General features: G+C 35.1%; 8 protein-coding genes across 12 annotated transcripts; 5 read left to right on the top strand and 3 right to left on the bottom strand.

Moving 5' to 3' along the window:
• Positions 1-14,446: 14,446 nt before the first annotated feature.
• Positions 14,447-18,687, bottom strand: LOC106373824. Of its 2 annotated transcripts, none has more exons than XM_048744463.1 (7): positions 18,517-18,687; positions 18,230-18,430; positions 17,718-18,152; positions 17,433-17,636; positions 15,455-15,777; positions 15,081-15,369; positions 14,447-14,982 (listed from the first exon to the last, which is right to left on the bottom strand). In XM_048744463.1, exons 1-7 carry the CDS (start codon positions 18,530-18,532, stop codon positions 14,693-14,695), a joined length of 1,758 nt encoding a protein of 585 aa, XP_048600420.1. In that variant the 5' UTR covers positions 18,533-18,687; the 3' UTR covers positions 14,447-14,692. The 2 variants fall into 2 exon arrangements, with proteins under 2 accessions (XP_048600420.1, XP_048600421.1); XM_048744464.1 differs by having other exon boundaries at positions 15,455-15,573.
• Positions 18,688-22,997: 4,310 nt separating this feature from the next.
• On the top strand, positions 22,998-24,548 carry LOC125575335. Of its 2 annotated transcripts, none has more exons than XM_048744459.1 (2): positions 22,998-24,127; positions 24,188-24,548. In XM_048744459.1, exon 1 carries the CDS (start codon positions 23,084-23,086, stop codon positions 24,011-24,013), a length of 930 nt encoding a protein of 309 aa, XP_048600416.1. In that variant the 5' UTR covers positions 22,998-23,083; the 3' UTR covers positions 24,014-24,127; positions 24,188-24,548. The 2 variants fall into 2 exon arrangements, with proteins under 2 accessions (XP_048600416.1, XP_048600419.1); XM_048744462.1 differs by having other exon boundaries at positions 22,998-24,133; positions 24,194-24,548.
• A 9,349-nt stretch (positions 24,549-33,897) lies between these two features.
• Positions 33,898-35,435, top strand: LOC106391332. The gene is made up of 4 exons (XM_048744458.1): positions 33,898-34,376; positions 34,455-34,519; positions 34,613-34,859; positions 34,942-35,435. The coding sequence occupies exons 1-4, from the start codon at positions 34,073-34,075 to the stop codon at positions 35,208-35,210; spliced, it is 885 nt and encodes a 294-aa protein (XP_048600415.1). The 5' UTR covers positions 33,898-34,072; the 3' UTR covers positions 35,211-35,435.
• Positions 35,436-37,248: 1,813 nt separating this feature from the next.
• LOC125580232 (U1 small nuclear ribonucleoprotein A-like) lies at positions 37,249-40,147 on the top strand. Its single transcript, XM_048744457.1, has 10 exons — positions 37,249-37,514; positions 37,682-37,809; positions 38,059-38,238; positions 38,320-38,395; positions 38,529-38,661; positions 38,793-38,907; positions 39,129-39,220; positions 39,339-39,408; positions 39,492-39,574; positions 39,680-40,147. The coding sequence occupies exons 1-10, from the start codon at positions 37,364-37,366 to the stop codon at positions 39,804-39,806; spliced, it is 1,155 nt and encodes a 384-aa protein (XP_048600414.1). The 5' UTR covers positions 37,249-37,363; the 3' UTR covers positions 39,807-40,147.
• A 3,847-nt stretch (positions 40,148-43,994) lies between these two features.
• Positions 43,995-44,642, top strand: LOC125580001. The gene has a single exon (XM_048743931.1). It carries the CDS (start codon positions 43,995-43,997, stop codon positions 44,640-44,642), a length of 648 nt encoding a protein of 215 aa, XP_048599888.1.
• Positions 44,643-51,574: 6,932 nt separating this feature from the next.
• Positions 51,575-59,632, bottom strand: LOC111202661 (histidine-containing phosphotransfer protein 1). 3 transcript variants are annotated; one of them, XM_048744456.1, is made up of 8 exons: positions 59,372-59,632; positions 58,961-59,091; positions 58,791-58,859; positions 58,602-58,673; positions 58,458-58,530; positions 58,269-58,362; positions 58,173-58,184; positions 51,575-51,681 (listed from the first exon to the last, which is right to left on the bottom strand). In XM_048744456.1, the coding sequence occupies exons 1-6, from the start codon at positions 59,429-59,431 to the stop codon at positions 58,303-58,305; spliced, it is 465 nt and encodes a 154-aa protein (XP_048600413.1). In that variant the 5' UTR covers positions 59,432-59,632; the 3' UTR covers positions 51,575-51,681; positions 58,173-58,184; positions 58,269-58,302. The 3 variants fall into 3 exon arrangements, with proteins under 3 accessions (XP_048600413.1, XP_048600412.1, XP_048600411.1); XM_048744455.1 differs by lacking the exon at positions 51,575-51,681 and having other exon boundaries at positions 58,097-58,184; positions 59,372-59,631; XM_048744454.1 differs by lacking the exon at positions 51,575-51,681 and having other exon boundaries at positions 58,097-58,362; positions 59,372-59,629.
• Positions 59,633-65,299: 5,667 nt separating this feature from the next.
• On the top strand, positions 65,300-66,244 carry BNAA01G25010D (protein DMP1). Its single transcript, XM_013819214.3, has one exon. The coding sequence runs from the start codon at positions 65,472-65,474 to the stop codon at positions 66,078-66,080; it is 609 nt and encodes a 202-aa protein (XP_013674668.1). The 5' UTR covers positions 65,300-65,471; the 3' UTR covers positions 66,081-66,244.
• A 1,359-nt stretch (positions 66,245-67,603) lies between these two features.
• On the bottom strand, positions 67,604-68,418 carry LOC106379193 (protein DMP2-like). Its single transcript, XM_013819202.3, has one exon. The coding sequence runs from the start codon at positions 68,339-68,341 to the stop codon at positions 67,784-67,786; it is 558 nt and encodes a 185-aa protein (XP_013674656.2). The 5' UTR covers positions 68,342-68,418; the 3' UTR covers positions 67,604-67,783.
• Positions 68,419-71,598: the final 3,180 nt, after the last annotated feature.

Here is a 71,598-nt window from a genome sequence, read left to right as displayed (position 1 = left end):
GTAAAAGGGAAAGAAACCCAAGAAAACCCTACTCATAAAAATGAGAACGTCTGTTACAGATGTGGATCGAAGGGACACTGGTCTCAAGTATGTCGAACTCCTCGGCATCTATGCCAATTGTACCAATAATCTATTAAAGGCAAGGCAAAAGAAGTAAATCTCAATGAACACCTTGTGGGTACAACATCGACATACCTCGAATACCTCGAGGCCACTCATCAAAATAATTGAAGTGCTTGTACTAATCAAGCTTAATAATGCCTAGTGATGCCATAAAATATTATGTATTTCACTTTCAAAATAATGTTGTATTTCAAAATATCTAATGTATAATTATTGTGTACTTGTTATTGATGCATAATATGTTTACTTATGAAAGTTTATTTTCTTTATTAATATTAACTGTGTGTTACAGAAATGGATAAGAAAGCAAATGGAACAACAACTAAACAAATTGGTAGAGAAGTTTGCATACCTGATAGTGGCACAACGCACACTATACTGAAGGATAAGAGATATTTCTCTACTTTAAAGTCAGTAAAAATGACTATAAACACAATATTAGGACCTACAGACCTGATCGAAGGAATTGACAAGGCGAACTTTATGTTGCCTAATGGAACAAAGTTTTCCATAGATAATGCCTTATATTCTCCAAATTCTAAGAGAAATTTGTTGAGTTTCAAAGATATATACCGTCAAGGGTATAACACTCAGTCTGCAACTGAGAATGGAAAGAAGTATTTGTATATAACTTCTGAAAAATCAGGCAAAGGCCTTGTACTGGAAAAATTTCCAGAACTTCCTTCTGGATTGCATCACACTTATATTGATGCTATAGAATCACATCTTGTGATCAAAAGAAATCCAGAAGATGTTACATTATGGCATGATCGTCTTGGTCACCCAGGCACTACAATGATGCGAAAAATCATTGAAAGCTCACATGGTCATTCAATAAAAACCCAAGATATATACCAAAGTAATAAAATGACATGTGATGCGTGTGCTCTTGGGAAATTAATCATAAGGCCATCACCAACCAAAATTGACAAAGAATCACCAAAGTTTTTGGAAAGAATCCAAGGTGATATTTGTCGACCAATACATCCACCGTGTGGACCATTCTACTACTTTATGGTATTAATCGATGCATCGAGTAGATGGTCACATGTTTGTTTGTTATCATCTCGAAATATGGCATTTGCGAGATTTCTAACTCAGATAATCAAATTAAGAGCACAATTCTCAGATTATCCAATTAAAAGAGTTAGATTAGATAACGCTGGTGAATTCACATCCCAAGCTTTTAATGATTATTGTATGGTATCAGGGATTGAAGTAGAGCATTCTGTTGCTCATGTTCATACACAAAATGGTTTGGCAGAATCATTAATTAAACGGCTGCAACTAATTGCAAGGCCATTGATCATGAGATCAAAACTCCCAACATCTGTATGGGGACATGCTATTTTGCATGCAGAAGCACTAATTCGGATAAGACCAAGTGCATACCATAGATATTCCCCATTACAGTTAGCATTTGGAAAAGAACCAAATATCTCTCATCTAAAAATCTTTGGTTGTGCGGTTTATATTCCAATAGCACCACCACAACGTACAAAGATGGGACCGCAAAGACGGTTGGGAATATATATTGGCTATGATTTTCCATCAATAATAAGATACCTAGAACCACAAACTGGTGATGTGTTTACGGCACGATTTGCCGATTGTCATTTCAATGAGAAAGAATTCCCAACTCTAGGGGGAGACAATAAACAAGTAGGAAAAGAGATCAAATGGAGTGTACCATCGTTATTACACCTTGATCCTCCTACGAAACAGTCAGAACTAGAAGTTTGACGTATCATGCATTTACAAAATATAGCAAATCAGCTACCTGATGCATTTGCTGATACCAAAATGGTAACTAAATCACATATACCCGCTGAAAATACCACTACAAGAAAACATAATCTTAACGAGGGCGGTTTTCCTCGTTATTTCGTCGTAAAAGAGGCTTTACGACGAATTAGCGAGGAAACGCGTTTGCTCGTTACACGTCCGTCGTAACACATATTTCCTCGCTAATTCGTCGTAACTTAGCGAGGAATATATTTCGTCGTAAAGACGAAGTAGAACGATTCGTCGTAAAGACGTCGCTACAATTCCTCGTAAGGACGTCGCTACAATTCCTCGTAAATAACTCGAAAACACTTCCTCGTAATCTACACGTAAATACCTTGAAAGATTTTCCTCGCAAAATACACGTAACAACCACTAAATGATTTCCTCGTAAAATGGTCGTAAACATTTCCTCGTTATTTCCTCGTAAATAATTCCTCGTAAAATACTCGTAAACTGTTTCTCGTCATTTCCTCGTAAGATTTTCACGTAAAGAGGTCGTACTTTAGCTACGAATTTACTTCGTTTTTATTATTTTACAGAATTTTAAAATATAATTAAAAAATAATTAAAATTATTTAATTTAATAATAAATAAAAATTCAAAATAAAAATAAATTCATATGAAAATATTTTATAAATAAATAAGTTTTGAATTTATATAATACAACAACAAAAAAAAAACTAAGGGTCGTTCATCGCCCGGTAGAATTCATCACTCCTCCTCGTAACATCCGCCTCGTTATGTACGTCGTCGGATGACTCGCCATGAATGGGATGTTGTTGTCGCATGTTCCTCAACATGGACTCCCATTCCGGATTTGTGGCCGCAATAACGTCCAAGAAGCCCTCGACTCCACCCATACGAGATTTTGTCGCGGTCAACTCGTTACGCAGCTGAGCGGACTCTCTACGCAGCTCCGTGACTTCATCATCCCGTCGCTGACCATAAGACGATGTCGCTCTCGGAACATCGTTGACGGAACCAATACCCAACGTCCGTCCCTTTTTTTTAGGGACAACCTTAAAAACAAAAAATAAATATTGTAAGTAAATATTTAAAGTTAAATTAAATGAATAATTAAAAATTAATTTTTTTGAAAATTTACCTCCTCGTAAATCTTATCCACTTCAAGTGTGGATAAGGTGACGGGTAATCCGTCGATAGACTGCTGGGTCAGCTGAGTCTGGCGGTCTTCAACCCGAGCAACTACGTCGTTGTAGATTTGCTCGGACTTGCCATCTACAAATACGCCCGCCTTGTTCTTGTGGGTCCTCTCGTAAAGTTCCATAAGAGACGGGAGATGTCCCGTCTCTTTGGCCTAAAAAACAGTTAAGAAAGTTAGAATAAATTAATATATTTATTAAAAAAATTATTTAATAAAATATTTAATTACCATTTCCAAACGGACACCGGCGTGGGGTTTTTGGCCCGTAGTGTGAAGCATCGGCCCGTTCCCGTGCTCATCGACCGTGTTACGGGAGTTAGAGCAAGCCTGGGCGATTCTAATCGAATCAGGAAGGCGCCAATAACGGATGAGGCCATCCCACACGTCCGTGGTGAGCTCAGCGGGTTTGCCACGCTCATACCCCTTCACGATCCAGTCACCCTTCCAGTTGGAGACCGTGTCCAACAAGCGAACTTTCGCTTTCGCGTTAAACTTCTTCCTCACCCTCTCAGTGATCCCCAAAGCCCAATTATATTTTTGCTGTTGGAAAAAATAAATTAACAATTAGTTTTTTAGAAAGTATATATATAAATCATGAAAAAATTAAAATATATATAATTAATTAATAGAAACTTACAGCGTAAATTTTGAACCACGTCTTTCTGACGTAGTGAGGCGTCTTACTCCAGTTTGGATGTGCCATGGAGAAGTAACCCTTGATCGTGTCGGTTACGTCCGATGCAAGACATCCGTCAACCCCCCACCTGGAAATTACAAATTTAAAATATAAATTATTTTTTAATGTTATAAAAGATATTTAAACGAATTAAAAAAATTAATGCAACATACCACAACGTTCCGTCCGGTCGGTCTGGGTCGATGACTGGTAAACCTTCTCTGCCTGGCAGACTGAGAATGTCCTCTACCGTGTACTGCGAGTAAGGAGCACTCGGAGGCACCATCAGATCAGGATGAATATCAGCGACCATCGGAGGTGCCATCGGAGGAGGCACAGGAGGAGGCACATGAGGAGCCGATGGTGCACTAGAAGAAGTAGACCCAGAGACTCTCTGAGTGTACTGAGTCTCGGGGACAGTCTCCTGGCCCGAAGAACTGGGAGCGGAAGAAGAGGCCGGGTCTAAACGACTACCCGGCTCACCGAATATCTCTCTGTAATGGGCAGTAAGTCTTCCTTTTCGAACCTGGAAAAAAAATGAAATTTTTAAAATTAACATCAACAATATATTTTCCAACATTATCCACCTAATCAACACTAAATAACATAAAATCTGCAAACCTATCTAAATTCCCTATACTAACCACCTAATCTATCCTAAACTAACCAAATTAGAGAGGAATCAGGCTTACCATTGCTACGAAATGGAGAGGAAGTAGAGAGGAAGTAGAGAGGAAAGAAAGAGTGAGCGGTCGGGTGTATATATAAGATTACATATCGTCGCAAATTCGTCGTAAATTTACGACGAAATAGCGAGCAGTTACAAAGGCCCGTGTTTTTTTTTACGAGGAAATGGCGAGGAATCACAAAGGCCCGTGTTTTTCTTTACGTGGACTTTACGACGATTTTGCTTACGTGGAATTAACGTGATTTATGTTTAAATCTTTTTACGTGGTCTTTACGACGATTTCATCCTACGTGGAATTAACGAGTGTTATGTTTAAATCCCTAGAACCCCAAACCCGAAACCCGAAACCCCAAACCCCAAACCCCAAACCCCAAACCCCAAACCCCAAACCCCAAACCCCAAACCCCAAACCCCAAACCCCAAACCCCAAACCCCAAACCCGAAACCCCAAACCCGAAACCCGAAACCCCAAACCCGAAACCCCAAACCCCAGATTCCTTATTTTCTACTTCATATATTCCAAACCCCCATCTTTAATTTTCTACTTCATATATTCCAAACCCCAAACCCGAAACCCGAAACCCCAAACCCGAAACCCGAAACCTGAAACCCAAACCCCATATTCCTTATTTTCTACTTCATATATTCCAAACCCCCATCTTTAATTTTCTACTTCATATATTCCAAACCCCAAACCCGAAACCCCAACCCCGAAACCCGAAACCTCAAACCCGAAACCCAAAACCCGAAACCCCAAACCCGAAACCCCAAACCCGAAACCCGAAACCCGAAACCCAAACCCCCATCTTTAATTTTCTACTTCATATATTCCAAACCCCCATCTTTAATTTTCTACTTCATATATCCCTAGAACCCCAAACCCCGAAACCCGAAAGCCCAAACCCGAAACCCAAAACCCAAACCCAACCCGAAACCCGAAACCCGAAACCAAAAACCCGAAACCCCATATTCCTTATTTTCTACTTCATATATTTCAAACTCCATCTTTATTTCCATTCCAAACCACAATATCCCACATTTGCTTATTCATAAAACAAACTCCCAGCATTACCTTATTCATAAAACAAACCCCACATTATCTTATTCATAAAACAAACTCCCTCATCTTATTCATAAAACAAATACATCAATCGGATACATCGACATTCTCGTCATCACTAGAAACATCATCATTTTCATTAAACTCGTCTTCAACAGCTTCGTCTGTGGCATCATCGGTAAGATCTTCGTACTCGTGATTATGCGGATCAATGAGAAGGATGTCATCAATTTCTTGTTCAGGTTCCTCGACTTCATTTATCTGTTCTTCTTGCAATGGTGGTTCTTCTCCACTGATGATTCGTCCTCGAGGTGTAACTTTGATCACTGCTAACCAATTTATACCTGAATCTCTCATCCGAGGGTATGGAAGGAAGCTAACTTGGTCTGCTTGTGAAGCTAAGATGAAAGGCTCGAATTTGTTGTACCTTCGTCCACCGTTGACATCAACTACACCGAATTTGTTAGACCGAACACCTCTGTTGACGACGGGGTCGAACCATTCACATTTGAAGAGGACGCATTTCAGCTTCAGTATCCCTGGAAATTCGACTTCAATAATCTCCGTCAAGATCCCGTAGAAATCTGTTTCCCCTTTCACACATATTCCATAGTTACTGGTCGCCCGCTGTCTACCATAGTCATATGTATGAAAAGTATAGCCTCGTGTGAAATACATCTGTGATGTGGTGACCTTTACAAGTGGAGATTGAATTACTTCGTGTAACCACTTAGGATAATCTGCATCGTCGTCGTCATAATCAACCTGCAAAAATAAAGAGAATGTTAATGAAATACAGATAATGTATGAAAAAAAGTTTTAGTTAATACCTGATTCCGCAACCACTTAATGAAGTGTTGATCTTTCCTTTTGTCTACGTCACTTGTGGATATACCAGGAAATGTTTCTTCGACTTGAGAAACAAATAGGCTGTAAAATCACATTTTATAGGAATGAATCTCTCGCAATTATACAATTAATTATAGTTATATGTGTTTCGAAGTGTCAATATATGTTACCTTTCAAAATAACGCATCAATGGATCTTCGCAATTGAGTAGAATATAGGTGTGTGCACTATGAGCGTCTTCTTCACTCGACCACCAAACCTCTTTACACTTCCCACCGAGTCGCCCAATCTGGCTAAAGATGTCTGGAACACCAGCAACTGCATATGTTGGCGCAACACCACCATCATCATATCTTCTTGGAGCTCTTCTCCGTGTACGTACTTTTGACGCAAAGTAGTACGATGTGAAGTGAGAAACTTCTTCCGTCAAACTTCCAGCAATTATAGAACCTTCAACTTTGGCGAGGTTCTTTGCTTTTCCCTTCAAATATTTCATGGCTCGCTCATACTGATACATCCATCCGTAATGTACAGGTCCACGAAGCAATGCCTCATATGGGAGGTGGACAGCTAGATGCTCCATGACGTCAAAAAATCCGGGAGGAAATATCTTCTCCAAGTTGCACAATAAGATGGGAATGTTCTCCTGAAGCTGTTCCACAACTTCTTCTTTAAGAGTGCGTGTGCTCAGATCCCTGAAAAATGCTCCAATGCCTTTTATATTCAAAAAAAAATTAAACACATTGTTAGTCATATATTATTTTGTAAATTATTGTGATATAATACACTACGTACCTGCAAGTGCTTCATGTACGTTTGTTGGAAGTAGCTCCGCAAATGCAAAGGGCAGTAGTCGTTGCATAAATACATGACAATCATGACTCTTCATCCCGGAGAACTTTTGACCCTTTTCAACACATCTAGAGAGATTCGAAACATACCCATCGGGGAACTTCACTTCTGATGCCACCCAGTTGAACAACACCGACTTTTTTTCTGAAGATAATCTGAATATCGGAACGGGAACTTGTCCATTGCTTTTAATATGTAACTCGCTTCTTGAGCAAATATCCGGCAAGTCCAACCTCGATTTTATGTTGTCTTTTGTCTTCCCTGGGACATTCAATATTGTATTCATGATGTTCTCAAAGAAATTCTTCTCTATATGCATCACATCGAGGTTGTGGCGCAGAAGAAGATCCTTCCAATATGGCAACTCCCAAAATATACTCTTCTTGTGCCAGTTGTGATGAACACCGTAAGAATCTGGCATATTACGAGGGACATGCCAATTACCACCCCAACGAACTGTTTCGTTAGCTCCGTAGTAGTCGATTTGCGCTTCAATTTGTTCTCCAGTTAGATATGGAGGAGGAGTGTCTCTCACAACCCTTTTGTGCCTAAACAAATTCTTGTTTCTTCGGTAAGGATGGCCAATGGGAAGAAATCGACGGTGACAATCAAACCAACTTGTCTTCCTACCATTCTTCAGTTGAAACGCATCTGTCGTTCCATTACAATATGGACAAGCTAATCTCCCATGTGTAGTCCATCCAGACAACATCCCATAGGCAGGGAAATCACTTATGGTCCACAAAAGCATCGCTCGCATCGTAAAATTCGTCTTCGTTGAACAGTCATACGTCCTCACCCCTGTTGACCACAAATCCTTCAACTCTTTTATCAGTGGTTGTAGGAAAACATCCAGGGACCTTTTTGGATGGTTCGGACCAGGTATTAATATGGTCAAGAATAGTAACTCCCGTTGCATGCACATCTCCGGTGGCAGGTTGTATGGAGTAAGAAAGACTGGCCACAATGAATATTGTCTCCCTGACATTCCGAACGGACTAAATCCATCTGTGCATAATCCGAGATACACATTCCGGATATTGCTAGCGAAATCTGGATGTACTTTGTTGAAATGTTTCCAGGCTCTTGCATCTGATGGATGAGTCATCTCACCATCCGTCTGAGTATGCTCGGCATGCCATCTCATCTTTCCAGCAGTCTGCTCTGATTGATACAATCTTTTCAATCTGTCTGTAATTGGTAGGTACCACATCCTTTGGTACGGTACCCTATTACGTCCCCGTCCTTGCGGCTTGAATCGTGGCTTCTTGCAGAATCGACATTCTTCTAGCTTCTCATCATCTCCCCAATAGATCATGCAGTTGTCGATGCAAACATCTATCATCTCCGAAGGCAACCCAAGACTATAAACCAGTTTCTGAATCTCATAATAAGAATCAGCAGACACATTGTCTTCCGGCAAATACTCTTTAAACAAGTCCGCCCATTCGTTCATGCAACTTTCAGGTAGATTGTGATCAGTTTTAATATTCATCATTCTAGCAGCTAACGACAATTTAGAGAGACCTTCTCTACAACCACTGTAAAGTGGTTGATTCGCCGCGCTTAACATTTCGTAAAACTTTTTTGCATCTATATTAGGTTCTTCATCTCCATCATGAGCTACGAATGCATCAGCTACCATATCATGAACCCTATCATAATCTACCATCTCCTCCTGCTGGTAACTATGTTCATTATGCAAATGATGATCAACCGGTTCTTTTTCCTGAAAATTGCTATTACTACTACTAGCTTCATTCTGATCATAATTAAAACCTTCTCCATGTTGAAACCAGATATAGTAATTTGCCGTGAAACCTCTATTTATTAAATGCTTCCAAACATTTTCACGGTTTGCCAGTTTCGAATTGTTGCATTTCCGACAAGGACAGAACATCTTACCACTTTCTTGGGCGAGCGGTGTTGAATCTGCTTGATGCATAAATGTCTCCAGACCCGCAAGGTATTCTTTCGTCACTCTCCCGTTAGCATCTCTATGCATATACATCCACTTCCGCAACTCGTAAATATTCCCGGAGCCAGCCATTTTTTTTTCTTTCACGTTTTTTGTTGTTGGTGTGTTTAAAATGATGTTTAAACATCCATATTTATAGGAAAATTCGAATCTGGTAGTTGTAATTTTGCTATGAATTTACGACGAAAATTAATTAGGTGGGCAAAAAAAACGTGTAACACCTATAAAGTTGGTGGATTCAAAAATTTTCTCGCTAAATACACGTAAACTATTCCCTCGTAAATACCACGCAAAGTTTACGTCGTATTTACGAGGAAATAGTTTTTCCTCGTAAAATACTCATAAAGTTACATCCACTTTACGACGAAACAGTTTTGTCGTTACGTTACGAGGAAATAACGATGACTTTAGTTTTTCACGTAAATTCGTCGTAAACTCGACGCAAATTTACGAGGATTGTTTTTCCTCGTTAATTTTCGTCGTTAAGCATGTGTTTTCTTGTAGTGTACTCCAGCTCGTATTGAAATACCACAAAATGGTGGAACGACAGTTGATACACGTGAATCAGGAACACGTTTAAAGCGCGGTAGACCTATTGGTTCAAAGGATAAACTTCCTAGAAAACGTAAGGAATGTGAAAAGCATGATACTCCCAAAATAACAGAAAATATTTTGGACGAAGAAAATTGTGAATCTAACGACAATATAAAGCATCTTGAATCTGAAGGAAATCATGAGATTTCTATCAATTACATCCATAATGGAAAGATATGGAAACGAAATGAGATGGATGATATTGATGACGTTTTCTCATACCTTTTAGCAAAGGAAATAAATGAAGAAAACGAAGATCCAGAACCAAAGTATGTATATGAATGTCAAAAGAGACATGACTGGATAAAATGGAAAGATGCAATTCAAGTCGAACTAGATTCACTTAACAAACGAAATGTATTCCGACCTATTGTGCTCACACCCAAAGATGTAAAACCTGTTGGGTACAAATGGGTGTTTGTCCGAAAAAGAAATGAGAAAAACGAGATTACAAGATACAAAGTTCGTCTTGTAGCCCAAGGTTTCTCTCAAATGCCAGGAATTGATTATGAGGAAACTTATTCTCCTGTTATGGACGCAATCCCATTTAGATTCCTGATGAGCCTAGCGGCCAATGAAAATTTAGAAATGCGTCTCATGGATGTCGTTACGGCATATTTATATGGATCATTAGATACTGATATCTATATGAGAATCCCAGATGGATTTAAAATGCCAGAAACGTTAAGTTCCAAACCTAAAGAGTTATGTGCAATAAAATTGCAAAGATCATTATATGGGTTAAAACAATCTGGACGAATGTGGTATAATCGTCTCAGTGAACACTTAACAAAAGAAGGATACACAAATGATCCTATATGTCCTTGTGTTTTCATAAAGAAAACAACATCCGGATTTGTGATAATTGCGGTGTACGTTGATGATCTTAATATTATTGGAACTCAAAACGAAATCCAAAAGGCATCAAACTATCTGAGAGGAGAATTTGAGATGAAAGATCTCGGGCAGACAAAATATTGTCTAGGATTACAAATTGAGCATTCTCAAAAGGGTATATTTGTACACCAGTCTACATATACCAAACGAGTATTGAAACGCTTTAACATGGATAAAGCAACTCCTCTTAGCACCCCGATGGTCGTTAGATCACTTAATGTTGAAAATGATCCGTTTCGACCATCTGAGGAAAATGAAGAAATACTTGGTCCTGAAACTCCATATTTAAGTGCAATTGGAGCTCTTATGTATCTTGCAAATTGTACTCGACCTGACATATCTTTTGCCGTTAATCTTTTAGCGAGATTCAGTTCGTCTCCTACGCGAAGACATTGGAATGGAATTAAGCATGTCTTTCGTTACCTTCAATGAACAACTGATTTAGGCTTGTTTTATCCTAAAAGTTCAAAATGTCAAATGATTGGTTTTGCAGATGCAGGTTATTTATCAGATCCACACAAAGCCCGATCCCAGACAGGATATGTTTTTACAACTGGAGGCACCGCCATATCTTGGCGTTCTCAGAAGCAGACACTTGTTGCTACTTCTTCAAATCACGCTGAGATCATTGCACTCCATGAAGCGAGTAGAGAATGTGTATGGCTAAGATCAATAAGCCGACACATCTGTTCAAGCAGTGGGATTGACGAAAATACGGAGCCAACTATTCTATATGAAGATAACGCGGCATGTGTTGCTCAAACGAAGGAAGGATATATCAAAAGCGTTAGAACCAAACATATACCTCCGAAGTTCTTCTCATACACTCAAGAGCTCGAGAAGAATAAAGAGATTGAAGTAAGATATGTTCGATCATGCGACAATGCAGCCGACCTCTTCACAAAATCACTCCCTACCTCGGTATTCAGAAAACACATCCATAACATTGGGATGCGTCATCAGAAGGATCTATGACTGTTCATTCGAGGGGGAGCTTACGTAGTTGTACTCTTTTTACCTTACTATGGTTTTTCCCATTGGGTTTTCCTGGAAAGGTTTTTAACGAGGCAACAAAGACGTTAAGCGAGAGCGGATAGTGACACCGGCCCCCAAGGGGGAGTGTTACGAAAGTCAATAAAAGGAGGAGCCGATTATGTTGAAAATATAAAAGATGTGGGGCCCGCTGCACTATTTGCACAGTAAATCCTACTTTTTAACTTCTATATAAACGATCGATTAGATCGTTTATAAAGCATCCCTCAATCTTCTCTTCTCTCTATAATAATCTCTTTCTATCAGTGTTAAAATTCTACAGGTATAAATTTTGCTCCTATTCAAATTCCCGCGATACAATAAAATTCTAATTCTTTTTATAACAATCCCCTATATATTAATCGAGGAACATTTGAAAAGATGTAACCTCAATTTTGTATTAATTAAAATAGGCTCCAATGCATAGGTGTGACTCAATTAGGTAGTCAATTACATTCAATTGAAAAATAAGTAGGTCCACATTCGATTTTTATATGTTGTTAGATACATAAGTTGGTCAAACTATATGATATAATGTTATGATATGTTATTTTCTTTCCTTAAATCAAACCTACGGAATTACCATAAATGACTAATATATATATGACAATTAATGATTTTAATAATAAAGATTTGATAACAATTTATATCTCCTCCATCATTTTTTGTTTAATTTTATATTATTAAAATTAAACAATCAAATTAGCTATAAAAGTAAAATTTAGATTTTTTCGTATATGTTATATTTTGATTTTTTTTAAACGACAATAAATGACTAAAACTATTAAAATTATTATGTTAAAAATTAATGATCAATGGTTTAACATTTTTATTATAAGAAGATACACATGATTTTAAAACCATATGAGTAAAAAATATCATTTAATAATAAAACATATATATATATATATAGATTAAACTATATACCATAAGATTACATAAATATTTTAATATTAAAACTTTCAATGAATTTTCAAAAACATTTATAAATTATAAACTTATTAAAGATTTCACATTGAAAATTTTGTTATCGATGATTTAAATATTCAGTTATAAAACGATATGAATGATCATAGAAGTGTATGATTATAAATTCTCATTTAATAAATGACTATATAAAATATACTATTCTTAAAAAATAGGTTGGTCCATCTTAACTTACATTATATTTTTTATTAAACTAACTATCGAATATTCGAATTGATAAATAATCTACCAAATATTGTTTTTGCACTTTCCTTAATTAGAAGCTACGAAATTACCTAATATGATTAACGTATATATGAAAATTAATTATTATGAATAATAAATATTTGATAACAATTTTGGTATCTTAGTTCTTTTTTTAATTTTATATTATTAAAAGATATTAAAAAATTACATTAAATATAATAAAAACATTTATATTTTTTCTTATATGTTATATTTTGAATTTTTCAAAACGTCTATATATTATTAGAAATTTAAAGATTCTCACTCTGAAAATTTTGTGATCAATAGATTATTTTTTTTGTTATAATAAGTTACAAATGATCATAAAATATAACGCATATGAATTTTTATTTAATAAATATTCAAACTAAATAATATATATATATATATATATACTAATGATTTAAAGCAACAAGATTGGATGATCAATTTAGTTGTCCAGTTGAAATCTTTCAAAAGTATGTGAAAGAATAAAGTCAAAGTAAATATGGATTTAGAATAGTAGTTATATTTTATTAACCAAAATACCGAAAAAACCCGAACCGAATCGAAACCAACCCGATATCTGGATTGAACACCCCTAATCCAGATGAAGCCAAACTATTGTTTCATTCTCCAAAATATAATAAAAATAATAACTTAATTCCGCGCAAGGCGCGGATCTTATCCTAGTATATATATTAATAGTTCTTACAAATATACACTGGGTAGCACAATATTAAATCATCATATAATTTCTAGTATATGGGTTAGTTAGAAAAGTGTGTTATTCCTAGCAATTTTATTATATTTACTTGAATTTAAAATAAAGTTTATTCTGAGGGGCTCTAATTTAGTTCATTAACTATCTTGGGCTTATTCTCCCTTGTTGGAGGCCTCCATTAGATTAACAATTATTTGTTCAAAAAAGAAAATAACAATTAACAAAATGTTATAGTAATGCGAACAATAATTGTAAGCGATTCCTAGACGTGTCATGTAGTCTATGTCAACTAGCGTTACTCTTAACCTCCACAAATTAATCCACCAAAATAATGAAAGGTTTCGAACAAACAAAGCCCAAGCAAAAACTTGCAAACCTTGTGCAAAAGGAAGACAAGTATTACCCATGTTCGAAAAACGCGCCCGGCCGAAAACTCGCCCGATTAAAGGGTCATCGGAAGGTTACCGTGGCGTAGAGGTGAAATCGGTGGGTTTAGGCGGTGAAACGAAAACTCATGCAAAAGATCGAAATTTTGGGTTCTAAATCATAGATTAGGTTATAGATCTATCATATTTCTAGAAAACCCACAATAATCGTTTGCAAAAGCTTTGAAATCGTGAAAAAAAAAATGAAAAACGCAATATTGAAGTTCTGTAAATCGTAGAAAAAGGTTAAAGATAAGGGTAAAATTGTCATTTCGTACTCATTAAACAAAAATATTAAAAATCGAATGTAAATGAACCTAACTGAGCTCGAACCCGCGAACTTTGATACGGTAAGTATGAAAACAAACCACTAGACCACGTGATCTCGTAGGTAGCACTTCATGTATTTAATATATATGTTATTATATAATTAAAATATATAAAAACTAGACCCCAAGAATGCGCTAGGTCCGGGATTGCCGTTCGACTAACGCGTAGTTCCGAACAGGGAGTATTACACAACGAGTTTTTTTTTTGCTAACCAAATAAAACACTTTAGAAAACAAGCCGAACAAACAAAAAGATTAATTTGGAGGGTAAGTAGAAGGTCGAACTTCTTCAAGTCTTGAGAGACATTCTGCATGAAAAACCTAACGAAATCGGTATCTATCATAGGAGGCTAAATTTCTCGTTCGAGGGAGAAATCTGTCTCCAAGTCTTGCGCAAAGCCATTCCATATCGAAAAGCTGGCCTAACGCGTTCTGAGGCTGTGCTATGACAACGTTATAATTTATCGATCTCAATACGTTAAGATAACCGGCAAAGATCTTGTCATCAGAGGTGTCTCGTAAGATAGCCATCACATTTGCTGGAGCATCATTACCAAGTGCCCAGACGCGTAATTCATCACGCATCATCTCACGTCTAGCGTCTTTATGTGCTGAAACAATACATATACACATAAAACGCAGATAAAGAAGACATATAAGTGAAAAAGAGAGAAAGAGTGAGAGTGGTAAGAGAGCTTAAGGAATTCACCTGTGGGTGTGTGATGAAACACGATTCCGGATGGATTCGTATCTTCAAGGAATACACCTGAGGGTGTGGGTGTGTTTTCATCATGACACTCCACATCTCTTAGTTCTGAAACAAGCGGATCCAGATTACTCACTTCGCCAAAAGCATGGATGGTAACAGTGCCACGATAACTCATTTTTTCAAAGGCCGATCTAATGATCTGTGAAGCCAAAACAGCAGTGCGACCAACAGGTACTGGGCAATCCACAAGGTCCCAGAACACGACCGTGGTTGCAGCTTTGTATCGCTCCTGAGGCATATAGATCGGAGGGAGATGACAGGATGTACAACAACAAAAGCAAGCAATCATGATTACAAACAGCAAGAGCAAGTACCTGCCAAGGAGTCAAAGGTTTTACAATTGTGCTCATGATTAATTTTTGTTCGATTTGGCTGAGAAGTTTGTCTCCAGCTGAGAGGCTTGAGCAGAGCCAGTCCTTACCAAGTGGCTCTCCTGATGATGCGTTTTCACGAGGAGGCTGTGTTAAGATAACATTGTAGGAAAATCTCAAATTTAACAGGTAGATAGTCCTTAAGAGCTCAATGTGTCCTGAGATGTCTCCCATGAGTAGCATATGATTTAATGGCTCAATCCTAGTGCGACGAGCAGCAGCAAGCAAGTGCAGTGCAATCTGCCAATGTCGCGCATCTCTCTCTCCTGAGACCATGCATACATTATGGGCCTGTTTGTTTCTCCATCTGGATGGACCATCCGGATGAAGATGAGAGTTTTGTTTGTTTAGGCACTAAAAGTGCAACTCATTCAGATGGATCATCCGGATGACTTTTGGAAATTTAGGCTTTATTTTAAAGTTCATTCAGCTGTGAACCAATTTAGATCATTTGAATGGAGATGGTTCATTCAAAATGGTATAATGTCTATTATACCCCTAATGTAATTCATAAATTACAAACCTAAACATAATATCATTTTTGTCACAAACGAAAACTGACAAAACTATAAAAACATTTTTTCCCGTGCTAAAAACTACTTTTTCACGTGCTAAAAACTACTTTTTCACGCCAAAACCCCAAAACGCATTTTCCCGCTAAAATTGCAAAAAAATGTTTTCCCGTCAAAATTGCAAAAACGTGTTTTTCCGCAAAAACCGAAAACAAGTTTTCATGCCAAAATCACAAAAAAAATGTTTTCACGCCAACACCCCAAAATACATTTTTCCGTCAAAACACAAAAAAAAACACGTTTTCCCGCCAAAGTCGCAAACCGTGTTTTCCCGCCAAAATTACAAAAAAGTGTTTTCCGCCAAAACTAAAAAATGTGTTTTCCCGCCAAAACCAAAAAACGTGTTTTCTTGCCAAAACCGAAAATTTGTATTTTTCCGCCAAAACCGAAAAATCTCGTTTTCCCGCCAAAACCGCAAAACGCGTTTTCCCGCCAAAACCGTAAAAACGCGTTTTCCCGCCAAAACCGCAAATCGCGTTTTCCCGACAAAACCGCAAAAACGCGGTTTCCCGCCAAAACCGCAAAATCGTGGTTTCCCACCAAAACCGCAAAAGCATGTTTCCCGCCAAAATCGCAAAAATGTGTTTTCCTCCAAAAGCGCAAAAACGTGTTTTCCCGCCAAAAACGTGTTTTCCCGACAAAACCGCAAAAACGTGTTTTCCTGCCAAAATCGCAAAAACGCGTTTTCCCGCCAAAATCGCAAAAATGCGTTTTTCCGCCAAAATCGCAAAAACGTGGTTCCCTCCAAAACCGCAAAAATGTGTTTTCTCGCCAAAAACGTGTTTTCCCGCCAAAACCGCAAAAACTTGTTTTCTCGCCAAAACCAAAAATTTGTATTTTCCCGCCAAAATCGAAAAATATCGTTTTTCCGCCAGAACCGAAAAATCTTGTTTTCCACCAAAACATAAAAAATGTGTTTTCTCGCTAAAACCGAAAAAACTTGTTTTCCCGCCCAAACCGCAAAAAGAAAACTCGTTAATTTTGAAATAATTCTAATGTAAATATACTAAACTAAATAATTAAATGTAATATAGTTAAAATTAATATTAAACATATAATTAAATCAACACAAGGATATTTTTGTAATTTCTTTACTAAACTCATTTGAATGGAAATGAAAATAAAAAAACAAACATAAGATCCATTTAGATGATTCATCTAGATGAGCTATGTGGATGGACAAACAAACAATCACAAAAATCTGAATGGGTCATTTGAATAGATCATACAAATGAATCATTTGGATGGAGATGGCAAATGGTGAAACAAACAGCCCCTTTATGTAAAACTAAGATCAAACAAAAATAGTAAATTAATTAGAGAAAGAAAAAAAACGAGAGAGAGCTCACCATCTTTTAGGTAAGAGACGTTACATCCAGTAAAGCCTGGTGGGGAGGGGTGATCATCGAGAAAAGCCGTGACTGAGACACGGCCACAATAACCCCTTTCAGAAAGAGCATCTTCAATGTTTTGCAAAACATCATCGGAATGGAGACCAGCAGGGAGTGGGTAAGCCACAGTGTCCCAGAAGACACATGTTCTTGCTCTCTCGGCTGCGAGAGAAAATGATCCATTCCATTCAAAAATCAGCAAAAATAATAATAATAAAGACAGGCAAGAGATCTTATTCTTACCCATATGTTTACTAAGGCATAATGGCTTTGCAAATGACAACTTAGTAGCAACCTGGTGAGAAGGAAGAGCAACCTGGTGAGAAGTAAGAGCAACCTGATGAGAAGGAATATGTTTCAAAGGTGGTTCAAAGGTTTTCCCTATGCCCAACTTGTTTATAAGTTGTTCTCCAGCTGCAAGACGGGAGCAGAGCCAGTCTTTGTCAAAAAGCTCCTCTCCTGATGATGAGCTTGCATTTTGAGGAGGAGGCTGTGCTAGAAGAACATTGAATTTTCTTCTGGAATTTAATAAGCGAATAGTCCGCTGAAACTCCTCGTGCTCAGATATATCTCCCACGACTAGCAACAAATTCAAGAATGTTGTACTTGATGAATAATAATTCGCCTGAGCAAGTAAGAATGTAATGATGCTCCAAAGTCTATCATCTTTGCCCTTAGCTGTTGCATATAATAAATGTAATCAATAGATACACACAGAAACAAGAAGAAAGAAAGAGGGCCAAAGATAAATTCACCTTTGTCTATCCAAAAAACAGGAAATCCCGGACACTCGTCCATGTCGCCAACGAAAGCCCTGAATTCGACGCTACCATAAACACCAGTAATAATACCCTTTTCTTCAAGAGCCGATTTAGTGATCAGAAAAACTTCAGTGAAATCATCATCGGGGATGATGGGGCAATCAAAAGTGTCCCACAACACGACTGTCGGTGCACCTGCAAAACGAAAACAATCAACCGAAGGTGTTACTGTGTTTCTTGGACAAAAGAAAAAAAAAGTAATTTTTATGGCGACATCTTACGGGCGAAGGGAAACATCTTGCTTGGTTGCTGAACACAAAAATAAAGTTTTTATCGAAACTTAGGTTTTCATAGCGGCGATGGAGATAAGATAATTGGGGTTAGATTCTCCGCCGTTGATCTCTGGGGATATATTCTCAGCCGTTGGATTTCTCTCTAGCTTCCTTTTTTCCATTTCTTTTTTTTTTCCCTCTTTCTATCTAATTTATGCTCTACAATTGCAGAATCTTTTGAGTATTTTGTGTCCAATGGGCTCTATACAATCTTTTTCCAAACATATTTGTTAATACAATAATTAAATTGATTGCATACCGATGAAAAATAAGACGATGGATTGAATTGGGAAAATGAACAGTAACTTTTGAGGTCTCCTTGGTTTCTCCTAAATTCAGTTTTGCCACTAAATTTTAATTCTAGTTAAATAACTATGGAAATAAGTTGTAACTACCAAACGAATTTTCATATTTCTCTTAAATGAATATTACATATATTTTTCATTAGCTTATTAATAACAGATCAATATCAATACTATTAAAAGAGAAGGAGTCTAAAAAAAATCTACCTATAAAAGTTGTTTGGACCATTTCATTTAACTCATTATTTTTTAGTCTTACCTTAAATTTATACTAACAATATGTTGTTATATATTTCTCTAACAATAATTTAGTCAATTCTTTTATTTATTTAAATCTCACTCTTAAATCCTAATCATTACTATTACTATATTTATCATTTTTATTTTTAACCGTAAAAGCATTGAAACTAATGTTTTATATTATCACTTTTATCATATAATATATGATTTAAAGCAAGATAAATTACAAGACATATATGTGTACATTCTAACTTTCTCTTTTGTTTATAATAAAGTAATCATATCATATATAAACTTTCCAACTAAAATCTCATATCATATACTAAACTTTCAACCGTCTATAGTTTGATAATATTTTCATATTTAAAAATAATTTTTCTGAATATTCATATTACCTTCACAAAAATGAAGAAATTCATTGGTTCTATTAAAGCTAACCCGACTTCACGATATCATAATTGATTATTCAAGATTTTGAAAATTATTTGTTTAGATATTATACTTTTATATACTTTTCACTTAAAACGAATCAATACTATTAAAAGAGAAAGAGTTTTAAAAAATCTAATATAAAAAAGTTGTTGGAGTTATGTATAACTATTTATTATTTTTCTGTACATTAATCATTCTAAACATACAATATTTTAAATATTTTTAACAGATCTTAATATTATTTCTTATGATACATTTACTCAGAAAAATATTTCATCAACTATATTTTTGTACAATAACGTTAAAAATCTATATCAAAAGGTTGTTGGACCTGATATGGACGTAATGAGTCCACATCTGTTCGGGTATTTAAGATCCTAAAGAATTCGAAATATATAAAAAATCTGAAAAATATCCAAAACACGAAAAATATTTGAAACTCCAAACAAATACCAAAAAAATTCAAATACCTAAAATTTTAAAATCTTATTCAAAATCTGACACGATGAACTGAAAATAATGCTTGACAAATGAAATCTATACTATACTAAAAGGAGGAATATGAAGCTCTCTAAGCTATGCCACCTCAGCAAAAAATTCCCAACCTATCAAATTGCCATCTCATCACAAATAACAAAAAAAATATCCATGTCATCACAAATAACAAAAAGAATCATTTTATGTCAATTTATTATTTTGCAATCTCTCTTTTCGTTTTCTTTAATATTTATCTTCTCAATCCGCTGGAGGATCTGATTCTGATCTTCTCAATCTTTAGATGCTTGCAAAGACGGAAAAAAACTGCGTTTGATATATTAGTCTTTGTGTTTATCATGTTTCGTGAAGTTTTCTACCACTCTTATGTATATATACACTACAAGAAAATAGCGGCATACTGAGGGAAAAAATCGTCGGTATGTCGTCGGAATAACGCTATTCCGACGACATACCGACGAAAAAAGTCCTCGGAAATAACTCCTCGGAAATTCATCTTTCCTCGGAAATCCCTCGGAAATTTCCGACGGAATTCCGAGGAAATGAATTTCCTCGGAATATTCCGAGGACTTTTTTCGTCGGAAATTCCTCAGAATATTCCGAGGAATATGTCGTCGGAATATTCCGAGGGATACACTTCCTCGGAATATTTCCAAAATTCAAAAAAAAAATTATAAATTTATTTTTTTAAATTGAAATTCAAAAATATAAAATTAAAATTGAAATAGAAAACATATTTAAAATACAAAAAATAATAAAATAGTTTTTATAAATAAAAAAATGTTTTATAAATACAAAATTAGTTTTAATAAATATAAATATTTTTATAAATATGAAATCATCTTTTTATAAATACAAAATAGTTTTTATAAATACAAAAAATAATAAAATAGTGTTTATAAATAAAAAAAATGTTTTATAAATACAAAATTAGTTTTAATAAATATAAATATTTTTATAGATATGAAATCATCTTTTTATAAATACAAAATAGTATTTATAAATACAAAAAATAATAAAATAATGTTTATAAATCAAAAAATGTTTTATAAATACAAAATTAATTTTAAAATATGAAATCATCTTTTATAAATCCAAAAAACGAATTTATATACAAAGAACGTTTTGTATATTTAAAAATAGTTTTTATAAATACAAAAATAAAAAAATAGTGTTTATAAATCAAAAAAATGTTTTATAAATACAAAATTAGTTTTAATAAATATAAATATTTTTATAAATATGAAATCATCTTTTATAAATCCAAAAATCGAATTTATATACAAAAACGTTTTGTAAAATCGAATTTATATAAACGTTTTGTAAATACAAAAATAATAAACAATTTATAAAAAAAGTTCTAAATCAATTCAACACAACCAAATCACAATTCTAAACCTATTACACAACAAATCACAATCCTACCCAATCACCCTAACAAAAATCTATCAAAAAACTTCTAAAATCATCAAATCTATTTAAAAACCTAACAAATAGGACCTAAGAGAGTGGGATAAGGTCCTTACATGATTTGTAAAGGAATGGAAAGGATTCGCCGGAGAGATCGTCGCGAGAGAAGGTGGAGAACGCCGGAAGGAGAGAGAGATCGCCGGAGAGGAAGAAGAGAGAAATGGGGAAGAAGAGAGAAATGGGGAAGAAGATGCGGTTCGAGTTTATAAAACCTTGGGTCTGACGGATATTTTCCGTCGGAATTCCCTCAGTATTTTCAATTTCAATTTTCGCGAAATATTTGGCGGCTTGTTTGCCCGGTTAAATGAAAATATTCCGAGGAAATTCCGACGGCCACTTAAATATCCGTCGGAATTTCCTCGGAATATTTTCATTAATTCGAGGAAAAAGAATATCCTGTGCATGTATTTCTATTAATTTATATTGTTCCTCGGAATTTCCTCGGAATATTCCGAGGAAATACCGAGGAACTAGTGTTTGGGGTTTCAAAACATCAATTTTTTTTTGCCGTATTTCATTTCTTATACAATTGTAATGCATACCATTGAGGATTCTTTGTATAGATGAGCATAAACCATGAAATAACAAATTTCAAAACGAATTGTAAGTATTCCCTTTACCGTTCATTAAAGTGTATAAGTGTTTAAGTGTTTCTCTTATGTTGTGGGGATTTCGTTCATACAATCGGAAAAGTGTTTATTATAGGGTAATGAACAAATTTTTGACTTCATAATGAACGTAAGACACTTAATAAGAGTTATATAGGTGTTATTCAAACCGCAAAACGTTGTTTTCGGTTTAAAAACCCTATTTCCTCGGAATTTCCTCGGAATATTCCGAGGAAATTCCGAGGAAACCCTTTTCTTCCTCAGAATTCCGTCGGAATATTCCGAGGAAATTCTGAGGAACTAGTATTTGGGGTTTCAAAATCTCGAATGTTTTTTATAAACGGATCGATCGATATATTTATGTCCAAAAACGCATCGATCGATCACTAAGATGGACCAAAGCGTAACAATGTGATCGATCGATGAGATTATCCCATCGATCGATCAAGGATATCAAGTGTTCCTCGGAATTTCCTCGGAATATTCCGAGGAAATTCTGAGGAACTAGTGTTTGGGGTTTCAAAATCTCGAATGTTTTTTTATAAACGGATCGATCGATCTATTTATGTCCAAAAACGCATCGATCGATCATTAAGATGGACCAAAGCGTAACAATGTGATCGATCGATGGGTATATGTCCAAAAACGCATCGATCGATCACTAGTTCGTCGGAATTTCCTCGGAATATTCCGACGGATTGATGTTTCCTCGGAATTTCGTCGGTATATTCCGAGGAAATTCCGAAGAAACCCAAATTTTGGGTTTCCTCGGAATTTCCTCGGAAATTCCGAGGATTTCATTTTCCGTCGGAATGTCCGTCAGAATACCGATGTTTTCTTGTAGTGATATGATCCTTTTCGATACACTACAACATGCTGGTGTTATTTTTGTCTTGCAGTTGAAATCTGTAAGATTTGAGACAAAGTGAATCTTATAAGAATGGGAGATGAGCCAAGGTTTAGTGAGAAATGAGATTTCAGAAGCAAGAGAACAACTTTGATGATGATTCATCAAGCGACGATCCAGATTCATATTCAACTCACGAACCGATTATTCATAACACAGATCCTGTTCTTGACTCTCATCAGCTAGACAATGGAACAAAAACAGTGTCTACGGAGCAACCTGTGAAAACCCGGAAGAGAAAGAGCAAGAAAGATGAGAGTAAACCGAAAACTGTTTGTGCAGAGGAGAATACGAAGAAAGAGGAAACGGTAATGGAGACGGATGAAGTTGGAATGTTTATGAAGACGTTGCTTGATGATCTTACAGCTTCTAGAGAGAGCTTAATGATTTGGATGAACACTGAATTGAATGGACCATCGGATCAACATGTTGTGTCTCGACCACCTCCGAAGAAGAGAGCGGTTGCTGCGGGACAAGAGGAGAAGGAGAGTGAAAAACAGAGGAAACAGGGCGAGATATGTCAGGAGATGATCAAAACTAAAGAGAAGGGTTCAGAGGTTGTGCAGAACGGTGGAGATCAAGCTCAACAACTTGATTATGATGTTGGAACGTTGGATATGTTTCTCAGGAGCGGTCATGAACAAGGTATTGTTGCGCAAACTGAGATCGAGAATGCGACAGCCATGAATGAGAAGAAGAGTGTTGTTTTGGCCATTGAAGCTCCAAAGCTAAGACAGAGACAAAAGAAGACGAGAGAAGCCAACACCATCAAAAACAGATCCGAAACAAAGAAAGATGATAACTTTGCGATACAGCTGTCTTCATCGCCAACGTTGCAGAGCTTTCCAGTAGGTTCTTCGTTGTTTCCTTCGTCAAGCCAAGGGGTTACTTCTTTAGCAAGCAACAACAGCTACCAACCGATGCAACCACCGGTAGTAACTCAGTTCTCTGATCTTTATGAATTTCAGACAGGATTCACAGGAGGACAATGATATGACAAGAGTTCTCCGTTTCACAACAAGGGTTACTTCTCTGGTTTTCCGGCAGCTTCCCAACCTAATCTGATGGCACAAGTGAATCATACGACTTATTCATAGCAGCGAGACAACAATGATATGTTCGGAGGACTGCAAATGAATCCTACGACTTATTCGCAGCAGAGAGATAACAATAATATGTTTGGAGAACTGCAGATGGCTGTTGGAGCCATACCATATTCCGGTATCAGATTTCATGAATCCGAAGTTGGTAACGGTAATAACAGCCTCTCCAATTACAGAACTAGCTCAGGTAGATAAACCTGTTCCAAAGGCAAGAGCAACAATTATTATCTACCGGTAGAGATGGACCTCGGTGACTGACTTGTGTTCAAAGACGCAACAAAAATGGGACTTGCAGTGTAAACTGTTGCTCAAAGCAACCTGATTACTCAATTAAAAACAGAAACTTATTTCAAACCACCATCCCGTTTTATATAAAAGTATATTGTAGCTCAAGTGGTTAAGTAATCTCTATGGGACAATTAAATATCGCAGTCCAAAGAATATGTAGTCGGAAAATAAAGTTGTGACATCACAAGCATTATCTTAAAATATATTAAAGAAAAATAAACACATATTTTTAAAGTAATGCATTATAATAAACTGATACAAATTTACAAAGAAACTGTTACTGGTTTCATCATCAACTACACGATTTTATATTTTACTTTGACAACACAAAAAAAAACATAATCGTGAACTTACATACAAGAGCTGAAGCAAAACATTTCACCTACAACTAAAAAGAAAAGCATCAAGAAAATCATACCGAAAAGAACCATCGTTCTTCTCTATCAATTGTTTAAGAATTTAAAAGTACATAGGTTTGTGTTTCCACCAGAATGAATAAAAAATATCATAATTCCCTATAAATAAGAAACTTTTGTACATACATTTTATATACATTTTCTATAAGTATAAACCAACCATTATATTGTTTGTTTTACATTCGTAATTGAATTATCTTTATATTTCTTAACACTTAATATATTTGGACGAAGTTTAGTAAAATTAAATCTAAAACCGCGTTCTATGAGACATATTTTATATATACCAATAATATAATAAAACTAATATAAATTTCAAATTTCAAAAAGCTTATTAATTTATATACACTAAATTAAATATTTTTAATTTAATAAAAAAATATCTTAAAATAGAAAAATCTAAAACGGAAACTTTTTATAAATTAATAACTCTATAAATTAATAAATACCAAAATACCAATATTATTAATTTATAGAATTTTTACTGTATATATATATATATATCTAAAGTAGGTTTTAATCCTTTTTTATTAGATCAAATAGGCAAGAAATGTACCAAAAATTGAACCATAAGCACATTTCTTAAAAACAACCAATATTTTAGTTAATTATCTATACAAAATTAAAAGTCAGCTGGGTATATTTCGCATATCAGGTACAGCAATGTTAATAAACATATTTTATATTCAAATAATCTGTATGAGGTAGTTAGACACTTTTTAAGAAACTATATTTCTGAATGCCTAAATATATCTTTTGAAAGTTATTTTAGAAAATTCGTTTTGTTTAGATCCGATTTTAGAATACTATTTTCTAAATTTTAAAGTTGCTTGAAAGACAAAATGCATATTATAATATTTCAACTTTTTTCAGTCGCACATACTTAAGAAAAATATTTTTATAAGTTTACAAAAGTAAATATTCTAAAATGTATAAAATTTACTTAAACATAAATTTAAAGGACAAAATCCGCGCGTAGCGCGGAAAAAAAATCTAATTAACATAATGTATAAACATACTAGTATTTTAGTTTTAAGAAAATATTATTTTACGTGTTAAAAGCATACAAATATACATTAAAGATTCTTTCTCTTTCATAAACTTCGGAGATGAAGAAAACAACACGTCAGAATCTTGAAGTGGCTGGTTTTGATGAGATGCACAAAGATTTTCAGCACTTAGACTCCGTTGGTAATGAGATGGTTTTCGATAGTGAAATGGACTTGTTGGATGTATTGGCCAAAACTGGAGGGGAACAAGATCTATTAGCTGGACTCTAATGGTGAAATTTTGGTCTAGTTAGTTTATTAATTAGCGGTTGCGTTTTGAAAATATTTCATTTATTTGTTTCTTCAAGATCAGTAATAATCAATGACAAGTGAGCATCAACTACAACGTATATTACCCGGACTCGATAGTCCAGTGGTACCTGCCCCTCAACCTTGGGAGGTCAGCTGTTCGATTCGCAGGCGGGGAGGCGTGCCCAGGGCCCTAACCGGTACAGGCGCAGGCTGGCGCCGGGCCTGGGGTGGGATTAAGGCCGAAGGCCCGAACCCATCCTAGTCTACAAAAAAAAAAAAAAAAAAAAAAAAAAAAAACTACAACGTATATTTCCATGTTAATGAAATAATTAACCGACAAACAATATCGGATGACGACATGCAAACAATAACGATTAATGTGTATCATTTTACTGTAGTATTAATACTACTCGGCTTTCTCATTTGGTTTTCAAGTTCAACTATGGCTGAAAAGGGAAAGTTGATAACTAGTAATTAAATTATTAGAAAAAAGTAGCTTGACAAACAATATCGGATGACGACATGCCAACAATAACGATTAATGTGTATCATTGATGTAGTTGTTATGAAAGTCAAAACAGCGGCCACCGAAAATGTTGAAATAATTAAAGATGTGTGTCCTGCTGCACTATTTGGACAGTAAATTTATTTTCAATATATATGATTGATTTCGATCATTTGTAAGAACACACCTTAAAAACACTTCTCTTCAATTCTCTCTCTGTATCAGTGTTATTTCTTTCTACGGGTATAAAATTTCGCCCTTATTTAAATTCCTGCGATACAAATAAATTCCAGTTCTTTTATAACACGTTATCAGCACGATCACTCTGCGATTCGGTAAAATTTTTTTGTATCATTTATACCCTGTTATAATGGTCGGTATACCGCCTCTACTATTATTTATATCATGTTATAATGGCCGAAATACCGCCTATATTATTTACTAGTAATTTAATTTATTTATTGGTCGGCCGAGCCGCCTTATATCATGTTTATTATTTATTGGTCGGCCGAGCCGCCTTATATCATGTTTATTATTTATTGGTCGGCTGAGCCGCCTTATATTCTGTTTATTATTAATTGGTCGGCCGAGCCGCCGTATAATTTATTTATTACTCTGCATTGATCGGCTGAGCCGTCGCATGATTTGTTGTCATAACATAAATATTTTATTGTCATAATTTTTTACTTTTATGAAATTTTATAGATTTGATTGACCGTTTAATACGATATTTTCAGACTAATTTTTGGTGCACTCGATTTAACCCCAACGGTCACAAAGAAATTTTTTTCAAAAATTTCCCCTTTCTCCAACGGTTATGAACAGTGTTTTTCATCTATAAATACAACTCATTTTCACTCCATTTCATCATCCAAAATATTTCATCTTCTCTCAAAAATTTCAAATCGCTCTCCTCCGATTTTTTATTTCAAGAAAGATGATTCGCGCACTTTTGTTTTTATGTGTCATTTTTATTTGTGTTTCTATTTATGGTTTATTCGTTGGAGAATTTACTCCGAGTGAATTTAAGATGAATATCGGTTTAATTTTCTTTACATCGCTTCTCCTTGTAATTGCTTGCATGATTAATGTAAACGGTTCCTTTTAATATGAATAATATTCTAATAATTTTTATTTATGTTCTTTAGAAATACAAATGGCAAAAATCGAGAAACTTCAGTTTCCGGCATTGGAAGTAACTGGGACAAACTACACGGCATGGGTTACAAACATGGAGCTTCATCTAGATTCCGAGGAAATACTCGGAACAATAAAAGATGGCAATATATCAACCTCTCATGAAAAGGCTAAGGCCGTGATATTTCTGAGAAGGCATCTAGATGAAAATCTTACGCATGATTATGCGAGAACCAAAGATCCCTTAGATCTTTGGAAAGCTCTGAAGGAGAGGTTTGATAACCAAAGAAAAATTACTCTCCCCCATGCACTTGATGAGTGGAAAAATCTACGATTTCAAGATTTTGAAAAAGTGGAAACGTACAATTCCGCTATATTGAGAATAGCGGCGCAATTAGATTATTGCGGTAAGCCTGTCTCGGAAGCAGAAATGCTCGAGAAAACTTACCAAACGTTCCACAAAAATCATTATGTTCTACAAGAACAATATAGAAATTGTGGGTATACGAGGTTCTCTGAACTCGTTGTGGCGCTTATGATAGCGGAGAGAAATAATGAACTCCTCATTAAAAACCACAATGCCCGACCCACGGGAACCAAAGCATTTCCTGAGGTAAATGCAACGGATATAAAAAATCCGGAAAAAGGAAATTATTCCTATCGTGGGCGTGGTCGTGGCCGTGGTCACAATCGTGGTTTTGGTCGTGGTCGTGGTTATCGATTTAACCGCAACCATGAAAGGAGTAACAACCCAAGAGGAAGGGGATCCAACACATGGAATCGATCTGATCGGGTAAAAGGGAAAGAAACCCAAGAAAACCCTACTCATAAAAATGAGAACGTCTGTTACAGATGTGGATCGAAGGGACACTGGTCTCAAGTATGTCGAACTCCTCGGCATCTATGCCAATTGTACCAAGAATCTATTAAAGGCAAGGCAAAGGAAGTAAATCTCAATGAACACCTTGTGGGTACAACATCGACATACCTCGAATCCTCTGACTTTATGGGAGATTTCGACGAGGCCACTCATCAAAATATTTGAAGTGCTTGTACTGATCAAGCTTAATAATGCCTAGTGATGCCATAAAATATTATGTATTTCACTTTCAAAATAATGTTGTATTTCAAAATATCTAATGTATAATTATTGTGTACTTGTTATTGATGAATAATATGTTTACTTATGAAAGTTTTTTTTTCTTTATTAATATTAACTGTGTGTTACAGAAATGGATAAGAAAGCAAATGGAACAACAACTAAACAAATTGGTAGAGAAGTTTGCATACCAGATAGTGGCACAACGCACACTATACTGAAGGATAAGAGATATTTCTCTACTTTAAAGTCAGTAAAAATGACTATAAACACAATATCAGGTCCTACAGACCTGATCGAAGGAATTGGCAAGGCGAACTTTATGTTGCCTAATGGAACAAAGTTTTCCATAGATAATGCCTTATATTCTCCAAATTCTAAGAGAAATTTGTTGAGTTTCAAAGATATATACCGTCAAGGGTATAACACTCAGTCTGCAACTGAGAATGGAAAGAAGTATTTGTATATAACTTCTGAAAAATCAGGCAAAGGCCTTGTACTGGAAAAATTTCCAGAACTTCCTTCTGGATTGCATCACACTTATATTGATGCTATAGAATCACATCTTGTGATAAAAAGAAATCCAGAAGATGTTACATTATGGCATGATCGCCTTGGTCATCCAGGCACTACAATGATGCGAAAAATCATTGAAAGCTCACATGGTCATTCAATAAAAACCCAAGATATATACCAAAGTAATAAAATGACATGTGATGCGTGTGCTCTTGGGAAATTAATCATAAGACCATCACCAACCAAAGTTGACAAAGAATCACCAAAGTTTTTGGAAAGAATCCAAGGTGATATTTGTGGACCAATACATCCACCGTGTGGACCATTCTACTACTTTATGGTATTAATCGATGCATCGAGTAGATGGTCACATGTTTGTTTGTTATCATCTCGAAATATGGCATTTGCGAGATTTCTAACTCAGATAATCAAATTAAGAGCACAGTTCTCAGATTATCCAATTAAAAGAGTTAGATTAGATAACGCTGGTGAATTCACATCCCAAGCTTTTAATGATTATTGTATGGTATCAGGGATTGAAGTAGAGCATTCTGTTGCTCATGTTCATACACAAAATGGTTTGGCAGAATCATTAATTAAACGGCTGCAACTAATTGCAAGGCCATTGATCATGAGATCAAAACTCCCAACCTCTGTATGGGGACATGCTATTTTGCATGCAGAAGCACTAATTCGGATAAGACCAAGTGCATACCATAGATATTCCCCATTACAGTTAGCATTTGGAAAAGAACCAAATATCTCTCATCTAAAAATCTTTGGTTGTGCGGTTTATATTCCAATAGCACCACCACAACGTACAAAGATGGGACCGCAAAGACGGTTGGGAATATATATTGGCTATGATTCTCCATCAATAATAAGATACCTAGAACCACAAACTGGTGATGTGTTTACGGCACGATTTGCCGATTGTCATTTCAATGAGAAAGAATTCCCAACTCTAGGGGGAGACAATAAACAAGTAGGAAAAGAGATCAAATGGAGTGTACCATCGTTATTACACCTTGATCCTCCTACGAAACAGTCAGAACTAGAAGTTCGACGTATCATGCATTTACAAAATATAGCAAATCAGCTACCAGATGCATTTGCTGATACCAAAATGGTAACTAAATCACATATACCCGCTGCAAATACTCCTGCTCGTATTGAAATACCACAAAATGGTGGAACGGCAGTTGATACACGTGAATCAGGAACACGTTTAAAGCGCGGTAGACCTATTGGTTCAAAGGATAAACTTCCTAGAAAACGTAAGGAATGTGAAAAGCATGATACTCCCAAAATAGCGGAAAATATTTTGGAAGAAGCGAATTGTGAATCGAACGACAATATAGAGCATCATGAATCTGATGGAAATCACGAGATTTCTATCAATTACATCCATAATGGAAAGATATGGAAACGAAATGAGATGGATGATATTGATGACGTTTTCTCATACCTTTTAGCAAAGGAAATAAATGAAGAAAACGAAGATCCAGAACCAAAGTCTGTATATGAATGTCAAAAGAGACATGACTGGATAAAATGGAAAGATGCAATTCAAGTCGAATTAGATTCGCTTAACAAACGAAATGTATTCGGACCTATTGTGCTCACACCCAAAGATGTAAAACCTGTTGGGTACAAATGGGTGTTTGTCCGAAAAAGAAATGAGAAAAACGAGATTACAAGATACAAAGCTCGTCTCGTAGCCCAAGGTTTCTCTCAAAGGCCAGGAATTGATTATGAGGAAACTTATTCTCCTGTTATGGACGCAATCACATTTAGATTCCTGATGAGCCTAGCGGCCAATGAAAATTTAGAAATGCGTCTCATGGATGTCGTTACGGCATATTTATATGGATCATTAGATACTGATATCTATATGAGAATCCCAGATGGATTTAAAATGCCAGAAATGTTAAGTTCCAAACCTAAAGAGTTATGTGCAATAAAATTGCAAAGATCATTATATGGGTTAAAACAATCTGGACGAATGTGGTATAATCGTCTCAGCGAACACTTAACAAAAGAAGGATACACAAATGATCCTATATGTCCTTGTGTTTTCATAAAGAAAACAACATTCGGATTTGTAATAATCGCGGTGTACGTTGATGATCTTAATATTATTGGAACTCAAAACGAAATCCAAAAGGCATCAAACTATCTGAAAGGAGAATTTGAGATGAAAGATCTCGGGCAGACAAAATATTGTCTAGGATTACAAATTGAGCATTCTCGAAAGGGTATATTTGTACACCAGTCTACATATACCAAACGAGTATTGAAACGCTTTAACATGGATAAAGCAACTCCTCTTAGCACCCCGATGGTCGTTAGATCACTTAATGTTGAAAATGATCCGTTTCGACCATCTGAGGAAAATGAAGAAATACTTGGTCCTGAAACTCCATACTTAAGTGCAATTGGAGCTCTTATGTATCTTGCAAATTGTACTCGACCTGACATATCTTTTGCCATTAATCTTTTAGCGAGATTCAGTTCGTCTCCTACGCGAAGACATTGGAATGGAATTAAACATGTCTTTCGTTACCTTCAAGGAACAACTGATTTAGGCTTGTTTTATCCTAAAAGTTCAAAAGGTCAAATGATTGGTTTTGCAGATGCAGGTTATTTGTCAGATCCACACAAAGCTCGATCCCAGACAGGATATGTTTTTACAATTGGAGGCACCGCCATATCTTGGCGTTCTCAGAAGCAGACACTTGTTGCTACTTCTTCAAATCACGCTGAGATCATTGCACTCCATGAAGCAAGTAGAGAATGTGTATGGCTAAGATCAATAAGCCGACACATCTGTTCAAGCAGTGGGATTGACGAAAATACGGAGCCAACTATTCTATATGAAGATAACGCGGCATGTGTTGCTCAAACGAAGGAAGGATATATCAAAAGCGATAGAACCAAACATATACCTCCTAAGTTCTTCTCATACACTCAAGAGCTCGAGAAGAATAAAGAGATTGAAGTAAGATATGTTCGATCATGCGACAATGCAGCTGGCCTCTTCACAAAATCACTCCCTACCTCGGTATTCAGAAAACACATCCATAACATTGGGATGCGTCATCAGAAGGATCTATGACTGCTTATTTGAGGGGGAGCTTACGTAGTTGTACTCTTTTTACCTTACTATGGTTTTTCCCATTGGGTTTTCTTGGAAAGATTTTTAACGAGGCAACAAAGACGTTAAGCGAGAGCGGATAGTGACACCGGCCCCCAAGGGGGAGTGTTACGAAAGTCAAAAGCAGCGGCCACCGAAAATGTTGAAATAATTAAAGATGTGGGTCCCGCTGCACTATTTGCACAGTAAATTTATTTTCTATATATATGATTGATTTCGATCATTTGTAAGAACACACCTCAAAAACACTTCTCTTCTATTCTCTCTCTGTATCAGTGTTATTTCTTTCTACGGGTATAAAATTTCGCCCTTATTTAAATTCCTGCGATACAAATAAATTCCAGTTCTTTTATAACAGTAGTATAATAATACTCTGCTTTCTAATTTTGTTTTGAAGTTCAACTACGGCGAAAAAGGAAAAGTTGATAACTAGTATTTACTATTTAGCAATATCACCGCCGGTAAATTTTTAGTTTAGAGATTTTTACATTATATAAACATAGTTAAGAGGCTTGGCCATTAAAATTAAAAAAAAATAAAAAAAGTTCAAAATTTTATAATATTACTTAAAAATTAGTAATTTAAATTTTCAAAATTAGCATTTTTAAATTATTTTGTAAATATATGAGTTTGATGTGTGTTTTAACATCAACATTATATATGTATCAATTAAAAATGTAAAACCCCATAAAATATAATAAAAATTATCTAAAATTTTACTATTACATTTTTATTAGATTTTTTTTTTTTTTTTAAAAAAAACATTTTTATTAGATAAGATATAATTTTTATTAAAAAAAGATATAATTTTTATTATATATTTTTTTTTACATTTTTAATCTTTTAGTAATTTTATTACTAGTATATCTTTAGATAATTTCTATTATATTTTTTGAGTTTTTACATTTTTAATTTATACTTATATAATGTTAATGTTAAAAATCCATCAAACTCATATATTTACAAAAAAAGTTAAAAATGTTAATTTTGAAAATTTAAGTTACTAATTTTTAGATAATACTATAAATTTTTGAATTTTTTTAATTTTTAAAAATTTGAATGATAAGGTTTATTTAATGTAAAATTTCTAAACTAAAAATCGATAGTAATAGTAATTATGATCTCTTAGAATTTAATTTGTTAAATAAAATTAGTCTAGGAAATTTTTTTATTAAATATTCAGTCTGATGGTTTTAACCTTAAAAATCATTTATAAATCAGTAAGAATAGAAAGAGACAAATCACAGACGCGGATTGAGACTAGTAAGTATGGCCTATATTGGATTCCAGCTAAGCTAACGTTCTATATTGAAAACAGGTTGGGACCCTCGTCTGAGGAGGATTTTCATAGACAATTAACATGCGTTTTCCGTGCTTTTCCAGATTTCATTTTTTTATTTTCCGCTGGTTTCTCTCTCTCTCTCTCTCGTTTCTTTCTCTGCGAGTCCTCTTCTTTGTAAATCAACTCACGAGTCTGCTTGCGATCTCTTTTTCAGTTCATTTCTTTCTTTGTTCCAACATCTTCTTTCATGTCTTCTTCTTCTTCATCTTCTGGATCTGTTTCAGAGCTGATAAAGTTGCTCTATTCTGCTCACCTATCTTCAAGAGAGAGTGAGAGAGCTTTGATAATACAAGCTGGTAAAGCTTTTTCAGGTAAAGGTTCTTCAGATGAACTTTTTTCAGAAGAACATTTACTAAAAATACCCCGTGTCAGAGACTTGATATGTTTTCCTACCGGCCAAAGTAAGTCTGAGGAGGTGATAACAGCTCAATCTACGGCAAAGGACTACCTTCAGGATTCAACCAAAAAACTTCCAAAGACAGAAACAACATGTAAGCGTTTTTTACTACCCTATTATCTGTTTTCTCTCTCTTTTTTTGTTTTCTTAAATTTTTTTTTTTTTGGTTCAGATTCAAGTATCAAAGCCAGTATTAATCGGATCTTGTCTCCAGATTTTGAATACATTGACTTCACAGTAAGAATAAAAAACGTTTTCTTAAATTATTAAAATTATATTTAACTTTTATACACTGATATATATATATATTTTTTTTATTTTTTTATTAAGCATCCCTTTGATTACAAAAGAAGAAGAACAATAGGGATTTGGGACTTTGAAAACTGTCCCGTACCTGAATCATTCACAACATTAGCGCACCATAAAACAGTCATACCAAACATCAAAAAAGGTCTTGAAATTTTGGGATTTGTGGGCGCTTTGCAAATTGTTGGAGTTGGTGATAGATATTTTTTAAGGGGAGCTACACACTTGGCCTCCTTATCATCAGTGCAAATTATTGACGAGAAGAAAAGAGGTATGTTTAATGTTTTGATTGTTTTAAATTTTTTGGGTGGTTTATGAATATTAGTGTTAAAAATTTGATTTTTGTTTTCCAGGTAATGAGGAAGACACATCTGACAAAAGACTGATTGTGGAGATGAGAACAAGAATGGAACGACACCTCGAGAAGTACAACGAGCCAGGAAACATTTTGCTGATGACTGGAGATATCGATTTCCTGGCTGTCATCCGCGAAGCAAAGAGACTGGGATTCTACGTGTTGTTAGCCTACAACGAGAAGAAAAATGTTCGCTCAGAACTCAAATCAGCATCGGATAAACCTGTTCAATGGTTCAAACTCGTGGAGGGTAGAGTAAAGGGGTAGAGTGTAGGTTCTCTTAGCTGTGTTTTTCAATATTGTAATGAGACACGTATGTTGTGTTTCAAAAAAAAAAAAGTGTATGTTAACGGAAATGTTTGTGATCTGATTGTGTTCTGATCAACAGTTTTTAAAATGTTTGTTAATCGCGCTACGTACGATTGGAAGTGTCTCCCAGCGTTGTTGAATTTTCTTTCTTTCCTCTTTATTCCATTGGTTGAATTCTCGAGATCTGATTGTTTCTCAATCTTTAGTAATTTTTGGATCCAACCCGTAGTAAAAATGCTGGGTTAGTTGAATGGAAGTGGGTAGCTCCAATTCATCGGGTCAGCTTTCGGGGCTGGTTGTTGACACTAGACGCAAACACAGGGTCCATGCCGAACTCAATAGGCTCCAACAAGAAGCTCGCTTCTTAGAGGTACGCATACTCCCCATCTCCTCTTTAAATTTAAAAGACCCTTGTAAGGGGTGTTGTTATATCTGTCTGATATTTTATCCTGTATTGGGATCAATCTTTTGTGCTCTTTCCAATGATTTGATTATTTGAAAGTTTGACACCAATTGGGAAGCAATAGCAAAAGGTGTTGATCTCAGTTGAGATTCTACGAATGGATGAAGAAGATAATAAGCATTGATTTTCTAGTAGTTTGCTATTGTGAGTTTGCTTTCAATGAGTTAGTTAGTTAGTAGTCTCAAAACCTTTATGATTTATTCCCGAAAGGCTTGATTGATATCTCGGGCTTTAACGCAAACTCTTGTACTGTTTGTTTTATGTGATATGTTGAGAAAGACATAGTTTGTTATATACCTGCTAAACTTATGTGGGTTTTATTAGCTTGGAGATGGTAGAATGATTATAATGGACGAAGACGGGTTTTTCAAGCAAGTTGGCAGTTTCATCATTTCATCACATATAAAAAGACAAGGCTGAGTAAACTGAGATATTACACTCAAACAAGACTAAATAAACTAATCCTCTTCCTCCTCCTCTTCCTCCTCTTCCTCCTCCTCCTCCTCAGGGTTACCTCCACTTGATAGACTTTCCCAAAGCCATTTGATATGAACAGAAGGAAGAGAGGGGCATGTAACCATGTTGCGTTTTGAGGATACGCAAAATGGATGTTGTAACGTAGCATATTGACTTCGATAAGAGCATTTTCGAACTCCTCCTGACGTCTTGACATGTTGCTTCCCAAGACTAGTATAATATTTGCTGGTGCAGGATTATCAATTGCCCATATCATAAAGTCCATTAAAATCCTCCCAAGCATCCCATCTTTATCTCCTGCGAGATAAAGAAAAAAAAGAAAAGAAGGAGATCAAGATTACAATTAGACTTTGATTGGGGATTAGACTTTCGAGACTTTGAAAGCTTTACAATAATAATATAAAGTTTCTAAAGCCAATAAATTTACCAATCAAAGTTTTGCTTTCCTAAAATTACTCAAAGTCCAACTTCTCAAGTTCCTTTGCTGTTTCTAAAAGCTTGAATTCATGGTTTTTTTACTCACAGCCACAAAAACAACAACTAAATATTTTCCAAAGCCATTATTTTAAAAGTCTTAACAGTAAGTAACAGCCCTAAACAATCAAAGCCTTAAATTTACTAAAGCCAGTAGTGACAAGGCAATGGCTTGAAAGCATCGATCAAGTCAACATATATGTTGACGAGGTTCTGTACGTACTAAGGAGAGTTGAAATATTCACAGCCACAAAGGCAACATCCAAATATTTTCTAAAGCCATTATTTTAAAAGTCTTAACAGTAACAGCCCTAAACAATCAAAACCGAAAGTTGAAATATTCACCTGATGAGTGATGGAGCATAAGTAGAGGTGTTGATTCATCATCTGGAGAATAAATGGATGCGGTACCAAGGTAATCAAAATTACCGGGTGTATCTTTGACAATCAGTGCTGGCTTAGTAGTACTGATGGATGCTTTGCCAAAGTCTAGAGTTTTGTCTCCTAAATAAAGTGGATCTAGATCAGTGATAAAAAAGAAGAAGAAAGTGCTTTGCACATCCCTAGTATAATAAAAGAAAGAAAAAGAAGAGAATCACCTGATGGGTGGTTTAGGTCTTCCAAGATTTTTTGAGAATCGCCATAAGCATGGATAAACACCTTACCACTATAATTCAACTTTGATAGAGCCAATCTCATGTTCTGTGACACCTTCAAAGCACTGAGACCTTCTGGTATTGGACAATCATCCACATACCAAAAAATGCCTGTGTTTGCTGTTTCCATAGAGAGAGATCGAAGAAAGAAAGAAGAGAAGAAAGAAGAGAAGAAAGAAACAGAAGAAAGAGGTGGGAGGAATAAGAAGAATACCTTTTAATATTAGGGTTGCATATCCTCTCACCTTATCTATATATGTATATGGGTCTAAGTCTGGAATTTTTATTTAGACCAAAAGCGCTTTCTATAATAATATAATAGCAGCAGAGTTTCTCTCCCTCTAAGAGTGTCCACGCAGGAATCCACCCTTACCACCAGCAGTGGCCGCCTACAGGAGCTCCGCCTCCTCCGTCCGCAGTATCATCAGCTCCTCCACCACATCCCCCTCCTCCCCCTGGTTTAGCTGATCGTCCTCCTTATGACGAGGTCACAACTCTCTCTTTCTATCTTTGTTTTGGTAGTTTTTGTGACATGTTGTTAAGACAAGCTTTCTTGATGTTGTTAAGACCAGCTTTCTTGATCTTGTTTCAAGTTGAGATTTTTCTTCAATTCGCGTGCTGTTATTTATTTCAATTTATGAATATGATGGACGTGGTTTATGTAGTAGTTGTTTTATCGATTGATTTGATTTGGGATATATATATTCTTACACGAGTTTGAATCTGTTGTGTTCAGCTCCGGACAATCTTCATCGCGGGTCTTCCGGATGATGTGAAAGAGAGAGAGCTTCTGAACCTCTTAAGATGGTTGCCAGGTTACGAGGCTTCCCAGGTGAACTTCAAGGGAGAGAAGCCCATGGGTTTTGCTCTCTTCTCCACTGCACAGTTTGCATTGGCTGCCAGAGATGCCCTTCAGGTCTGTTTTACTTGTTCACTCTAATGATCTAATCCTTACCCTTTTTAATTGATTATGATGTATGTTGATTTTGGCATGTAGCATCTGGTCTTTGATGCGGAGTCCAAGTCTGTGTTACATGCAGAGATGGCCAAGAAGAACCTCTTTGTTAAAAGAGGTTAGCTTAAACTTTTATTATCTCAAGCAGGGGTCATGTTGCTGAAGCTTGTTTGATACTGTTTTGTGCATTTATATGAGGATTTTGTATACTCTCATGTTTCACCTTGAACCCTATTTTGCTATTCTATTAGGAATCGTTGGGGATTCAAATGCATATGATCAAAGTAAGCGTCTAAGAACTGGTGGTGGTGACTGCACACACTCTGTTTATAGTCCGTCCCCCTTCCACCCTCCACCACCTCAAGTTTGGGGTCCACCTCATGGGTGAGGCATTTTATTCTTCTTCATATATATAATTAATTTGAGATGTTATGTAAAACCTGGGAAGACGCTTTATTTTGGTATATTGTTTTCTGTTTAGTTGTTTATTTGACAACAAATACAATTTGATTCAGGTATTTGTCACCCGCAGCTCCACCATATGATCCCTATGGAGGTTACCATGCTCCCCCTGTACCAATGCCTCCGTCTGCACCTATAGCAGCTCCTAGTTCTTATGTTCCTGTCCAGGTGAAGTTGCTCTTCTTTCATCATATTATTTATATAGTTTTGCTACTTTCTACGTGGAATCCATGTGGCATTAGCTGTTTCTAAATCTAGATACGTTGTGAACTGCTCTGAGCTTGCTATAGCTTCTGATTGTTTGATAAATACTGTACCCATTTTGAGGTTTCCTAGCCCATGTTTGGTTGTCTTATATCTCATACTGTTTTCGATCGTTTTTATTGCAGAATGTTAAGGATAACCCTCCTTGCAATACCCTTTTTATTGGGAATCTCGGAGAGAATATAAACGAAGAAGAATTGAGGAGCCTGTTGAGCGCGTGAGTATCTGTTTGCTTTGATGGCACTCCTTCAGTCCATTTCTTTCTTGAGATCTTTGCTTTTCTTTATCACTTTGCACTCAAGAATCCTCTGCTCAACTGTACTTTCATCTTGCAGGCAGCCTGGTTTCAAGCAAATGAAAATTCTGAGACAAGAAAGGCATACTGTTTGCTTTATTGAATTCGAGGTTAGTTAGCTATCTGTGTGTATAAGCACTTGGAAAACATTCTACAGCATATTGCTAAACGGTTCTGTTATGATTTTTGTCAGGATGTGAATAGTGCCACAAACGTTCACCATAATTTGCAAGGCGCTGTCATTCCAAGCTCTGGTTCAGTTGGCATGAGGATCCAATATCCTTTTTAACAAATCACTTACTGTTACTGTTTCTCTTATATTCCAATATATGCTCAGCTGCCTTTTCTAGTTCTGTTTGTTTCTTCTTAACCCAATGATACATTTTCCAAGAATCCATATGGAAAAAGGAAGGAAGGTGGCGGCCATTCTTTCTTTCCTTCACCGAGCGCTAATATCTATGGTATTACAACTACCAAAGAAAAGGAGCGGCATGAATTTCATCTCTAACTTGAAGCCAAAGAAGTTTTTATGGAAGATTAGGGTGAAAGTCATAAAACTTTGGAAGCAGTATTCGGCCGCTGATGGAGAGACCAGTAAAATGGTTTTCTTATGTTGTATATTCTTTACATCTTAAAAAAAAAAATCAAATGTTGCTTCTGCTAATCTATATAGGGGTGTCCAATTTGGATGTCGGTTCGGTTTCTTCGGTTTTTTCGGTATTTCAGTTTATAAAAAATAGCTACCATATTAAAACCATATTTACTTTGGCTTGGTTCGGTTTATATACCGCCAGTTTCTGATTTATTTGGTTTTATACCAAAATACCATAAATATAATATTTTATAACATTTTCTTTAATAACATTTTGTTTCAAAAAAATATTTATCTTTTATAATTTTGTAAATTTTACTTTATATAATTAGATATTGGCTTTAATAAAACACGAAGATACTTTCGTTTTTAAATAGACTATTTTTCTTTTAGAATTTAAAATAATTAGTAAACATATTAAGTTGATAACAATAATATTTTCTATAGAATAGAAAATTTAGCAATCCATAATATTATTAACTAAATATTAGTGTACATATATGTCAGCGTAAAAAATAAATTTTTTTTTTTTTAATTTGATAAAGATGAAATATACCTTTTGACTTAAAACAAAATATTAAATTAGTAAAATAAAAATTTTTAAGTATGAAGATCATATCAATAAATAAATTATGTATATGTTACTAATTATATTATAGAGTTTACATATAATTATACAACATATTTTCATTTTATTCTCTTTGATCAGTTTATATGCCAAACCATATCCATATAGTGCATATTTTAAAAATAACATTCATTCGGTATATTCGGTATTACCAAATTCAAAATATTTTTCTATTTCGGTTCGGTTTTACCATATTAAACTCCTAAATCTAAACCATGTATAATATCTCACTATTGCTTTTACCGATTCAATATCTATTGATTAAAATTTATAATTTTTTTAGTCTACTCACTCCGTGCAGGGCGCGGATCATCACCTAGTTAGATATTATTTAGGTTATACCATTAAACAAAATGTTATATGCAAAATACATAACTAAACGAGTAAAGTAAGAGACAATGGGCTAAAACATAACTTGCTGCGAAACCAACAATTTAAAAATGACAGTTTAAAAAAAAAAATTTAAAAATAATATTTATATTATGTTGGATTAACATCCAGATTAACATATAACAACTATGTTACTTGTTAAGCAAAATAATAGATGATATATAAATATATATGTGATTTATTATCTATCAAAAATTATTGGCTATGTTAGATGTGAGTGACCGATCAATGATTATCTTATGTATTAAGAATTATCGTTATTTGATAAATGATTTATTAGATGTTACAAATTAAGTTACTATTATGCTCTAAGTTATAGTGTTGTATTTTGGTTTTGCAGCTACGACGAGCTTACGATTGCAACAAAAAACATATGTTATTAGTTGTCGTTAGATTACTCCGGCATCTCGTGAACCAGCGAGTCGTTAGAGAGAATATTGCAGTGGAGCTCTTCCACATGTTATTGTATAATCTTGACTTCCACCAAAATGAGAAAAGTAAGAACAGATAAAAGGAATTTATTTAGAGAGAAAATGCTAAGGATTTGTCTAATATCACATATTAGTTTCAGCTAACATAGTGTGTTACTATTAAATCATAGTTGTTATTCATTATCTAAGATGTCCAACATGCGTTAAATATAAACTTAACTGTTATAATATCTTAAATATGTAATGTAATACATTTTCTGTTACATGTTAAATCATTAATAAATAAACAATTCTACATTTACCTCTCAATCTCATACAAGGGTTTATACATTGTCTAATTTACATAGTGGCCACAATTTTTTTCAGCTAACATAATATGTTACTGCTAAGTTATAGTGTTTTATATTGACTAAGATATTCAACACCCGATAACGACGAAAATAACCATTATAACTAGATTTTGATCCGCGCGGGTATATTTTTCATAAAATTTATAGTATATATATATTAATAATATATAATAAATTTTTCCACATTACATTTTTGCAATGTTTTGAAAACGGTACTGAATCGGCCCGTCGGACCGGTGGCTCGTTCCTCAAACCGATTCCGAATTGTGCTAAAAACCGGATTTAAGTTAAACCGCCAAATCTGTGTGTTTGCTAGGGTGTTTGTTTACTATTCATACCATTTTTTTTAATCATTGAGACCATTTTTTTATTGTATTGTGATATATTTTTTTATTGGATGTGTGTTGCATACTTTAGATGTAATATTTTTTTAAAAAATCTAATTATGTTTTAATATACAGTGTGAATATAGTTTGTTTTTTAAAAAGATTCTATCAATTTAAAATTACATATATTTATTTTATATCATATCTATGCAGTTATTTTTATACCACACAAATTAAAAATCAAATATAAATTTGTACAGATGTTTTTATCTGAAATTTAATTTGATATTTAATAACATTGACCACCTGAATCTACATCTAATCTATTAATTTCATAGTATTTATTAACATTGGGATATACTATTTGATTTTATCATGCATTATCCAATAAATACATTAATATTTTCTATTTGACATTTAATAAATATTACTTTTGGAGATTTTTCTATTTGATTAATTTGCAAAAAAAATTTTAAGACCATTTATAATCTTTAATTAACTACATGTTCCGTATTAAGCAAATAGAGAATATTGTTCAATAAAATATAATTTGTGGCATTTTAATATTCATCGTTATTGTTACTAATACATAAAATTTTGAAAACCCATATAAATAATCATCTTTCTAAAATATATAATTAAATAAGAAATGACTTTAAATATGTTATTGTATTCATATTGTTATAGAACTATTAGTCCAATAAAAATAAAATAAGACAAATGTATAAACAAATGATTATGTAATTACCCATAACAACAATAATATTTTGTGTATAAATGTTATACTATACAAAATTTAATACGGATCATTGTTAAAAATTTATACTATCAATAAGTTAAATATAAATAATGATTTATATAACTATAAAACAAACACCCACACATGCGGATCAAACTCTAGTTAACATTATAGCCCAAAAAAATATTGTAAACGAATCCTATTTTCTAACTGTTTATTCCGGAAAAGTAAAAGAAAACGTGTATCCTGTTAAAGAGATAATTATAAAAAGAATGATTATCCAAAGGAGAACAGATGTCTTTCATCTGTAAAAACAGTCACCCATCACTTCTTGATGATTTTGTCTTCTTTTTTCAAGTTGGTCAGAATTAACCGACTTTACCCATCTATAAATAGTGTTTCTTTCCTTTTTGTAAAAAATGGATGAACAATAATAATAATAATTATATCTTTCTCTTACTCTCTCATACCTTTCACACAAAACACAAAGCTACTTTCTCTCTGGTTGACTCACACCAACAAGAAAATACATATATAATAAATCAGTTCTTTTTCTATCTCTACTTATTTTATTCAACACGTTATCAGCACGAAGCTGTGACCAACTCAAGTTTATCAATCCAAAAGTTCTTAAACTAGCTGAAGTAATGTTTAAATTTATGTATTTCAATACACTTAATTTATTTAAATTTTATTATTGTTTCGGAGTTAGAGATTGGACTTTCTCCGTTCGGGATGATAGGCGCTGCCTTTCCCGACTGATCGTTATGGTAGGCTATGCCATCACGATCAGAGAAACACGTGGTAGCCTTTACCTCCGTGAATAAAAAAGTTAAAAATGGTAGACTAAGTCTCCTTGGACCTTGAAAAAAGTAAAAGTCAAAATGGTAGACCATGTCTCCTCGGACTTTGAAAAATGATCAGTATGGTATTCTATGACTCCTCGTATCATGTGGTAGGCTGAACCTTCCGATTTTATTTATGCTATTTAAATTCCTGCAATTTAATTTTTGCTTTTATTTTAAGCCTTTAATTTCTGCATTTTAAATTACGCATTTAAATTCTCGTAATTACTATATTTATATATTATTCTATAAATACAGTTATCATGTCGAATTTAACAAAGCTCGAAATTAATGCCCTGGATATTACGGAAAGTAATTATATGACCTGGGCAGTGGGTGAAAATATGCACCTGAGAGGAAACATACTTTTGGAAACCATCGATAGTTCAAAAACGATGTCGGATGAGAAAAAGGCAAAAGCCATGATATTTTTACGACACCACATCCATGACGGTTTAAAGGATGAATATATTACGAAAGAGGATCCTTGTGACCTCTGGAAATCTTTAAAAGAGAGGTTTGATCACCAAAAATATGTGATCTTACCGAAAGCTAAACACGAGTGGATCCATCTCCGGTTCCAGGCTTACAAAAGTGTTAGTGAGTTTAATTCCGCGATGTTCGGAATTACTTCGAGGATAATGTTATGTGGAGAGAAAATGAGTGATTATGATATGATCGAGAAAACTCTCTCCACGTTCCATCCTGATAATGTAATCCTGCAACAACAGTACCGAGTGAATAGATATACCCGTTACTCGGAGTTGATGCAAATCCTCCTTGTAGCGGAGCAGAATAATCAACTCGTGACTTTAAACCATCAAGCTCGTCCCACTGGATCTGCTCTATTCCCGGAAGCGAATGTTGCATCATCCAGTTATGATAATAGAAGAGGACGAGGTCGTGGACGTGGTGGAAACCGTTATCATGGTCGTGGAAGAGGACGAGGAAGAAGATTCTGTCCCTATGATGAAAGAAATAATAAAGACTTCCACGAAAATAAAAGGAATGAAAATGGCCAGGATGATAAAAGGCAAACATGAAAGGTTTGCTACATATGCGGCATGAAAGGTCATTGGGTACGTAGTTGTTGTACACCAAAACATTTAGCCGATCTGTATAGAGAATCCCAAAAGGGAAAAAGAAAGGAAGAGGTGAAAATAACTTCATCTCTGATGAACCTGGGCCATCCTTTCATGGTTTAAACGATGATACTCATCTCGACGTATCAGACTTTCTGGTTGAGCCAGAGAGTATCGATGAGTGATATAAATCGATGTGATATAAGTAGACTGTATTATAGTATATATATCTTTTGTTGTAAGATATATGTTATGTTTGTTTGATGTTTAATAATATATGTTTTATGAATATTTTATATTCAGAAAATCTCAAACTTTGAGACTATGGATGGAGATTTGTGTTTGGCAGATACTGCGTCAACGCACAAGATAATTAAAGATAAGAAATATTTCTCCAGTCTCAAAATAAGAGATTACGCTGGAAGCGTAAGTACAATATCTGGTAATGCAAAGATTATTATGGGCTGAGAAAGAGCGAAATTTTCAATGCCAGGGGGAACGATATTTGAAATAAGTAATGCATTGTATTCCCCCAAGTCTCATAGAAACTTGTTAAGTTTTGAGGATACCGAAGAAACGAATATCATATTGAGACTATGAGTAAAGATGGCATTGAATTTCTTTGCATTAAGTCTGAGAGGAAACATATATTGGAAGAGTTATCCTCTGGACTATATTGTACGAAAATAACCATGACTGAATCCTATGCCGTGGTAAACATGAAGTTTACTGATACATTTAAAATATGGCATGAAAGGCTAGGACATCCTGGTTCAGTCATGATGAGAAAGACAGTGCAAAATTCGAACGGCCATCCGTTGAAAAACGGAAAAATTTTGCAAACGGGCGAGTTTATATGTAATGCATGTTTTTAAGGAAAGCTTATAACTCGGCCATCACCAGTAAAAGTAGGCAATGAATCACCAATGTTTTTAGAAAGAATACATGGTGATATATGTGGGCCGATTCACCCACCGTGCGGGCCGTTTAAGTATTTCATGGTATTGATTGACACATCTAGTAGATGGTCAAGTGTGTCTCTTTTGACGGCACGAAATACGGCTTTCGCAAAGTTCATTGCCCATATAATAAAGCTGAGAACGCAGTTTTCAGAGTATGCCATTAAGAAAGTCAAGCTTGATAATGCTGGTGAATTTACATCGCAAGCCTTTGATGATTATTGTATGTCAATGGAGATTGATGTGGAGCATCCAGTCCCCCATGTGCATACACAAAATGGCATGGCCGAGTCATTGATAAAACAGTTGCAGTTGATTGCAAGACCGTTAGTCTTGAGAACGAAGCTCCCAATTTCTGTATGGGGTCATGCTATATTGCATGCGGCTGCACTAGTTCGATTAAGACCAAGTGCCTATCATAAGTACTCTCCATTACAATTGGCATCTGGGCAAGAGCCATATGTATCCCATCTCCGTGTCTTTGGGTGTGCGGTCTATGTTCCGATAGCTCCGCCACAAAGAAAAATAATGGGCCCACAAAGGAGATTGAGAATATATGTGGGTTATACGTCACCAAGTATAATAGGATATCTGAAACCAGTCACTGGTGATATGTTTACGGCACGATTTGCCGATTGCCATTTTAGTGAGGATGAATTTCCAGCGTTATGGGGAGGAATTGGTAAAATTCCTCAAGAGATTACATGGTGTACACCATCGTTGTTACACCTTGATCCCCCTACGAATCAAAGAGAACTGGAAGTTTAGAAAATTGTGCATTTTGCATAATTTGGCAAACCAGTTAACAGATGCGTTCACAGATACAAGAAGGGTGACGAAGTCATGTATACCCGCTGAAAATGTTCCATCAAGAGTTGATGTTCCTAAGGAACAAACTGATGGAAATAAAATGAATGAACCTAGGGTTCAGTTAAAGAGGGGGGAGGCTAGCGGGTTCTAAAGATAAAAATCCCCAAAAGAAAAAGAAATTGGATGAACAAAGTAAGGTTCTAGAAGAACTTGATATTGAAAGATGTCTGAAAGAAGACATAAATAGAAAGGTTCTACAAGAACCTTTTAATGAAAAATGTCTGAAATAAGGCATAGATAAAGATGATCCAGATGACGAGAAGGAAACCGAAAATTATGAGATTTCCATCAGAAATAAGATAAAAGATGTTGATGGAATGTTCTCATTTTCTGTGTCCACAGAGATCGATCATGAAGATGATGATCCCGATCCAATGTCCATTTTAGAATGTCAGAAAAGACATGATTGGGAGGAGTAGAAGAAGGCCATTCAAATTGAATTACTCTCCCTAAATAAAAGAAATGTTTTTGAACCTATAGTCATAACGCCTGAGAATATAAATCCTGTTGGGTATAAGTGGGTATTCGTGAGAAACGTAAATGAGAAGAATGAAATAACACGATATAAAGCCCGATTAGTTGCCCAAGGTTTTTCTCAGAGACCGGGAATTGATTTTGAGAAAATATATTCCCTGGTAATGGATGCAATTACGTTTAGACTTTTGATGAGCCTAACGGTGTCTAAAAATCTGAAATGCATCTCATGGACATTGTGACTGCATATTTGTATGGATCGTTGGATAATGATATATATATGAAGCTCCCTGAGGGATTGAAAATGCCTGAAGCATTGAAAGAAAAATCCAAGGAGATTTGTTCGGTCAAGTTACAGCGATCACCATACGGATTAAAGCAATCCGGACGCATGTGGTACAATCGCTTAAGTGAATATCTTTTGAGTAAAGGATATGTGAATAATGCGATATGGCCATGAGTTTTTATAAAGAAATCGTCATATGGCTTTGTGATCATTGCTGTATATGTAGATGACCTGAACATAATTGGAACTCAAAAGGAGGTTGATGATGCTCAAACTCATATGAAAGAGGAGTTTGAAATGAAAGATTTCGGCAAGACAAAATTTTGTCTTGGGCTCCAGATAGAGCATCTCCGAGAAGGAATATTTGTGCATCAATCAAACTATACGAAAAGGTTATTGAAACGCTTTCGTATGGACAAAGCGACTCCTTTGAGTACTCCAATGATTGGTAGATCTCTCAATGTTGAGAGTGATCCTTTTAGCCCCTGCGAAGATAGCGAGAAGATATTATGTCCAGAAGTACCTTATATGAGTGCTATCGGTGGGCTGTTATATCTTGCGAACTGTACAAGACCAGATATAGCTTTTGATACTAATCTACTGGCGAGATATAGTTCTGCTCCTACTCGCAGGCATTTGGACGGAATAAAACATTTATTCCGTTACCTTCAAGGTACCGTTGATTTAGGGTTAATGTATTTTAGAAAACCCGAGTTTGGTATGGTTGGTTTTGCAGATGCAGGATACTTATCAGATCCTCATAAGGCTCGATCGCAAACCGGCTATATTTTTACAATTGGTGGAACCGCGATCTCTTGGCGGTCCCAGAAACAAACTCTGGTTGCGACATCTTCAAATTATGCAGAAACTATTGCGCTTCACGAAGCATGTCGAGAATGTGTGTGGCTTCGGTCAATGAGTCACCACATACAAGAATCAAGCTGAATAGTCAACGAGAAAGAACCGACCAAAATATTTGAAGACAATTCGGCTTGTGTCGCTCAACTCAAAGAAGGCTATATTAAGAGTGACAGAACAAAGCACATCCCTCCAAGATTTTTCTCGTATATACGGGAACTCGAGAAAAATAAAGAAGTGGACATCAAATATGTACGATCATGCGACAATCCAGCTGACTTGTTCACCAAAGCTCTTCCGACTACAACATTCCGAAAACACGTCTACGGTATCGGAATGCGGCATTTGCGTGACCTGTAACGAGGAAGCTAGGTCCACTAATTTCAGGGGGAGATTACGGCAGTATACTCTTTTTCCCTTGTCATGGTTTTTGTCCCAATGGGTTTTTCCATGACCATGTTTTTAACGAGGCACTACGTAATACATGTTTGGATAATCAAGGGGGAGTGTTAAAGAGATAATTATAAAAAGAATGATTATCCAAAGGAGAACATATATCTTTCATCTGTAAAAACAGTCACCCATCACTTCTTGGTGATTTTGTCTTCTTCTTCCAAGTTGGTCAGAATTAACCGACTTTACCCATCTATAAATAGTGCTTCTCTCCCTTTTGTAAAAGATGGATGAGCAATAATAATTATATTTTTCTCTTACTCTCTCATACCTTTCACACAAAACACAAAGCTACTTTTTCTCTCTCGTTGACTCACACCAAGAAGAAAATACATATATAATAAATTAGTTCTTTTTCTATCTTTCCTTATTTTATTCAACATATCCAAACTTTCTCTTTTACTTTTTGTCCGTCGGCTTACCTCTCTCTCTCTTATCTCGGCTTCGATGTTCATCTATAGAAAAAAACGGATTGGAGAATCAAATCCATACTGAAAGCTACTATTTTATGTTTATCAACTTCATTCACTTAAATATTTGCCAAATCAAACGATCTATTTTGACTCATGATTTTTTTCTTATTCAGATTAAACGATTAGTTTTTTTCAAGACCTAAACACTTTGATTGTTTCTTTATTATATCGATAGATCTCTCGTCTCCATGAGTAGATCGGCCATCACGTTTATACTTTCAAGACATGCAATCGAAAAGTAAAATCCACATTGATAGAAGACAATCACTTCCATGAAGACAGCTTCTCCTGCTAGAAAGACTGCTGCAGGGTTTGTCCTTGATTTTGTTTCCATTTTTTTTTTAATTTATGCTTCAGTCGTATGATTATTATTTATCATGTCACCAGCTAGAAGAAACTTTGTTATGTCACTTGTGAATGCTTTTCATCTTAATTCAACAATCATAAAATAAATATTCACTTGTGAATGCTTTTCATCCGAATTTGATAATGTCAATAGCTTCAAGTGTAACTTTTTTTTGGTTATTGTGTCCATTCTTGTCTTGTTTCCAACATATCTCTTTGAATTTTCTCTATGTAAACTACTCTTATTGGATATACAAAGGGTTAGTAGCAAAAAGGTCAGTAGCAAGAAGTCATTTATACAATATACGGCTGAAGGGAGAAGGACATAAAATCAAACTGTCAGATATAAAAAACATGGGGAAGAGACAAATGACATGGTATGGCGTTGTTAAAAATTTCTGCATAAAGATAATATGCCAAAAGACAACACGTTAGTCCATATGTTTGTGTAGCTCGTGGGATATTTGAAGTTGTCTTATAAGTTGGATAAAAACGTTGTATCTATTTTTCTTGAAAGTGCTTTATGTTGATCTTTTTATACCATTATAATATACTGATATTAGACTTTTTTATGTTTTGCATGAAATTGGACGGTATGAGGACCAAGTTCATGATATAAAGCTACAAATGAAGAGAACAACCTTCCTCAGATAATGTGACAATCACAACGGTTAGTAATTACTTATCCATACTACCAAATTCGTAGGATGTCAGAAGAATGTAGCATTATGTAGAATACGTTATAAGATTGATAGAACATGGCCTTAAGTTTAGATGTTTGGGGAACGTACTTGACCGATTTATGCATATATGTGTATTATGTAGATGATAGTTTTATATGAAAGATATTTTTTTGTAAATAATTAGTTTGAGATGACAAAAGAGAATGAATTATTTGTTGAAAACAAAAGACAGAAGCTTATGTAAATGAATGTTTGAATAAAAAAATGTTGTTCATCTAAACTATTAAAACTGTGTTCTGAAGGATAAGAAACAACCTTCATTCTTCCACCAGAGCACACACGTATAGTCATCTTGTACTGATGTTTTGTAGTTCGATATTGACCGCAAGCTGAAGTCAGGGAAACGTTTTCAATAAATCACGTTGAACTTGGTATATGAGAGTTCGTTTGCAAGTATCATGGATCTTGTTACCCTAAAAACACACACGGTCATATTAGATCCAAGTAAAGCAAAGAAATGGATTGAATGGAAGAAAAGCTATAAATAAAAAGTTACCCATTCATCAGCTAAAATCATCCAAATGAATCACCTCCAAAAAGTGTTTTTTTGCTTCCATGAATGTAAACACTTCACTTAACTCGCCGGTTGTTTTTGTAAGGTCTTAGTATTGTGAGAGGAATAAATGTTAGCTTAGACATGTTTAGGTTTTCTGGATGCGTTTTTTTTTACGGAGGATAGATGAGATATATATACTCGGCGTAGGAAAGGGTAGGTTTAATAGGATCAACTCATAATATTTTGGTAGTTTTAATTTTAACGCCAAATCAAACCAAATATATACATTCCTTTTAAATTATACCATAATAAAAAAACAGAATATACTTTTTATAGATAAGGAATGCGTGTTTTTCATGTTTAAATAAAAGGAAATGATAGCTGTGATAATTAATAGATATATTTTCTTGATATGGTGAGTGTGTAGAAATAGGAAAAAAAACTTTGGATGTTGTTTTGTTTTCGAATAAATGATATTTAGTTATGATTTTCTGTAATTAATGGTCATTGCTTGGAAGTAGAAATTGTTATTTGAATGGTATTTAGTTTTGGAAGGAAATAGCATATTAAGTTTCGATTTTGTATACAGAAAAAATCAAATGGTGTCCTTAATATACTAATAAACATAATAAATAATTTTAGAGAAATTATAAATTCGGTAAAGCAAAAAAATCAACAAACCATAGCTTCATTAGATCAATATATACAATGTTGGTATGCACAATCAAAACCAATCTAGACAATATTAATTTGAGTTCTTATGCTTAAGAATTAGTTGATGTGAAGATTGTTGTCTATCATTGTTTGGCTATGAAAAAACATGAACTAATCTAAATTATAAATTACATGATCATAGGTTTACGACTGGTCATATGTTTACAGTAGTATTGGTTTCGAATAATAAAAGGTATGTGCCGGTCAAACTTATATCCAAAATGAACAAGCCTAATTATGATTTATGAATATATAAAACACTATTTAGAATTAGTATTTTATGATACAAAACGTAGGACTTAGGTGTGGATTAAGAAACTTTTTTTAGTGTTTTGATATCTCTTGATTTTAATAAATTTTAGATTCATATTTATGCTTACTATGGTCATTTAAGGTTGCATTTAGGTTTTTATGTTGCATTTGCATACTCATTTGCATATCATAGGGGTTGGAATGCGCATTTGGAAGTTTAGGACGAAAATCAAGGAATAAATTGCACATTTTAGAGTTTTGGGTCCAATTTGATGTTAACAAGAGGGCAGGGACCAAAGCTGCAAATTCAGAACTCTCGGTTGGGTTAAATTTCACTATCGAAAGTACAGGGTTGATTTGAGAGGGTGTGTCTGCAATTATTTCTGAAGTTAAGGGCCGCATTAAAAATAACAAGAATTTCAGGGACCTGGTTTGCAAAATACTGGGAAATCACCATTGGAGCTCACGAGCTTCACGGAGCTGTAGATCCCGACGATTCCGACGGCGGCGAGGCTTGACGCGACGACGACGAGACTTACTGGAGCAGAGTACGACCGATACGCGGAGGAGCTGAGCAGCGGTGCTGCTGGCCAGAGCACGAGCTCAACCACCACCACGACTGAAGCTTGAGACAAAGAAGACGACTTGGTGATGTCACGGTTCACATCGAGAAACCACGAAGGAGATTGACGAAGATGGAGAGTGGAGGAGTCGCGGTGGCTGTGATTGGAGTCAGCCCGTGTCGACTTGGAGCGAGCTGAACCGGAAGTCGCAGAGGAGGAGGTGAGCACTATTAGAACTTGAGATCGAGATGAAAGAGACGAAGAAGATGATAAAGGAAATTTTGTTAGAGTGAATAGAAAATGTATATTTTCAAGTTAACGTTACATTGTGTTGTACAATACATATATATACAACCGGTTAAGCTAAATCATTGGTAGGCGAAAGGAAACCAAACCAATTGTTAACCACCTATTCTAATACCTTCCCCTCAAGATGGAAGACACAAACTGTGTATTCCAATCTTGTCTACTAAACTCTTGAATAATCCTGGTTGCACTGGTTTAGTCAATATATCAGCTAGCTGCAACTCCGACTTGACATGAAGTGTCTTGAGAAAGCCACTTTGCAACCGTTCCCGAACCACGTGACAATCTATCTCTACATGTTTTGTCCGTTCATGATATACCGGATTAGAAGCAATGTAGAGAGCAGATTGATTGTCGCAGAAGAGAATGACAGGTGATGAAGGCGGACAATGTATCTCGGTAAGTAAAGTCGTTAGCCAAATCAACTCGCATGTAGCATCAGCCATTGCTCTGTATTCAACTTCCGAGCTGCTCCGCGAGACTGTCTGTTGTTTCTTTGAGCACCAGGAGACCAAGGAATCACCAAGAAAGACGCAATATCCAGTAATAGATTGTCGAGAGTCCAGGTAAGCACCCCAATCAGCATCTGAATATGCTGTAAACTTCAGTTGCGAGGATGCAGAGTAGAACAAGCCTTGACTTGGATCATTCTTTAGGTATCTCAGAACACGAGTAGCAGCCTGTAGATGCAAGTATGTGGGAGCAGACATGAACTGGCTAAGCTTATGCACCGCATAAGTAATATCAGGTCGAGTGTGGGTGAGGTACAACAAGCGTCCGACAAGTCGTCGATACACAGCTGCATCAGGTAGAAGAATACCTGAAGATAGTGACAATTTCACATTTGGTTCCATAGGAACAGATAGTGGTTTGCATCCCAATAAACCAGCTTCTTCGATAAGCTCCAATGCATACTTACGCTGATTGAGTGAAATGCCTGACTTGTTACGAGCAATCTCAAACCCCAAGAAGTATTTTGTAGGACCAAGATCTCGGAGTTTAAACGCAGACTTGAGAACAGTCTTGAACTTTTCAACTGCAGTATCATCATTCCTAACAATCAAGATGTCATTGATATACACGAGCACTGCCAAATAGACCTTGTCGACATACTTGACAAAGAGAGAATGATCTGAGTGAGTCTGCTTGAACCCATCACCAATGATCACATGAGACAGCTTATGATTCCATTGACGGGATGCCTGTTTGAGACCGTAGAGAGACTTATGCAGTCGACAAACAGATTTCGGAGATGCCTTCTTCCCTGTCAACTCTTCATAACCTTGAGGAAGCTTCATATAAATTTCTTCATCAAGGTCGCCATTCAGAAATGCATTACTCACATCGAGTTGAGTGATTGACCATTGTTTCGCTGCTGCAACAGCAAGAAGAAGCCGTAGAGTACCAATCTTGGCCACAGGTGAGAATGTGTCAAAGTAATCCAAACCTTCCAGTTGTGTATAGCCCTTGGCCACCACACGAGACTTATGTCGCTCAATGATTCCATCAGGATTATACTTAATAGTATGAATCCACTTACACCCAACAGAGTGTTTCCCTGGACGCAGATCACACACAGACCATGTACCACTTTCTTCCAGTGAAGTCATCTCAAATTTCATGGAGTTTTTAAACTCATCAGATAGGACAGCTTCTTTATAGGTTTTAGGAAGTTTAGTAGTAGAAATATTGAGGAGAAAGTTACGATGATCATCATCATATTTATCATATGAAAGATAGGAAGAGATAGGATATGGAGTTGTGTTAGTGGAATGAACAGGAAGAGCTTCTATCCTATCAAGCAGAAAACAATGATATTGATCAAGGTAAGCAGGAGCACGAGTTGTACGATTTGAGCGAGTATGAGCTTGAGGTAACGAGTTAGTGGAAGAAGAAGGAATAGACGAAACATCAGATGCAGGAGGATGGGGTAAAAAATCATCGAAAGGTTCAGAGAACAAACCAGAGTCAGTTATATCATTTCCTAGATCAAAGAAAGCGGGGAATGGTGAATCTGGAACAGGTAGGGGTAACACATCTTGATCAAAGAATTGTGATAAATACGTAGAATTTTTCTGGTTTGAAAATGGAAATTCCGTTTCATGAAAAACAACATTGCGAGAAATGGAAATTGTATCAATATCAAGATAAAGAATTTTGTAACCTTTAAATCCATTTGGGTAACCAAGAAACACACACGGAAAAGCACGAGGACTGAACTTGTTTCTATCTTTCAGTAAAGTAGAAGCATAACACAAACTACCAAAAACACGCAAATGATCATAAGAGGGTTGTTTGTGTGTGAGAAGTTCAAATGGTGATTTGTTCTGAAGGAGAGGAGAAGGAGTGCGGTTTATAAGATAGACAGCAGTTTGAATGCATTCTCCCCAGAAACGTAAAGGAACATTAGATTGAAACAAAAGAAGCACGAACAACGTTTAGGATGTGTTGATGCTTACGTTCTACTACTGAGTTTTGTTGAGGGGTGTATGGACACGAAAAGAAATGAACAATGCCATGGGTTTTAAGAAGAGATGTAAATGCTAATTCAGGTGCATTATCAGATCTTATTGCTTTTATACTAGCAGAGTATTGTGTCTTAACATATTGTAAGAACTCAGGAAACACATGAGAAACAGAGCTTTTATCTTTCATCAAGTAAATCCATGTTACACGCGTGTAATCATCAACTAAAGTGAAGAAATACTTGAATCCATCATGAGTAGGAGTCTGAAATGGACCCCATACATCAAGATGAATTAAGTCAAAAGGGAATTTTGAAAGATGGAGATTATCAGGAAAAGAAATTCGTTTTTGTTTAGCTAAAGGACAAACTTTACAAAGACTCGAATGATCACTCTTAACAGATGCAGGGACTTGTAAAAACTTTGAAAGAATTTGTATCTTATGATGAGAAGGATGACCCAATCTTTGATGCCATATGTCAGATGAAACCAGAGAAATGTCATGCTCTTGTAGATGCTGTTGATGAAAACCGTTATGCGTAGCAGTAGAAACAGAATGAGATGCAGATAAATGATGGTCAGGTGAAGCAGGAGCATCCAAGACATAAAGATTGTTGTGAAGGTTACCCTTCCCAATCATGTAATCCTGAGTATGCTCCTGAAGTTTAAGAAACGGGTTATCAGGAAAGATGTAACACGCAGATGATGAAAACAAAACCGAGATGTCGCTATTCCTAGTAAGAGCACTAATGCTTAAAAGATTGAATTTGAAATGAGGAATGAACAACACGTCAGTTAAAGTCAGTCGTGGAGTAATTTCAATAGTGCCTGATACTTCCACTTGAATTCGAGTACCATCAGGAAGTGTAACAAACGTGTTTCTAATTGAATTAGTACACAGAAACATGTTCAAATCAAAGCAAACATGGCAACTAGCACCAGTATCAATTATCCATGCAGTATCTAAAATAGTAAGGCCGTTCTTCATTCCCGCAGAAACAAAATAATAGTTAGTCGTGTTACCTGAAGGTGGTGTTTCAGAGGCTAAATGAGTGATAAGATGAGGTTGTGGTTTTGAAGTAGAAGCTGTACCATCCGACAAGTGAAAAGTGCTACCAGACATCTGAGAGGGATTCGTTTGAAGATTCAAGACATTGAGAAGTTGGTGAACCTGATCTGAGGTGACTGTGCCCAAGTGAACTCCTTGTTGAGTATGCATCGATATACCACCAGCATCCTGAAGAACCATATTTGCAACATTCTCCTTGCGAGGAGACCAATTCTGTGAAGATTTCTGTGAGCCTGGAGCTTGAACTTGACTTTGTGGTTTAGGAAAGGAGGATGGTGGTTTGTATCCTTGTGGATAACCATGTAGCTTATTTATAACAACGGTTGACAGTGTGACCTGCAAGTCCACAGTGAGAACACATGGGACGAGGCCTGTTTCTATTGTATCCTCTGGAATAAGCTATCACCAGATTATCATCATCAATAGTCTGAGAAATGTTACACGCAACAGCACTCGCACTCTTCATCGACCGTTGCCTCTCCTCCTGAGAAACCAAATTGAATACCTTGGAGATGTTAGGTCGAGGCTCCATCATCAGTATCTGACCCCTTGTTGCAGTAAAAGTATCATTAAGACCAGTAAGGAACTTCAAGATGTGATCTTGCTCTTCTCTAGCAACAATCCTCTTTAGACTAGCACAGTCAGGACGTCCACAGCAACACGTATACGGGCCTTCATGATTCTTCAACTCCTCCCAGAGTTGCTTCAACTTCGTATAGTAATCACTCACACTTTGAGACCCTTGTGTCTCAGCAAAGATTTGTTGTTTAATCTCAGCTGTTCTTGGTCCATCACTTTGCTTGAACTGATCATGAATATCGAGCCACATCTGTCTTGCTGTATCTAAATACATGATGCTCTTCGCAATCTTCTTTTCTACAGCATTCACGATCCAAGTACACACAATGTTGTTGCAACGAGACCAAGATGCAAAATCAGGATGATCTTCAGCAAGTTCCGGATACGATCCATTGACAAATACAGCTTTATTCCTAGCTCCTAAAGCCATAAGCATCGATCTACGCCAAGTCGAGAAGTTACCTAATCCAGCTAATTTCTCAGAAACAAGAGAGATACCAGCGTGATCGGCAGTATGAACGTAGAGAGGATTTGAGTTCGGATCGAGAAGAGATGGAGACGACACACGAGCTTCATCATTCACTGTACTCATCGTCACTCCTGTTCTCCGAAGAAACGAGATCCAAAACCGAAGAATCAAGTATCCAAACGATCGAAAGAATCAAGAATCCAATCGATCAAGAAAGTGATCGGAATCGAGATAATCAGCAGGAATTGTAGCGAATCAATACTCCAATGAACGATGAGACGAACAGATAGATCGCAAAAATCTCCCGAAGCAGAGAATCCACGAAGACGATAATCGAAAGTGATGTACTCATGAGATACACCAATCAATAGAGGATTCCGAGCTCTAGAATGAAGAACGGAAAGATTTTCCGAGAAAACGAAGCAGAAAGCGAGGACTTTACTGCTCTGATACCATATTAGAACTTGAGATCGAGATGAAAGAGACGAAGAAGATGATAGAGGAAAGTTTGTTAGAGTGAATAGAAAAATGTATATTCTCAAGTTAACGTTACATTGTGTTGTACAATACATATATATACAACCGGTTAAGCTAAACCATTGGTAGGCGAAAGGAAACCAAACCAATTGTTAACCACCTATTCTAATAAGCACGACGAGCTTGAGAGCGAGATCATGGAGCGGGTTGCGGCGGTCGCTGTATGGAGCGACAAAGCCTAACCGTTCGTTCCAGCTTCGAATCATCACAAGTGCTGGAGCGGGCAACGCACAACGGGTTGTGAAGTCGCCGTACCATGAGCGTGAGCTGGAGCGGGCTTCTGCTGCGACATCACTGACCCGCGCGCATTTTCCAACACGATCCATGGAGCGGGTGTTCGGAGCGGGATGAGGAAGCCGCTCCCACACTTTGATTGGTCGAGTTTTATTTATTTTATGGACCTTTTTGAGATTTGTTAATAGGCCCACTCGTTTTTAAAAATTTTATATATACATTTTAGACCTAAAAATTAGGAGATAATATTATCTATAAAAAAAAGACCACTTTGGAGTGAAAGATCATTCTCTTTTGTGATTGCTTGATTTCTTGAATTATTAATCATGTTTAGACAATAAATCATGTTTCATTCATCCTACAACACAAAGAAGAAGTTCACGTAAGAACAATCTTTTTGGATAGTAACGCAAAAGAAGAAGAGAGCTCCAACTGAAATAACCATATATAGAAAGGTGATATGACGATGAGTCCACTCAAAATCCGAGTTCCATGGCTGGGATCATTCCACCAGAGGCTACAATCTGTTGCTCGAGCTGCGTAGATTCGTTAATAACAACCAAAATGAAATAAATATGAATCAAATATGCTAAATTTAATGAATTATAAAGGTATAGTACATAGTCCTCACCTTGAACAGAGTCTCTAGCCTGTTCTTCACAAGATAGTATTCTTTCTTTACTTGTTGCAAACATCTATGACATCTGAGATTTTCATAATCAGATATTAAAATCAAACAGACAAAAAATAATGGAACATATTCGATCAAACTCACCCTTCAACGTTTTGTTGCTCGCAGAAGCTGCGGAAGACAACACAAGCATTCTTAACTCTCTGTGCTCCTATACTGTTTGTTGGGAACATCACACGGTCAAAATCTTAATGTACACATTTCAGGATCTCAAAGTGCATAAATACATTTGCATGGAAGAGCCAAATATTGTTGATATTTTCTGATTGTTACCTGGAGCTGCTACCTTTGAGTTGATGAACATGAGGATCAACTTTTTTGAAGTCTACAACTTGTTGATCTCTGCGAAAGCAATAAGACGAGTGAAAACACAAATTCTAGACAGAAAGAGAAGAGGAAGATTAAGGAGAAAGATAGAGAGCGTGTGTAATGAATTTACTTACAGGGACAGTGAGAGATCATTGAGGATCCTGTCAGAATCTTGGAAAAAGAGAGTGACAACTTGTGAAACAAAATCTGGATTGCTTTCATCTTGTAATTGTTGCAGCTGCAAGAACTGGCTGTCCAAAACCCCCTTTTATACAAAAACAAGACTTTCCATAATTTTTTTACTTAACTTTCCATAATTAGAAACTATAAATTTACATAATCAAACGTACACTCGTGCTTACCAAAGAAACTACAAAAGCTTTCCTTAGTTTCTGGACAGCGATTAATTCTAAATTCTAACCATAAACTCCAGTTTTTGTATAACTCCTAAAACACTTTCTTCAATCTTCATATTCTTTTTTTTTTTTGAACAACCAACCTTCGTATTCTATTTCCAACAAGAAATGACTATAACAGAAACTTACATCCAAGAAGAGTGATTTAGTGTAATCTTGTAAACTCTTCTGCATCTGAACCAACTCCATCTTGTTTTATATTTTTTGTTCTCTGTTTCTCTCTGCCAATAATGGAGGATGAAATTGTGTACCAAATCCTCAGTACTTAAAAGATGAGCACCAAATCCTCCGTATCAAAAACCCATATATTATATATTTTAAAGAAAATTGTATTTTATTGTTACAGTTTTAGTTTTGATGTGGGAGAAGAATCCACCGAATAAATCAACTTTAAAAATGGAAGTTGGTCGAGCTGTCAACTGTCTAACCATCCGAGCCTCTTTTTCTCTTATTTTGCGTTTCTCCTCGTTCTCTTTTCCGCAGATGTGATAAAGACATAAGATGCATTGATACTTCTCTCTTTGTCTTTTTCTTATTATTTAAAAATACTTTCTTTTCTTCGAATTTATAATCACTGTACACCTGATGAACGTGAATATTATATGCACTGCATTCAATGTATCTTCAAATAGCATATCTTTGGGAGAATTATTTTAATATTAATTTGATTGATCTTGGTTGATCTTGTCCGGCTAGTATTTGTTTATATTATAATAAAACATTGACTGGTTAGTTTAATTACAGTGATGTCTCACAAAATCGTAACGTAATGAGTTTATCAAGTGCATTGTGACTTTGAACTCCATATATAGGCCTAACATTTTGTAATGTTGCCCACAGCCCAACAAAACACAATATCTAATTTCTACAGCCTATCTAATCCAATTATGTGGTGGAGAACTAACTAAAATGCAGTTTATATTCTTGTATCCTCTTTAACATATATATCACAAAAACACAGTATTGTTATCATTATTTTGAGTTATGAACCATACACATAACTATTGAATAGAAATTAATCACCGGTTTAAATTTCATTATTTAATTCCCCAAAAATCCCTCTGTCTAGATTTCTTCCAACCCTCTCTAGTTTAACCCTTTTACGTCTCAGCAATGTCTGTTTTGTATGTAGGGACAACAGAGGTTAAGCGATTGGTATACAGCCTAATCTATGGCCACATAAGCAGACCAACCCGGAAATCAACGCGAGCTATTTTTGTTTTCAAGATTCATGTATTTCGAAACCAGCTTAGGGTAACTGCAATGGCTCATAATCTGTATAATTTTTATGTGAGGCTTAATTTATTTTTGCTCTATCTTAACTCTTAAGCACATCATTCTCATCTTTTTAACCACTACATATTCATTTGTCACGTTTCTGTGTTTTTCGTCATTCTAAATATATACTTTCACAACCATACCCATACACCATTCTTATCTATTTTCCCATGCATAGTAAATGTCGCATTCTTCCTTAAATAATATATTTTTCAATGACACTTCCAACACGTCAAGCCAAATTAAACAATAGTAGTATTATATTAGTATCACTGTATTTCTAAACATTTGGGTATATATCATTTCAACACGCCTCGCACATGGTGAATGGGACATGCAAGAACATACGATGCGTTTAAACCAATGGCACACAATTTATTATACCAACTAATCAAGATGATTAATGGATCTTTCTTGACAATGCATGGGTCCATTGTCTACGAGGGCTGCTCCATCACTAATGGGCCATTCAAATCTTACTATTAATCTGACATTATTTCCGTATAAAACTTCAACTGTGTTTCCTGATTACTTCCTCCATGAAGATATATATTCTAGAGAAAAATTTTGTTTTCAAAAAATTCATTTTTGCATTTTTAATACATGTTTTATTAACTAATTACGAACTTCAAAAATCTTAATTGCACTAATTGATTTTTTATTGGTTTAAAATTGTGGAAAGGAGATAAACACAAAAAAATATAAATTTAATGTGTTTTATTAAAATGTGTGAAAAAAACTAAAATATAGATCTTTTAGGAAGAGAAAAAGAGAGTAGTTTTTAGCAATTAATTATACGCAAAAAGTCAAGAGTTCACCCCTATCTCCAAGCAATTAAATATTAGAAAAGCATTGCCGATAGCCAAAATCGGTTTTAAAATGTAGAATTCTAAATATAAGTCGCTGTAGCAGCAGCCAATTATGATTTATTTTTACCCAAATAAATACAAGGTGAACATGCATGGCGACATAGTCCATCTGTTGATTCAAGGCCAATTTCAGGTTATGTTCAATTTACACAAGTAAAATAAATGAGCTGTTGATTCTGTTTTGTGTATGTATGTCTTTTACAAGTAAAATGAATTGCATCGTAGTGGTCTATAATGAGTTATCTTGTTGGTCCATGTAAGAGATCGATTTCTTTCCAGTGTAAAATTACTAGCTCCAGTGGCAGAGGTAAGAAAAAATTTTAGAGGGATCAATTTCAAAATTAGCATATATTACATGGATCATTTAGCTAAAATACACAAAATTTACCTAATTTTTACGCAATCATACAAGTAAACATTTTTTTAATACCAAATCCACCTGCGTCAATTGACCCACCTGCTAACACCTTACCTCCACCACTGACCAGGGCTGGTTCCGAGATTTTGGGAACCTTAGGTGATTTTTGTAAAGATTTCATTGTAAGAAAATTTGAGGGTTTTTTTAAAAAGTTTGGGAGCCTATGTATATGTATTCTCTTTTAAAAAGTTTGGGGATCCTAAACGAATGTTTCATCCGGCTTTGTCCAGGACCAGCCCTGCCACTGACTAGCTCTATATGTGATTAGACGACGTGGATCTCCAACTCTCAGATAAACAACCGGATTTACATATCACGGTTGAGTTAATCCCTACGGATTAGTCTGGATTTCGACCTGGAACACCCCAAATTTAACAAAAACAAAAGGGTAAATGCGTTTTAGATGTTAGAATGTTATATTTAGTTATTCTGAAACACACAAATACTGTGAAATCAATCCATTTTGACATATGAAACTCAAACACATAATCAAAACGTTATATGTTGTTATTATTTAAGGAATAGGTCGACATTTACCATGTTATTTATTTATTTATGTTATTATGGTAAACTAGAGATTTTTTCCGCGCTTAGCGCGGATTGTGTCTTATAAATTTATTTTATTTATAATATTATTTGTCAGTTTTTTTCTTTTACATTAACTTCTTGTTTTTCCAATGTTAGTTTTTCTTAATTTAATTTTATATGTTTATAATTTTTCATTTTTCTTGTTGTAGATGGAGAATTATCTTTTTTTATTGATGGTTTTTTGTATGTGACATAAACTTTTTAAAATTTTTAAATAATGTTATATATAGTACGATTAACACATTAAAAAAGAGAAACATATTCAGGCACATTTTACACAGGTTTTATATGCATAATTTTAAACATTATATATGTATATATTATAAGTTTGAAACATGTAAATGTTTTCTAAAGCTAAATACTTGTTATGAGTTTACATAACTTATCGAAAGTTTTATCTCTTTTTAAATTCAAATCACAGAAAAAAATATCAAAAAGTCAATAGAGATGGGTTTTTGAGCTTTTAAATCAACACTGAAAAATTACATAAATCAGATAACAACAGTTTTATAAACAACTGGATAAAATTTGACCGAACCAAAATTTTTCACACAATATGTTTTTTCTTCTTCAAATTGCGAAGAGCCTATAGGCACAAGAAAAAAAAAATCATAATTTTTGTTTTCACTTATATAACATTTTTTCTCCTTTACACACGAAGTTTATTACACTGCTATAAGCAATGGAGAACTCTATTCATATAAGATTCACATCTATGCATTTTGAAAAAGAAGAATTTTAGCCATCTTTAGTTTCGAAATGGCCCAACTTCAGTCATATACACTATATTTTTTTCTATGATTCAAATCTTACAATTTTAATGTATGTGCAGATTTCCATGTGAAAAAGCACGCACGCCATCTGTCATTCAACCTATTACTTTTTTCAAAGTAAACACTATAATCCTCGTTTGGTTAGCTCCACAAACTAATCTCTTTGGATCAGTTTACTAAACAATATGGATACTAATGTCAGAAAAGAATATAAACACTATCAACAACAAATATTGGCACAAGACTATTTGGTTCAAGGAACATATTCCACGTAATACGTTTATATCATGGCTGGCTTTGCGGAGAAGACTGCAAACCAAGGATCGCTTGAGGCGTTGGGGGTTAAATGTCTCAGGAACGTGCGTCCTTTGTAATCTGGAAATAGAGACTCACCATCATCTCTTCTTTGAGTGCTCTTTCTCTTGCTTGATATAAGAGCTTTTTGCTGTTGAAGTTTGGATTTCTCCTCCGGCTGATCTACACTATGTTCCAGCCTGGATCAATCAACCTCGCGTCAACGCAGATTCGCATGATACTCCAGTCATCAAGCTCTACTTTCAGTCAGCCATCTACCTGCTGTGGAAAGAGCGTAATGCTCGTGTGTTCACAGCTGTCTCCTCACCTTCATCAGTCATCCTTGCCTCTCTCGACCGTATGATGCGTGACCGTCTCCTCTCTTACCCGGCAAGTTCTTCTTTCTCCTCTTCTCTACTTCTTTTTATCTTTCTTGTATAAGACTTCCTTAAAACTTTTTTTACCTTGAGTTGTTGTTGGTTGTTTTTGTTTCCTTGATGTAATAAGTTGTTTAAAAACAACAGTGTAACCTTTCAGAAAATGATAATCTTAACATCTTACCAAAAAAAAACAACAAATATTGACTTATTTATGTGAATATATATTTTATTTTAAATCATTATAGTGGACGAAGAAAGCACCATAATTTGTACAATAAATTTTCTTAGATTCACCTCATCATACACACCATTTTACCATTTTAATTACATAATTATACATGAGCTTCTTCACCCTCCCCGGTTATTTTCTCTTTATCTATAACTACAATATAAAGTTATAAACTATATATATTATAAATTAATAATTTATTTATCCTTGAAGTCTAACGATTAAAAATAGAACATAATTCAATATAGATATATGATTCTATTAATAAATTAGCAGTTACAAATTTGAAATTTTTAGAAATATCAAAAGTCGTATGTTAGTTAATTATCTTCTAAATGACATCTATTTCTAATTCTTTTTGGATGAGAATATTTTGGCTGAGGTGGATAGTCCCAAAAACCTTGAATTTAGTCCTTTTTATATAGTAGAATTAAAATAATTTGATATCTAAAGGCGCGCAAGCGGAAGAAATTTTAGCATAAATATTCTTTTACGGTCAAATTACAGAGGAAATATGTAGAATAATGCATATTTGTATGCTTTTAATACGTTAAGATAGTATGTTTATACATTATGTTAGTTTTATTTTATCAAGCAATATTTACAAATTAGAAATATAAACGCAGAACGCATTGAAAAACTTCTTTGCATTTTGATGTTTTGTGATTACGCACATGTGAAAGTTTAGATATAGTACATAATTTTCAATATAATTTTTTTTTTTTTGTAAACTAATTTTCAATATAATTTTAAACGCAATAAATACTATTTCTTACGGATGCATTTACAGTTTTTGTAAATATATAGTTTTGAAAAAAAAAACCTCTCAAGTGTAGTAGTTCCATACAAAAATACACATAATTTAACATGCATACAAAATGTTGATGCAAATGAAAAAACTTGAAAATAGATTTGGTAAACAAAATTTTTTTCAACTCCCCCGCCGCCCCCACCCCCACCCAAAAAAAAAACCATCTTCGTCGTAAATAACATGACTTTTTGCTAACCGTGTTAAGTCGAGCTCAAGCTATAACCCGATAGTCTTACCAACTTTTCGAACACAAAAGAAACTTCTATTTAGATTCCGTACCATGCGTGCATCATCCTTGAAAATTTCTTCTCCTTTAGGTCCAAAATTTAATTACTCTCCTCTCTCCTTTACTTTTTAGGGAAATAACAATCAACTATTTCAGCATTATTACGTCTTCGTGTGTAGACTTATATACAAACCTGATAATTTGACTTGGTCAAGTTCGTGACTAGTTTTTTCTTTGGTCCTAAACCCAACATCCGGACCGGATCAATGGGTTATACCATCGCTAGTTCTTCTATAAATACGCATTAAACCAAGAACACACTTCATAATAATTTCATACATATCTAACTCAAAATTCCAGCCTATGTCCGAAGCTTCTTCTTTGCTAATTCCTAAAACAAACTCTCCAGTTTCATCTAAATTAATGGCAAACAAATCCCTCACAGGCCTAGAGAGTCTCATAAAGCTTCTCCCAACAGGAACGCTATTCATCTACCTATTACTCAACCCTGTCCTCACAAACGACGGTGAATGTTCCACAGCTAATAAGGTCATGTCAAGCATTCTAGTCGCTCTTTGCAGCTTTTCTTGCGTGTTTTCATGTTTCACCGATAGTTTCAAAGGCACCGATGGATCAAGAAAGTATGGTATAGTCACCAAGACGGGTCTCTGGACTTACGCGGATCCAGGATCCGTGGATTTGTCTAAGTACAAGCTTAGGATTGCGGATTTTGTTCATGCGGTTTTCGTGGTGGCTGTGTTTGGGACTTTGGTGTTGCTTGATGCTAATACCGCAAGCTGCTTTTATCCTCGGTTTAGGGAAACGCAGAAGACTTTGATCATGGCTTTGCCTCCGGCTGTGGGCGTTGCCTCGGCTGCTATCTTCGCTATATTTCCGAGTAAACGGAATGGAATCGGTTACGCTCCAGTTGGTGAGGAGGAGGAGACCAAGAAGGGTTCTGACTCTGCATGAGACGTGTTGCTTCTCTTTTTTCTAAATTGTTGTGATGTTGGTCAAGATTTGTTGTAGAATATAACTAAAGAAAACGATTGTGTGCTTAAAACATTTACTTAGTTCTTTTAACCACTGTATAGTGTATGGCATCTTCTAGTATGAATAAAACGTTACCATATAAACTAGAGTTCCTTACTTGGTGTGTGTCTATCTATAACTTCATTAGCCAAACTTTATGAAGACATAAGATTTCCTAATTTCCATGCATCTTTTCCGCTTTACTTTGGGTGAATGTTTGAAGCTACCACGAGATCGATCCTTGGTTATAACTAAATCGGCTTTACTGTATATGGTGATCAGAAGTACTCTTCGAAGGAGTTATCAAACAAAAAAAGTACTCTTCTAAGGAACAACAGGTGATGATTGTTTGATTTTTAGATTTTAGTTTTTGGCTCTTACTTTTTGGATTTAAATTTTTAATTTTTACTTTTTGGTTTTTGATTTTGTAATAGATTTTAGTTCTTCGCAAAAACCAAAACGGCGATTTTTGTTTTTTACTGTTGATCTTTGTTTAAAAAATTAATAAAATATTTCTTTAAAATTTTTGGTTTTTGATTTTTCTGTAATCTTAGTTTTTTTAGAAAAACTTGAATCATAATTTTTTTTAGTTTTTATTTTTTAGAAGTTGAAATAAAAATTAATAATAAAATATTACTTACTATGAAAACGACAAATAATACAAAATATTACCACTTAAATACATTTATTTGTTTAATAAATTTATTTAAAATAATGCAAACTAAATAGACAATTCTACTGAAATACACTTATTTATATACGTGTATTGTACTCAGTATATAAGCTTGCGAGTTTTGAATACTTTGTGAAGCACCTAATTCATGTGACATAGATGACCTGAATTCACGAATGGCTCCCTACTGCCCCACTAGAGAAGGAGTTTATTTTTTCTGCCAGCTTTAGTGACTTGTTACAGCTTGAAACATTAAGAACACTAGGATCAGCTTGTTCTAGAACACAAAAAACAATGTTTTCTCGGTCGTATTATTTAATTATTGATGCTAAGAACGAAAAGGTTAGAAGGTTCTGTTAAACTAGTCTTATTTTTAATTAATCTGTTAGACTAGCTTTTTAGTTCACGACATCCACCATCCATGTTTCATATAAATCTACTACATATCCTTATAATAGATAAAAATAATTAGAATGAATGACTTAAAGGATATTAAACTTCAAAATATTAAAATTCACTCTTTATCGTGTTTCTACTCCATTGCCATTCCTTTAGACATATTCTAATCAACCACTATTTTTTTCCCTATACTGCCTTCTTTTAAAATATAAGGATGTTTTGGAATTGTGTGCATGCATATGCATGTCTTCTAAATCCGAAACATCTGTTAATTAAATGATGCTTGTTCACTAATAGAATAAAAAGATTAACACTGTAAGATATGTTATTACTTTGAGTTTCATCAACAAAAAAATTGAAAAAAAAAATCGTTAAGAAAACACAGAACATATGATCACAAACAAACATAAATAAACATATGAACATATAATTCAGCACTCACAAACATAAATAACAAATCACAAGAAAATAAATAAACAAAACATTACAGTGACCATTCATGTATAACTTACACAATCTTAATATTGATCATTTCATTTTATTATGCATATATATAATAGTGGAAATCATATCACTTCTCTAGCTCGGAAGCCTTGTCATCGTTGTTCTCCGAGGGATTCCCAATTCCGTGACGTTTACTAGGGAACACGGTGAAGATGATGCCGGAGATAACTCCAATCACCGGAGGCAAAACCATTAGAAAAATCTTCCCGGTGGAACCAAAGCCAGGATAGAAACAGTTAACAGTATTAGCATCCAACAACGAAATAACACTGAAAACAATAAGAGTAAAGAAAGCATGAACGAAATCTCCAACTCTAAGCCGATACGAAAACAAATCTTTCGAAGATGAATCTGGCCAGAGACCCTTCATGGTGGCGACTCCATAGTGAACGTAGCCGTCCCTTGTTCGGTAACTATCAGTGAAGCAAGTGAAGCAGCAAGAGAAGGCGCAGATAACGATAAGAGCTCCGGTTAAGTATTTGTTGATTAGGAGGCAATGTCCATTGTTGGTTAGGACAGGGTTCAAGAACTGGAACAAGAAGACTGTTCCTGTGGGGAGGAGCCTGATGAGGTCTCCTACACCTGAATATGTCCGGTCTCTTATCGATTTGAATGTTGTCGACATTTTGATATTCTTCAGGTAAATTTTTAGCTTTTTAGTTGTTGGTTGTTCTTGAATATGGTTTGTTGAAAGTATTTTTCTCGAGTGTTTATAGGATGAGAGAGAGAGATTGCTTCTACGTAAAAATGGGTTTGGTGTTGCTTGTACTCTTTTCAAAGAACCTTTTCAAATAGTGGGGGTCTCTAATTATAATTAATTTTTGCTTTTGTTTCCTTTTTTAGTATTTTCGGCTACTACTATAACACGTGGCTTTAAGGATTAGGGTGTCTCATTTAGATATTTAAAGCGTGAAGTAACTTTATTGCTCCATTCCAATTGATGTCACGCATATCGTCTAGTCAAAAACGAGTATGTGTGGCAGTGTGGGCCAAAATGTATATGCAATTAATTTATCTTGATTTATTTTATATTGTATGCTAAGTTATATAAATCCAACTCTGTCGTAATAAACTTCTATTAAAGTATTCATTTAAACTCTAAGAGATGCATTTTATTGATATATAAGAAGCATAATTCAAGGTGGGAGAGGATCTATGGATTCCAACGATCTATGCGAGACCAGCTATCTATGTAGCACCATTTATGCATTCTAATATGAGAGTCATCGATCTCATTAACCAGTTATCGAAGGATTGGAATGTTGGTCTTTGAAGAACTATGTCAATTTTGATGACATACCACTTATATGAAGTTTGGCCATAAGCTCAACTCACCGTCATGATACATTCTGTTGAAAATATACAAAGAATGGTCCATATACGGTTAAATCTGGATATTGGGTGGCTCAGAATTTATTAAAGACATGATGGAAAGGAAGTATTGGAGCCGAGTATCACGAAGTTTCAAGCCTTTGCTTGGAAGTTAAAGGCGTCTAAGAAGATATGTCATTTTATATAGCAATTGTTAACTGGTCATGTAGCAGTAACGAAAAACTTAGCAAGACGCAATATGAGGTGTGATAACTACTGCCCAAGATGTGGAGAACTAGAAGAATCCGTAACCCATGCCATTTTCGAATGTCCGCCAGCTTTACAAGTTTGGTCCCTATCATGAATTCCAATAAGTCCAGATATATTTCCAATACCAAGCGTCTACACAAATATGAATTACCTATTATGGAGGAAAAACATCATTATCGAGCCAGAACAAGACAAGGATCCTTATCACTGGATAATCTGATATATTTGGAAGGTTAAGAATGACAAACTCTTCAGAGGGATAAACAGAGATCCTTTGGAGCTAGTTCGACATGTAGAAAGCAAATGCAAAGCATGGTTTGATACGAACCAAGTGGTACAACCAGTGATACAAGATAACAATACTGAGGAACCCCAAGTTATAGGTTTGGGTAATATTTGCTTGTTAGATGGGTCTTGGACAGCATCTGCTCACTTTAATGGTTGTGGATGGGTCTGGATGAACAGTAGGGAGGGTGGGGGGGGGGGGGGGAATATTCAACTTATGGGGACAAGAAACTTCACTCGACGTGAATCAGCCTTTTATTTGGAAGTAGAAATACTACGGTGGGCAATAGAGAACATGCTTTAACATTCACCATGCCAAACTTATGAGACAGACTTTAAGGAGCTGATTGCAATAATAAAGAAACTTCATGCTTGGCCAAGTTTTGCGACAGAATTGGAGAGGATAGAGACGCTACAGATATTCTTCCCGGATTTCAACATCATTCACGTTCCACGAGCGTGCAATCAGATTTCAGACTTTTTAGCAAAGCCTGCGAGATCTTTCCATAGGGAGTTACATTTTATTGATTGTTCTATTCCGGTTTGGTTACTCAGACCACCTCAAGTTTTAGTAATAGAATGACTTTTTTGACTCAGGCCACCTCAAGTTTTAGTAATAGAATGAAGTTTTTGACATAAAAAAAAGCAGAGCATGGTAAATTTTATTTCAGATTATATATAACTATGTTTTTGATAAATCGATTAGATATGAAAAATCTAATTTTACGATTTGCTATTTGTTTTCAATATCTTCAGTATTTTTTCCTTTGTACTATATTAATATATTCCTATATTACATAAAGGAACCTAATAACAATATATAAAATAACAAATTTAAAGATTACATCCAGTGGCTGAATTTTTTTTTTTTTTTTTTGGGGGAGGGGTCAATAAGTTATTTACTTGATATTTTATCAGATTTTAGAAAGAAAATATAAGTAAATTTTATTTTTAGAAGAAATCATATGGGTCATGTGATCCCCTTCCTTATGAGCTAGTTCCACGACATATGTATATGATGTGTAAGATGCCTACCTGTTTTGCTAGGTTTAATGATCAACTTCCCTATAAGAACTTTTCATATAGCACTACTTCGACACCAAGTTAAGCTCTCATTTTAGTTATCTATTATTTTAAAATTAAAAACTAATTTACCCATGCATATTAGTCCAGTTTCAAATTATAGTTTAAAGTTAATTTGCACATAAATCTGAATTAAAGTTGGTTTAATTTATATCAAAACACATTTAACCAAATAAACACAATTAAAATCCTGACCACAAAAAATCCTGACCCAACCTGATCTAACCAAATCAAATCTTATTTCAGCCAGCTCACCTCCACACTTAATTTTTTATTCATCCATAAAAATGGCTGATCTCTAGTTCATATGTTTTTGTGTGTGATTTTTGTGTTTTATTCTATGTGTGCTGATCACTCTGTTTATCTTCTCGACTTTGAGATTTCTCTCTCAGAGTTGAACAATGGCTTCAACACCGACGACAACTGATTTCTTCAAGCCTTTCCTCTCACTAGCTATTCTCCAATGCTTAGTTTTCTAAATTCCCGGGGTGTCTTTCTACGTACGTTGAATTCGGATTTATCATGAGATTTCAGCTTAAAACCAGTCAGCAGCGATAAGTGGATTGACTCTTTATATACTTTCTCCGTTTCACAAAGAATACTACTTAAACATTTTTCACACATATTAAGAAATTGATTGAAATGTATTTATGTTTTTATTAATGTCATCTATTTAACCAATAGCATTTTAGATAAATAATTTTCTTCATAAAATCAATGCATTGTACAGTTAGAATTGAGGTAAAAGTAAGTATAAATTGCATTAGAATTATAGAACGATATTTTTTATGTATCAAGAAAAAAAATACTTAAGTAACACTTAATATGAAACATATGAAGTATTAGTTAATTCTTTTTCTAATTACTAACGTGGGACTCTATCTTCTCTATTAAAAGAGAAGTACCATTTTATCTATCATAAAAAAGTCATAC

The sequence above is a fragment of the Brassica napus genome, chromosome C1, assembly GCF_020379485.1.
Source record: "Brassica napus cultivar Da-Ae chromosome C1, Da-Ae, whole genome shotgun sequence".
NCBI classification, from domain to species: domain Eukaryota; kingdom Viridiplantae; phylum Streptophyta; class Magnoliopsida; order Brassicales; family Brassicaceae; genus Brassica; species Brassica napus.
This window is presented reverse-complemented; position numbering and strand designations above follow the sequence as displayed.

Excerpts from the sequence above, each read along its gene's own strand:
- LOC106373824 (XM_048744463.1), bottom strand. Across the intron at positions 15,778-17,432 it reads CGTCTCTTACCTAAAAGATG|GAGAGAGAGATGCGCGACAT; the intron begins GTGAGCTCTCTC and ends GCATGGTCTCAG. Across the intron at positions 15,370-15,454 it reads AACCTTTGACTCCTTGGCAG|GAGCGATACAAAGCTGCAAC; the intron begins GTACTTGCTCTT and ends TATATGCCTCAG.
- LOC125575335 (XM_048744459.1), top strand. The coding sequence starts at position 23,084 with ATGAGATTTCAGAAGCAAGAGAACAACTTTGATGATGATTCATCAAGC.
- LOC106391332 (XM_048744458.1), top strand. The coding sequence starts at position 34,073 with ATGTCTTCTTCTTCTTCATCTTCTGGATCTGTTTCAGAGCTGATAAAG. Across the intron at positions 34,377-34,454 it reads TCCAAAGACAGAAACAACAT|ATTCAAGTATCAAAGCCAGT; the intron begins GTAAGCGTTTTT and ends TTTTTGGTTCAG. Across the intron at positions 34,860-34,941 it reads TATTGACGAGAAGAAAAGAG|GTAATGAGGAAGACACATCT; the intron begins GTATGTTTAATG and ends TTTGTTTTCCAG.
- LOC125580232 (XM_048744457.1), top strand. The coding sequence starts at position 37,364 with ATGTTCTGTGACACCTTCAAAGCACTGAGACCTTCTGGTATTGGACAA. Across the intron at positions 37,515-37,681 it reads GAAAGAAACAGAAGAAAGAG|GAATCCACCCTTACCACCAG; the intron begins GTGGGAGGAATA and ends GTGTCCACGCAG. Across the intron at positions 39,575-39,679 it reads TCAGTTGGCATGAGGATCCA|ATTTTCCAAGAATCCATATG; the intron begins ATATCCTTTTTA and ends ACCCAATGATAC.
- LOC125580001 (XM_048743931.1), top strand. The coding sequence starts at position 43,995 with ATGTCGGATGAGAAAAAGGCAAAAGCCATGATATTTTTACGACACCAC.
- LOC111202661 (XM_048744456.1), bottom strand. The coding sequence starts at position 59,431 with ATGGAGTTGGTTCAGATGCAGAAGAGTTTACAAGATTACACTAAATCA. Across the intron at positions 58,860-58,960 it reads AATGATCTCTCACTGTCCCT|AGATCAACAAGTTGTAGACT; the intron begins GTAAGTAAATTC and ends TTGCTTTCGCAG. Across the intron at positions 58,363-58,457 it reads GGCTAGAGACTCTGTTCAAG|CTCGAGCAACAGATTGTAGC; the intron begins GTGAGGACTATG and ends GAATCTACGCAG.
- BNAA01G25010D (XM_013819214.3), top strand. The coding sequence starts at position 65,472 with ATGTCCGAAGCTTCTTCTTTGCTAATTCCTAAAACAAACTCTCCAGTT.
- LOC106379193 (XM_013819202.3), bottom strand. The coding sequence starts at position 68,341 with ATGTCGACAACATTCAAATCGATAAGAGACCGGACATATTCAGGTGTA.